The following is a 72,089-nucleotide window of genomic DNA, read 5'->3' as shown; positions in this document are numbered from 1 at the left end:
GGGCGACCTAGGGTTGGTGAGTGTCCAGAGGTCTTGCCTTGTCCTCGTCACATGAGCGACAAGAGAAGTCTAGGTTTGAAAATGTGGCGAAGAAGTTTGAGAGGAATCTACACAAGTTCTCAAGCGTCAATGACAAATAGTGGAGGGCGAGTGGGAGGCTCTTGAGGATAAGAGCACCACTACTAGAGAGGCATTCATAACAGGCAAACTTAAAGATGCCGAGATCTCATACATGGAGACAAAGGAGAGTTGCAGCTCGCGCATCGAGAAGCGTATCAAGAGTGGCTACTAGAAATCTATAAGTGATGTGATTACAATAAATTAAATACATTATTACAAAATGAGAATTAGAATTATACTTTTTGAGTAATGTGTTATAGAAATGGAGAAGAGAGGCTGAGGCCGCAGCGTGTGAGGAGGAGAATGAGTATGTCTCGGGGAGTCCAGTAAGTCTATGAATCTAGGCACGCATTGTCCACATGTCTAGCATTTCGAGAGAATACTAAAGGTCAAGCACGCGAGCATGGCACCAAAGAAAGTTGCTTGAAGAAGAGACTACAATACCTTCTCCCCAGTGAAGGTATTTGAGGAGCGCCTAGGTGAGGAGGATTTGGAGGTTCTTCGATCTCCTACAACCGGCATGGCCAAGAACAAAGTAGTCTTCAGAGTTTCTTATGGCATGATCGAGTGCATGAGCCCTAATTTGGGCGACAAAAAAACCCACTTAGAAAGGTAATATTTGCAATCATGATTGTTTTTTTTGGCATCATTTAATATTGTGCTATGAGATGACATCGTGTAATATTATGTTATAGGTTGAGAGAGGGTGTCACCCTCCATTTCACATGCACACGCTTAGGATTGAGTGCTGAAATGGAGGGTAGACTAATTGACAATGACTTTCAAACGGAAGCCTCCACAAAGACAATGAACATGTTTGCGATGTAAGTACACCTTAAAACAACTTTGTACAATGCAAGTGGATGTGACCTTATGTCTTGCTAGCCTCAATTTCTTTTAGTTTGATGGAGAACAAGCTACCACATGACATTTTCAAGGAAATCTGGTTTGTGGATAGCGTGTGCTATAGGTTGAGAGAGGGTGTCACCCTCCATTTCACATGCACACGCTTAGGATTGAGTGCTGAAATGGAGGGTAGACTAATTGACAATGACTTTCAAATGGACACGCTTAGGATTGAGTGCTGAAATGGAGGGTAGACTAATTGACAATGACTTTCAAATGGAAGCCTCCACAAAGACAATGAACATGTTTGCGATGTAAGTACACCTTAAAACAACTTTGTACAATGCAAATGGATGTGACCTTATGTCTTGCTAGCCTCCAGTTCTTTTAGTTTGATGGAGAACAAGCTACCACATGACATTTTCAAGGCAATCTGGTTTGTGGATAGCTTGTGGTATACATATGTGCCATCCAGGGTTCAGAATCATACGATGATGGATAACTTTTTTGGGCCCTTGGACTTGGCACAGCATGTGCATAGTTTCTTTCCTATCTTGCACAAGTAATACTATGACGAAAGCCCTTTATGTAATACTTTATCTTACAAGTGTTTGTGTAACTTAAACGAGTTTCTTTTCCAAAAATCATTGGGTTCTTGTGGCAATTTTCAATGGCCACAAGGTTCGTATCTTAGGTTTGCCAAGAGGGAAAACTGCAATATTGTTCTTCGACTCTTTGTCCATGTGCACCTTGTCAGATTATCTAGACGGTGTGTACCAGTAAGTTTCTAAACTAGAACTTTTCTTCCCTTGTGTCACAATATTTTATAACAATATAAATATAATGACATGTTTTATGGCAGAGTGTTACGGCATCTTAGTAGGCATTACTCTAGCCCGGCAACAATGAAGCATGAGCTGGAGAACCTGCAATTGCACTATGTCACGCAGGAGGTGGAGGTATATGGACTTAGGGTTTAAGGTTAGCATTTACATGTATTGTTGCATAGATAATCATAATATGTAATTTCTTCTATGTTGTAGGTACCCCGTCAACCTAATGACGTGGATTGTGGATTTTATGTAATGGCCACAATGTGGTCTTTGATAGACGGAGCTATAATTGGTAGGCAGAAGGAACATCGAGTAAGTTACATTTATGTTTTGAATGTACTTTGGCTTGGGATTCATGCTTAACCTAATTGTTATTTTGTTCCTTGTTTTTAATAGTTGAAATCAAATTGGTATACTCATGAAGAGGTTGAGAAGATCAAGAGCCACCTCTTGTCTTGGTGTCATGTCACATTATGCAAAGGGCTATCTTCTTGATGTCATGTGACATGCGGCCTCATTCTGTATCGATGATATGGATCTTGGTCCGATTTTGTATCTCAGTTTACATTTTGTATTGATGACAATATCTTGTTACATTTTATATCTCGATTTACATTTTGTTCCATGATATGTAATCTTCTCTCATTTTGTATCTTGTCAGATTTTGTATGTATCTTGTCACATTTTGAAATTTGTAATCTGGTAATCTGAAATCGAAAAGTCCAAAATTTGAAAATTTGTAATCCAAAATCTGAAATCTGTAATCTAGGCTTGTGATGAAGAAAAGCAAGGTCTTACAAGTGCTGGCTCTTCTAGAAATGGATTGGGTCCTTTCATTGGAAAATGCAGGTGTTGGCTCTTCTAGAAATGGATTAGGTCCTTTCATTGGAAAATGTAGGTGCTGGCTCTTCTAGAAATGGATTGGGTCTTGCAAATGCAGGTGCTGGCTCATTGGCAAATGGATGTGGACCTACATGTTGGTATGTTCTGAAAATCTAAATCTGAATATATGTTATGTTGCCTATGTGGAGCTATACTGGAAGGAGTATTTTCATGGTGTTTGTTTAGTCTTGGAATCTGGTGTTATTGCAGGACTCGGTGGAGAACGAGGAAAATCTGAAAATTTGATTCACCATTTAGAACTTTGGTCTTTATGTAGGGTTTATCTGTGAAAGGTGAAAATCTGAAAAGCTGTAATGGATTGGGTCATTGGAAAATGGATGCAGGTGCTAGCTCTTCTAGAAATGGATTGGGTCTTGCAAATGGATGTGGCCCTACATGTTGGTATGGTCTAAAAATTTGAAATCTGAAATTCTATTATCTTGCCTATGTAGATCTATGCCAATCTGAAAATCTGTCTTTCATTCAAGTTCCTTGCTATGGTCTTTCATTCAAGTTGCTTTCTCTATATTATTTTGTAGTCATTGTATGGATTTTCAAGGCATCGAGTTAAAGAACAAGGGATCAGGATAGGCGAAAATGTGTTAATGTGTCTGTTAGAGACCTTCATGCCCAGGATGAGTGAGATTGTAAGAGTTCAATGTGTGGATCCATCAGGCATGCTATTTAAGAGTTTAATTGGCAGAGCCACCTCTATCTCCTACGAATATACATTTAAGTTTCATGTACCCATGTTTTGGATGAATTGTTCGTGTTTATGGGCTTCACATTCTGGCAGCCTTTTTGCCCTGCAAGCTCAACCGTAGTGACTATACTCTCTATTTTGTTCAATTGTTCGTGTTTATGGGCTTCACATTCTGGCAGCCTTTTTGCCCTGCAAGCTCAACCGTAGTGACTATACTCTCTATTTTGTTCAATTGTTCGTGTTTATGGGCTTCACATTCTGGCAGCCTTTTTGCCCTGCAAGCTCAACCGTAGTGACTATACTCTCTATTTTGTTCAATTGTGGCTGGCTGGTGTCACAATATTTCACTAATGAATTTAATGTTTTACTGTTAAATTTAATGTTTTATTGTTTTACCTAATCTGGACTATGGCCATGCTGAGAGAGAGAGAGAGAGAGAGAGAGAGAGAGAGAGATTGCGTGGCTCCAAGAGCACATGTAGCCAACATCCAGGGCTGAAATTTTTTATTCTCTCCCATTGTGCTTAAAGAAAAGTCTTCTTATTTTGAGTAAATTGCAGTCAACTAAAGTAAACTCAGAGCAGTCCATATATCTAACTCACAAAGTGAACTCGGACTGTGAAGTAAACTCAGACCGGTCTGAGTTTACTTGTACAGCCATTCTGTTAAAATATATCTCCCAAAGTAAACTCAGATTGTAAAGTAAACTCGGACCAGTCTGAGTTTAATTTTCCACTCAGCCCTATTATAGAAATGTCTCTCCCAAAGTAAACTCAGTGTCTGTAAAGTAAACTCGGAGGACGACCAATCCGAGTTTACTTTTGCAGTCCGTAGAAATTTCTCCCCAAAGTAAAGTCGGATTGTAAAGTAAACTCCGATGGGTCCGATTTTACTTTGCAATCCTGTTGTTGCCACATATATCTCATACGAATATACATTTAAGTTTCATTTACCCAAGTTTTGGATGATTTGTTTGGGCTTCATATTCTGGGCAGCAAGCTCAATATTACTGTGTAAGCTCTCTATTTTGTTGCAGCAGCAAGCTCAACACTAGTGAGTATACTCTCTAATTTGTTGAGCTGTGGGGCTGGCTAGTGTCTACTAATTTTACTAATGAATTTAATGTTTTACTGTTTAATTTAATGTTTTATTGTTTTACCTAATCTGGACGCCGAGCTAGAGAGAGAGAGAGAGAGAGAGAGAGAGAGAGAGAGAGAGAGAGAGAGAGAGAGAGATTACGTGGCTCCAAGAGCGCATGAAACCAACATCCAGGGCTGAAATTTTTTCATTCATAGATTTCTTATCTCCCATTATGCTTAAAGAAATGTCTTCTTGTGAGTAGATTGTGATCAACTAACGTAAACTCAGAGCAGTCCATATATCCAACTCACAAAGTGAACTCAGACTGTGAAGTAAACTCGGACCGATCCGAGTTTACTCAGGGAGACATGCATTTCTACAATAGGACTAACTGGAAAAGTAATCTCAAAGGAGTCCATATATCCACCAACTCTCACAAAGTGAACTTGGACTATGAAGTAAACTCGGACCGGTCATCCAAGTTTACTTGTACAGCCATTTTGTTGAAATATATCTCCCAAAGTAAACTCAGACTATGAAGTAAACTCGGACCGATCTGAGTTTACTTTTCCACTCATTCCTATTGTAGAAATGTATGTCTCCCAGAGTAGACTCGCCAGAGTAGACTCGGGGGACTGTAAAATAAACTTGAACTAGTCCAAGTTTACTCTGTAAAATAAACTCGAAGTAAACTCAGACCGATTCGAGTTTACTTTTACAATCTTATTGTAGAAAGGTATCGATCACAACAATGTGACTGTGACTCAATCTTGCACGGGATTGGATGACCTAGATGGATATGGTCTATATTCCATCTTGCAACAATGAGCTTTGCATACTACAATGATGTCAACACGGCTTATGGGATTATAATAAGTACATAAGTGGCATCAATAGCTTTAGAAATGCTATCAATGCATGAATTATGAAATTACAAGTACATGAATGGCATCATTCTCGTTTGAGATGCCAATGGTTTCACAGTATCATCAGTCATTGAAGAGGCCAAAAAAAAGCATCACTCATCATCTTGAGAGTTTCCACACTCAATTGCCATGATCCTGAACATTGAGGTGTGAAATTGCCATGATCCTGAACATTGAGGTGTGAAATTGCCACAAATTTGCACCTCCTTGTTGATTAGAGTCGCCTCAATGCCAAGTGGGGCATGCCTCATGGTCAAAGGCAACAATGCATGAAAAGTGTGACATGATATGGTAACTAGGGGATCTATCATCAATTTTTTTGTAAAACAATGAGGACACCAAATACGAAGTCTCTTTTCAAAGCGAACACGGTGCGCGCCTCATTGATGTTTTCGCCTTAGGACTCCAGTAACATGAGGACGCTTAGGTTGGGGAGAATCTTCATCTAAACTATTAGGTATCTTGTGTGGAATTCCATGACCCAATCTAGTGCGTGTAACATTTGCTTGAATTTGGCGAATGCTCCCACGTGGCATGTCAATATTCTTTGGAGCTACCAAGATCATGAGGTTATCCTTGGATATCTTTAATTGTTGTAGTAGAATAGCTTTCTCCATCTCATCTTTGTTTTCCAAACCACCTTCAATTTGACAAAGGATTTCCCTAAACTTCGCTATACATTTGGGTAACTTCTCACTTGCACCCATCTCATAGAGGTCTTGATCATCATTTTGAAGAACTGGTTCTTCATTGATGCCATGGTTGACCAATGCATGTGCACTATCAACAATTGGCAAGATGGAAAGCAAATGTGGAAAGTGGCTAGTGATAATCAACCTCATACCAGTGAGATGCTTGCAATCACTACTCCAATTAGGGCAATCACAATAATTGGATTGCATGCTAACATGATACCATTGACCTTTTATTCTTTGTATCTTGAATAGTAATGTCATCTCATTCACAATTTCCAAATATAATGGATTGCCTTGATAATGCTGAAGAATTTGCTCCCCTTCGAGCAATCGTGCTGTATGTTTCTTTGATTATCCATGGATGTTATAACGTCTACAATCAACCCACAACATAAGATGTAAGAAAATGACATGGAAAATTGTAAAATATTCATGTGAGTTGCAAATTACAAAGATATTAGTAGCGGTCAACCTGTCTCGTGTTTTTGTTTGAAGAACTCAAGCAAAGTTCCACCCATGTGAGTGTCGGTTTGTGAATCTCCAATAAGTGCATGTATAAGATCTACCATGGATCTATTAATCCTTGCATCCAATAGAGTGTACTTGATGTATTGCCACCACCATGTTGGTGGTGTCGACATTTCCATAATGAAACAATTATCCAAATTTAGGCCACCTCCTCCTCCATATACAATTGGTCACCACCCATTTGTTACATATTGCACCATATTGTTGTGTGCTGAATACCAGCCTAGAAGCTGACTGCACCATATCTCGAAGTCTTCTTCTGTGATGGTGTGCAAGACATTACACATAGATGTGTATACTTCGTCCACGAATTTCTTTTGGAATCTAAATTCAAGGTACACAATCCAATTTAGGCTCTCTACAAAAACATGAATGCATTGTCAAAGCAAACTCGATCTAATAAATCAAACTCAGACTAGTCCGAGATTACTTTTGCTGGACAGAAACCACAATGCTTAGTAAAGTGAACTCGGACTGGTCCGAGTTTACTTTCATAGTCCAAGTTTACTTTTGTTGTGTAGAAATTATAATGCTCTGCCTGGAAAGTAAACTCGGACTGTGAAAGTAAACTAGGACCGGTCCAATATTACTTTCACAGTCCGAGTTTACTTTTGCTATGCAGGAACTATAATGCTCTGCGCCTGGAAAGTAAACTTAGACCAATCTAAGTTTACTTTCACAGTCCGAGTTTACTTTTGATGTGCAGGAACTACAATGCTCTGCGTAGAAAGTAAACTCGGACTATAAAAGTAAACTCAGATCGGTCCAAGTTTACTTTTGCTGTGCAGAAGCTACAGACTGCGAAAGTAAACAGTAACCTTTACATCATGGAAGAATGGAAAATAACACATGACAACCTAGAGTAATATTGCTTCATGCCTTAGAAATCATACCTGTGGAAGAAGATTCTCCACCCATGCCTTCTTCATATGAAACCAACATAGTAAAACATGGCATGCTATTTGTTAACGCAGCCTCTATCATTAACAATCCAACAATTTGTATCTTCATGCACGACCTTAAGCATTGCATCAAGCTCTTGTTGTGACTTGTCAATCACAATAGCAATGGGCCGAACATTATCCATTCTTTGAAAAATAATGTGAAGTGTCTTTGATAAGGCAGTTACTTCTTGATTACTACATGGGTCATTAGAGCACAGCATGAACCATATTGGAATGCCCATTCCAATTTGGTTTGGTAAAATTGCAGCACACAATGGTAGCCCAAAGACATTTGTTTTTAAAGGTGCTAACTATGGCCCAAGAATTATTACACGAGAAGCGTGTGGCCATTTGGAACATCCATTCATCTTGTATAAGAATAAATGACTTATCCTTATCTTCTAGTGCATTAGGACAAAATGGTTGACAATATATCACCTACATGAGAGTGTCGTTGATTAAACAAGTCAAAGTACAAAACCATGTGACATGATGAACGCTATAAACAAATAACATATTATAGTACCTGCTTTAAACACTCGATGTCCATCATGGTCCAATCATCTTTTGAGATTTTTTCTACAAAGAGATAGATCTTGTTATATTAAAAGAATTAGTATTTAAGTTTACAAAAGTCACTAAGCAAATATCATTGATATATTATCAAAGCCACTTCCTTCGGGATCATAAATAACCAATAGATAGTGCGATCAAGTAAAGAGGTTTGTTTCAAATGAATTCTCTCCTTTGACATTGACATCTTTGCCACATGTCGAGATGTGCCAACGTCAAATAGATCTTCCATGCAACATTCAATGACCTTTGGATGAATGGCTAAGTGATATAAATCACTACGACTTCCCGGCATGAGTAGAGTGTATATGAATCAAAGCATCTGAATTGCCACTTGGATACTCCACTTGAACCTTAAACGGACAACCACATTTCTTGGTTGACCTTAATCTCCTAATGGTTCCCTTCGGCTAGTTGTACCACCTCTATGGTACATGTAATCAACCACAACCTTGGATACATCGTTTTTTTTTTTTTTGTTGATTGAACGATTACTAGTCTAACCTTGTGCTCGATCATTATCTCTTTCAAGTGGTTTTCCACATCTGCTTTATCTACAGTTAGTACTGTTGCTTGTTCTCTTTTTTTGGCTTGGCATTCTAATTCTCCTCCATGGTTTGATCTCTTACAACCACATGCATTGAAGAAGTCCCTAATAAAAGAGGTGGGTATCCCGTGCTTTCTAATATCATTACACCATCTACATTTGATTGTTTGGTGATAATCATCCTCCACAATATAATGAGACAATGCCACAATGCTTCCCTACTCTTCTAAGCATGCAATCCTTAGCTTTGGTGTGCTATTTAAGAAAATACAAGGCGCACCATCTTCTTTCACATCCCCATCCATCATTCTTCTCCATTTCTTTAAATCTTGATTACCTCTAGAACATGAGCTTTCAAGGTTTCCAGTGTGACTATCACATCTCCTGAATGGCTCTCATCATAAAGTTATAGCTTACCTTGTCAAATGAAAAGTATTTAGGAGACAAATATAACATGGGATTGGGTGAAACAATGTTACTTTGATAGATTGATTTTCCACATCTAAATCATCACTCGATGAGGAGTGACTACTATCACCATCATTGGAGCACTCTTCAATATTGAAGTCGCTCTGGTCTTGGTTCAACAAATCCATCCTTCAAAGAACATATCTAATTAAGATTGTATAAAGCTTTATTTCAAGAACACAATGCATATCCCACATTATAACTTCCTATCTATTGTAAATGATAACATACATAATTGAAGAATATACCTACAAATTTCAGAGAAAGATAGAAGAAATCTCAATATGGATGGAGAAGTGATGGAAAAAATGTAAATAAAAATGCATTCTATGGATTGTGTTAAAACTTGATAGAAGGTAATGGACCGAGTTTACTTCGACAGCTCGAGTTTACTTCTCGTCCGAGTTCACTGTCAGTATATCCCCCATTAAAGACCATAGATTTTACTCGCGCATGCGTCGTAATGATAATTATGTTGGTCCGAGTTTACTACTAGTCTGAGTTTACTTTAGTTCTCGGTGACTGTGTTCTCACTGTTCACTCCCTAGTGACCGGTGTTCCTGGTCTGAGTTTACTTGTGGTCCGAGTTTACTTTGGTGGCCGCGGGGGACATCCAATGGTGCACGATGCCAGATGTGATCACCAACGTTTTTAGCCCCATTGATCCCAACACTCCAACCCCATGTGACTTAGTCATGAGGGCGGTTGGGGTAGATGACTACACACCATCGTCTCGTGCTTGCCATATGGGCAAGCCATGCTATTGGCGGTCGTCTGCGCGTGCCAATGTGTGATTACCAGTTGGGTCATCATTGACGGATGGCTTGCACTCTCTGCATTGAACACGAAAACTGTGCATTTCTTCCCTAGGCCTCATGCTTGCACAATATCTCTCGGACTTTGTCCCCCTTGGTCGGTAGTTGGCTAACCTTTTTCTTCAACTCTTTGTGCACAGCCGGGCATGGTTACATGAACTCGACCAGGGCCCGTATACAACCGGCGGGCATGGTTAACAAAACGGGGCTTATGGCTCGCCTTGCCAATTCTATGCAAATAGTGTGGTGGTAAGGTCTACAATACACAAATCTCAATTCGCTTGGTGTGGAGTGTCTTGATACACAGCTTCTCCTTCTTCTCAAGTTAAACTCAAAGAAACTTTCTTTCTATCACATGTACGTTCTCACACAGAGATAAGACAAGGAAAATGCAATTTTCTCTTTTACAACTTCTTTCCCACACACACACTTTGCAAAAGGAAAACCAAAAGAAGAAGATTAAATTTAATCATTGAGAAGAAAATAGTGATTATCTTATCTTTTTTCGGAGCTTGTTCGCATGCACAGAAGCAAGAGAGAGAGAGAGAGAGGACTACGCTAGCTCTGATACCAATGTGACGTCATCGTAGCCTCCACCATGTGAAAGGAGGGCTCCAAGCTCTGGTCACCACCCAACCATAGAGGAATGTGGATAAGTGTCCACACTACTAGGCGTATATAGTGGCTTGCCTACCCAACTAGCCCGTCTCTGCTAGCCCGTCTCTAACCCGGGTGCCTCCTCACGGCTTGCCTACCCACGCTAGCCCGTCTCCGAGACCCGGGTGCCTCACCCCTAAACCCCGAACACACTCGCCACACGCGCTCCATCGTGTGGACTCCACATCCGATCGAGCTCTGCCGCCACTGTGGGAGACTCATGCATGATGTCGTTACAAGCTATGTGATAGTACATAATTGGAAGAACCAAAAAAGTTTAAGAATGTTATACAAAACCATGAGTGGAAAGTGGCTATGGATGAAGAGATTGATGCTCTTCAAGAGAATCAAACTTGGGATCTTACACCATACAAAGATGACATGAATGTCATTGGATGCAAATGGGTTTGTAGGATCAAATACAACTCATATGGAAGTGTAAACAGAAATTCAAGGCAAGACTTATTGCCAAAGGATATGCACAAACTTATGGAGTAGACTATGAAGAAACTTTCTCATTCGTTTCAAATATGGCAACAATGAGAACCATCATTGCTTTATAGGAGCAAATCAAGGTTGGATATTTCATCAAATACATGTGAAGAATGCCTTTCTCAATGGTTACTTAAAGGAAAAGGTTTACATGAAACAACCTCAAAGGTATGAAAACCTACATCATCCGACACATGTGTGCAAGTTAAAGAAAGCTTTATATGAATTATAGCAAGCACCTCAAGTGTGGTTTGACAGACTCTCAAATTATTTGAGAAATATTGGCTTCAACAATAGCTATACAAAATTTGTAAAGATAGAAGAAAACAACATTATAATTTTGATACTTTATGTGGATAATCTTATCTTAGAATAGGAAAAGATGAAGAAGATAATGCAAAAGCAAAAGTACATCTTTGTGAAGAATTCAACATGAAGGACTTACGAGAGCTAAGATATTTTGTTGGAGTGGCAAAAGAGAAAAAGCATATGTGCTTTCACAAAGGAAGTATGTCATGGAGATGTTGGAGCAATATGGTTTGATAAATTACAAACCTATAGCCACACCTTTGGAGGTGAATGTGAAGCTTGAAGTGGACAAAGGATTAATATTTGAGGATGACACCTTGGATAAACAACTCATTTACCTCACTATTAGAAGGCCAAATATTGCTCATGCAGTTGGAGTGGCAAGCCAATTTATGCAAAGCCTAGAAAAACCCCACATGGATGCAATAAAGAAGATTCTTGAAATATGTCAAATCATGGACTTCATTATTGGTGTAAAGATGAGTTTAAACTTCATACATTTTGTGATGCAGATTGGGCAAGTTATCCATCAACAAGAAGAAGCAGGGCAAGCGTGTGCTACTCAATTGGGAATGGTTTTATTTCTTGGACATTAAAGAAAAAACCTACATTAGCCTTGAATACTATAGAAGAAGAATATAGAGCTTCAACACAAGCAACATGTTAAGCTGCATGGATGCAACAACTCTTAGCAAACTCAGGGGTAACCTTGAAAGAGCCAATACCTATATATAGTGTAACTTTGATTTGTGTCGAATTCAAGCTTCAAGACACTCTTAGATTTGTGTCAACACTAGTTACAACCTAGTCTTCTATTATTGGAGACATTGTTCAAGGGTTGTGTCTCACCGCAAGGATTATTATAAAGAGGCATGTCCTATCCAAAGGATATGACTCTTCACCGCCGTAAAGACACAACTCTTCATCTAAAGTCACAACTCTTTGATTAAGAGCCACATCCCTGCATTTGGGATGTGACTCTTCATTTGCACCTCTTCGGGCCAACAACTTTTTGCTCTACTTGTTTTTACTTTCAATATTATGTTTCTAATCATGTCTTATAAATTTCTAATAGACTATGAAGTCCTCACAAACGCTAATCCTGCTTAATTTGGAAACCCATAGATGAAAAGAGATGTCACCCTTATCTACTATATATTGTTTAACGCTCATATATACAATGGCTTGTAGATCTTGGATCCGATTCATGCATACCTATCTACGATGCATGTAAGAGGTTCTTGTCTTGGAGACCCCTTTACTTGCAAATTAAGGTGAGTTTTCCTCTTGGCTATTGGTCGTGGTTTGTGACCTCCTCATTGTGTGTTTCTTACCTGTAGACCATCTTCGCATATAACAAGTTCTTGTCTTGGAGACCTCTTTACTTGCTCCTGGCTATTGGCCACCCAAGTTCATGACCTCTTGCTTATAGACCACCTTCACATTTACTCCGTTACATGTACTTAAGGTTGTGATTCTTGCACATGCACTTGAACTGCATAAATGAGGGTTGAAACCCCCCTTAACATAGGCTTCATAGTTGTCTAAATACTAGCCAGTACCTTACACGTCCAAAAAAAATCATTAAAAACTTCATGATTGTGCCCCAAAGTTGTCCCATCCGCAAACGCATGTCTTGGACACATCCAAGCAACATTTGAGTCTCCAAAGCTAATCCAATCTTCCCATATCAAGCCTCTTATATTGCCAAGATATCAATTGCAACCATAGCCACAAGAGATGTTTCATCATCCTTTCGAAAGGTATCTTTTCGTCTCTTGGGATGAAACAGAGAGGTTTCAAAGTGACACTTATAAACATACTAGTAATTGATACAAAGCCACATTCAAGTTCACATAGAAAGATACATTCCACACAAAATTTGCAAACAATACATTTTGTGCTAGAAGTGCCATACTTGCTAATGAGAACTGAATCTCCCTGAATGTCATGTTGATTAGGGAACTTGCAAGGATGGAGGAGGGGTTGTGCACGTGAAAATTGGAAAAAAAAATAAGAAATTGGACTCCTAGTAAAGAATTTCAACAATTTGGCTACGTGATATTGAAAAGCTAAATGAGAAATAGGAGATACTTGGAAGTGAAATCTGGCATAATTTGATTCAAGTCCAAAACATATTTATGTATGTCTACATCTACGTATATACTATATATCTGTGTATGTATGCAAGCTTCAAGCCTAAGTTTTGGGAAAACAAACCTTCAAAAAGAAAAAAAAACCTAAAATATGGCTTTTGGGCAAAACACCATCTTGGCCAGGAGGTTTCATGCTATTTCGAAATGTTTCGTCATAGAAACGTTTCATCCCCTTTTTAAGGGACAAAATGCGTTTTCATGTGACTATGATTACAATGGGGAAGCATGTCTGCAAGGTGTCATGCAAGGTGTCATGCCTAGGCATGCACGTGACAATTCTATTATCTTGTTCTCCAAAATTATATAGAAAATGAAGGGGTGCAATTTCCAAAATGTTATGAGACCTGTTGTCACTGAAGCAAATTGCCTATAGCCCAAGAATCATACACCAAATGGGCATAAAAAGACTACAGAAGGCACAACAAGCACATACGAAAGACTACATAAAGCACAACAAGCACATATGAAAGACTACAAGGGCAAGGGAGGGCCAAAGTACTACATGCATATCAATAGACAGTTGGGGATTATCAACTAATTAGGTAACAAGTACAAGAAATTTTGAATAGCCTCAAGTATTAAAGCACGTGCTGAAGCAGGGGTGTAAGTGCCAGGCACTGCTCTCTTTCCACAGCTCCAAATGCTATCATTGCATGTTACAATGAAAAGCATGGGCACATCAAGTTGACCCCAACCAACATTGGACTACTCCTACCAAAGGAACGCCAGCTGAGCACCTTCCTCCACCGATGAGAGCATGGCACAGAGCATCCACAGGACGATCCCACTGGTTTGGTTCGCTACTACACGGAATTCAGGCAACTTGGCCAAACAGGTTAATCAAGAGATGTAGCCAGTAGGAACAAGACAACGTATATGAAGCAATCCTAAACCCAAGTTTTAACTGTCGTCTCCGCATATCAGCCCGGTACTTCATCAAAGAGAAATTGCAGTACAAGAAGGGCACATGATAAATGCATTGGTGAAGCGCCAGTCGGTAAACCTCCCAAAAAACAAAAAGTAATTCATCTGCAAACCTACACTGACTTTAACTTATAAAATCCACTTTAATAACTTAACTTCGTTTTTCAAAAGATCCCCCTGCTTGCGTTCTGATACTAAGCCATAAATCGGATATTGCACCAGCAGAGAAGAGCCACATGATTGATACACAAACCTTTAAGCTTTGAAGTATATTCTTGAACAAACAGGTTCTGAGCTCTAACTATGAAACTCAAGACTCAGCTAATTAACTTCAATGAGCACTTGCCCTGTAAGTTGTACCTTAAACGTTAACTACAGACGCAGAGCTTAAAACCCGTAGAAACTTGAAAGGGTACAGCTTTCAGCTTATTACAGGGGTTCTACTAACTTTTCCAGTGCCTATGAAAGCCATCAAAGACCAAAATCCAAGATCTCGTCTTACCTCAAAGCTAGCATTGATGTCTTCAAAATTATCACCATTAGGTATATCACTTCACACTTCAACCAACCTTCTTCAGACCATTCTTTTTCCCCATAAATTCGACCTGATTATTTGGCTTTCTTTTCTAATAATACCTCTTTCGGAGGTACAGTTGCAGGTTTAGCACTGCTTGCTGGGGTGGAAGCAACTTTCGCTTCATGATATCTTTGAAATGCTCTTGGTATAAACCTTGGAATGATGAAACAGAACATGTTGACATTGAAGTAGACAAAATTGGCTACAGCAAGTCCCCTTCCAAACCAGATCCAGGCCAAATCCTGCTTTGCAATTCAATTCGTCTTATAAAGTCTCTCTCTCTCTCTCTCTCTCTCTCTCTCTCTCTCTCTCTCACACACACACACACACACACACACACATCCATGTGCCCGTGTGCTCGTGTTTAAAATGCCATTTGTAATTATTTTAAAATCTCTATCTATGTGCCTTCATCTACCAATTTGTCCATCCAGCTGTCATCTTGTCTATATAGAATATCCAACTACTTTGTATTTTTTTCTTCCGTGTCTGTGTGTGTCATGTGCCTCCTGCACTTGGATGCTACGTGGATATATCTGATACCAAGATGCAAGACCTTGAGTGGAAATTGGTCCCATGTGAGCCCCAGTCCGGGACGAGTCAGCCAGGGTTCCACTCTAAGAGTCCAAGATCAGGTGTACAAGTCCCGTACATAGTCTTGGTCAAGTGTGCGTTGTCCTAGAAGGTGATAAAGTTACACAATGCGGAAGCAAAAAATAGGAGAGAGGGAGAGCAAAGGAGAGAGAGACATCAGACAATGAACATCATGTTATGCAGCAAGAGGCTTTTACAATGGCAATACCAGCCAACAGATGGTGACATGTGCCTGTGAATAGGTTAAATGATACAAGTGAAAATGGGAGGCCCCTTTTATAGTGATGCAAAGGAAGCTGGCCGACAGCCTCTCACGACCTACTATCAAGAGAAAAAGGACATAAAAAACCAATAAATAGTCATGACATAGTATGCAAAAAAGTCTGAAGAAGATAAGTTGATGAAGATGCAACCATGGACACTCCAGTATTGCGCACTACCGGATACACCTCAGAAAGAGAACCTGCCAACATAGTGACATGGGACGGGGGGAACGGACCCTAGGGACGGGGAACGCCTGGGACGGGGGCGGGACGTCCGCGGGACGGAGGGACGGGGACGGCAGCCAGACAGCAGAACGGGGACGCCGGGAACGCGTCCCGGGAACGTTCCGGGAACGGCGTTCCCTGTCCGTACGGGGACGGTCAAACTGACCGTTGGCGCAGTTTTTGACCGTTGGGCGGGGCTTCAACGGCTGTCTCTCCTAGCCGTTTGGTGATGCGCAACTCCTCCTCAAGGCTGAAGCTCTCCCACATGGCTCCCCATCTTCTATATAAGAGACCTCCATGCTCTCCTCAAGCCATCTCCTCTCCAAGCTCTCCCTCTCCAAGACCCAAGGCTCAAGGCTCAAGCTCTCCTTCTCCAAGCTCTCCTTCTCCAACATCCAAGCTCTCTCTCTCCAAGCTCACCCTCTTCAAGCTCTCCTTCTCCAACATCCAAGCTCTCCCTCTCCAAGCTCACCCTCTCCATTGTCCAAGCTCTCCTTCTCCAACATCTCCATCCCAATTCTCCATCTTGACTCTTTCTCAAGCTCTACCATCCATCTCAAGCTCTACTCTAGTCTCTATCACTATGGCATCCTCTTCTCAAACCCCTTCCTCTCCTCAACCCGGGTCCGCCGCCGCCTCCACCACTTCAACACCCACTCCATCACGAAGAAGGAGGCCCGCCGTACATCGATGGAGTTGGTGGGATGAGGTAGAGTGCTCACAATACGGTCAAGGGGGTGGTTCAAGACCATGGGTATGTAAGCTTTGCGGCTACAAGCGAACCGGCGGTGCCCACAAAGTGCGTGCTCACTTCTTGCATGAGCCCGGCAACGAAGTGCAATTTTGCAAGGAGGTTTCGGCCGAGAAGAAGAAGGAGCTCCTTGAAAAGCTTGTGGTTTATGAGGCGGCCGAGTTGGCAAAACGCAATCCTCAAGTGGCCGTCGACCCCACATCCTTTGTGAGGACATCAACGCCGCATGTACCTCGTTCATCAAGAGAGGCATCCGCTTCCCGGGGACGCCAAAGTACTCTTGATGAGAATTGGAACCCTCAATTGAAAGAGGAGGTGGACATGGCGGTGGCACGATTCTTCTTTCATGACCACATAGCATTTCGGGCGGCACGGTAAGTCCTTGGCACTATGCTCATGTACTATTCAAAATTCAAATATCATGCTCTAAACTTTAAACTTTAAAGACTAAAACTTAAAAGACTAAATGATGGTAAAAATCTGAATTTTGTTTGTGTTTTGCATATGGTGTTTTGGATAGATCTCCATACTTTCGGGCCATGTGCAAATTGATAGCGGAGTATGGACCCTCTTATGTTCCCCCCTCTTCGGAGACCATCCGCACCTCTCTCCTTGACAAGGAGAAGGCAAGCGTGGAGGTGGCGGCCAACCACATGAAAGAGCAATGGGCTGAAAATGGTGTTACCCTCGTCGTTGATGGGTGGAGTGACACTAGAAAGCGCTCCATCCATGGAGTTGTTGCCTACTCACGAGGGGAGACATACTTTGTCGACTCCCATGATGCTTCCGGGACGGGGAAGAGTGCCGAGATACTTGCTGCGGAGTGGGCAACAACACTAGAGACGGTGGGGGCGGAGAATGTCATTGCCATATGTGCGGATGGAGAACCGGCAAATAGGGCGGCGGGGACAATTCTCCAAGCAACTTATCCTCGCATCACCGTGTGCTTTTGCATGGCCCATTGCCTCAACAACCTTATCAAAGACATAGGGGCCTTGGATTGGGTTGCACCTGTCATTGAGGGTGCCAACAAAATAGTGACCTTTGTCCTCAACCATCACAGGGTGCAGCACGAGTTTTCCAAGAAGTCAAGCCTCTCTCTTCTTAAGTATTCCGAGACGAGGTTTGCATTCAACTTTCTCATGCTAGGCCGCTTGTGTACATGTAGCGGGGCATTGAGGGGACTCTTCCTCAGTGATGAGTTTGCACGCACTTCAGAGGCTTCCACGACGGTCGGCAAATTTTGCAGGGAAAGGACGGATGATGCGGCATGGTGGGAGGAGGCCAAGGCGCTTGTGGAGATGGTGCAACCGATTATTGATCTCCTTAGGGTGGTGGATTCCACTCAACCATGCATTGGCAAAGTGTACGAGGCAATGGATCGCATGACAGAGAAGCTAAAAGCAATGTTCAAAGTCAAGCCTCACTATAAACAGGTCAAATCCCTATGTTTGAAAAGGTGGCAAGCCTACCACTCTCCCCTCCATGCTGCTGCCTACATTGTTGATCCTGAGTTTCAAGGCAAAGGGCAACACAAGGACAAAGAGGTGAGCAAAGGCCTTCGACAAACCTTGGATCGCCTTTACACTAGTGAGGAGGATCGCCGCACAATCAAGGACCAATTGCAGATTTATAGAGAGAAGCGGGGGGCTTTTGGTTTGGCAGATGCACAGGCGGACCGCTTCAAGGTAGGGTCTGCACTTTGGTGGGAGGATTATGGTGCGGAAACTCCAAAGTTGCAGGAATTTGCTGTGCGCGTACTCTCACAGGCTTGCAGTAGCAGTTGCCTAGAGCAACTCTGGTCAGTTTATAGCCACATTGCCTCTAAGAAGAGGAACCGCCTTGGTGTACAGCGTGCAAATGATTTGGTGTTTGTCAGTGCCAACTTGCGAATGCTTTGCAAGGGCTTGACAAAGAAGGCAGATCCTTTCACCGAATGGGAGCAGGCACAGCAGGACCCACATCTCTCTGATCAGCAGAGGGCCGAGATTTTAGAGGAGCTTGAGGTTGTGCCCGAGGCATTGTCCCCCCCACCTCCCCCTCCCCTCCCACTTGAGGACCAGCCTATGGAGGACTTCACCGAGGAGGTCACGATTGATCTTCACCCTTTTCAGCCTCTTGCCTAGTCTCTTGAGTCTTGTATCTTGGCACTTAGTCATTTTGCCTTGAGTGTACACCCTCCTTGGGCCTTTCATTATGCCATTTGGCATTTTTGTTTAGATTGATCATTGTACACTCACTTTTGTTTATCACGCCATCGGCGCCCCATTATAGTTTTTTGCTAATACGACTATGCATTTCTCCTCTTTTTGGTGCAATTTTGTGCTTAATGTCTTGGTTTCTAAGTGTAAATCAAGTGTGTTAAAAAAAATTGCAAAAAAACAATCGTTTTCAGATTGCCGTTTTTTCCACCGTCCCCGGGACGGCCTTTTGCCCCGTTCCCGTCCCGTTCCCCGTCCCCGTCCCCGTTCCCGTTCCCCGTCCCATGTTTCTATGCCTGCCAACCTATTTCCTTGAAACACAATGCCATCACGAACAACAAAGAAATCTGCTTGGCTCCGAATTTCCACACCAATGTGCAGTGAACTCCAAGTATAGAATGATGAGCTGCCGGACAGACCACGCCCATTATCCCCCAACAATGGACTATGAACACATCACGTCCCAAAAAACCTCAAACAATGAACTTGGAACTCATCCAATCCATAATCTCTGCTACACCAAGCAATAGACGTGGAACACATCCAGTCCATAGCTTCAAAATGAACTTGTCTCGCCAGATATTTTAATGCTTGGAACTCCGACTCACGGTTCCCATGCACCAAAAATGGAGCTACTAACAGCCCCCTCTCCCACCCACAAGCCTTCTCTGGCTGGAAGCACATGGACGAGAACTATCTTATAACTATAGAAGTTGACCATCCAAGTCCTCCTTGGCTTTTGCAACCTTGGGGACACTAGAAGTATCAAAGTCGTCATCCTGTATATGATCATTGCCCGTCTTTGAAAACTTGGTCCTGGCCTAGGCTATACCTTTGGTCTTGCAATCCTTGGCCAAATCAACCTACTTTCTAGAAGAGTAGCAATGACACCGTCCTGTTTGTTGACTGTAGCAAGTGCCTGATCCTATCCACTAGGAGGGAATCTTACCTGCTCTTCAGAAAAAGAATAGATACCTCCTCCAAGAGGGAACCCATATCCATGGCAATAGCACACCTCTGCAAGCAAGCCATTGTGCCACTGATGATCTGAACACTTCACAACCGATCTCCAACACTTCTCCAATGGAACGAGGTACGAGGAACAAGCAGCCCCCTCTCAAAATTGAGAGAGAAAGGGGCTGGACAGTAACAAACAGTCCATCATTGCCAAAAAACACCCACAAAGGAGGTAGATCCATCGAAGAAGAGGCACATGTTCTACACCATCTATCGGCTGGTATTGCCATTGTAAAAGCCTCTTGCTACATTGTTTGATGTCTCTCTCTCTTGCTCTCCCTCTCCTATGCGTTGCGCAACTTTATCATGGTATCAATCACTTAGGTGACCGGCACTTCAAGGCGGTGGTGGGTTTCCTTCCTCCAAGAAGTTCAACGTTTTTTTGGGAGCAGAAGAAGGCTTGCGTTTTTTTACCTTCATATGCAGCAGAAGGCCGTGTGTTGTGCAATCTTCCAAGTGGCTGCATTTTATTCATCACTTCGTGGCTACGTTTTCCTCTGGCTGCTGCGTTTTCATCCTGAAGGCTGTTTTTTTCACATTGGTAGCTGCGTTTTCTTCTCTTGGTGGCTGCGTTTTTGTGGTGGCAGCAGCACTTTCTCTCCTATGCTATCTTCTCCATCATCTGGTGGTGTTGTGGTGGTGCGTGGGCTACGTTTTCAGCCCTGGGCAGTAGTGGAGGTGTTTCTTCGCTTGTGCTTCAGCCTTGCCTTCGCTTGAGAGGAGGCTGTCGGTCCTGTGCTTTCGCGGTGTTGGCATTTGGAGCAGAGCTCTAAACATCAGTTGGTGGTCCTCTTCTTCACATGTGGAGCGCCACAAACTTGTGGCATCTTCAGCGCAAATGGGCATCCCTTACATGTCCCGTAAGTTACTTCCGGCATAGAAGAATTACTCGGACTACATTCCCATTTTTAAAAAAAAAATTACTCGGTCTAGGACCGAGAACTCCTAAGCAATAATTCAGGCCCTAAAACATTGGAAGAATTTCTTGTATGGGCGAGAATTTGAGGTTCACACCAAGCATCAGGCATTGCGCTAGATTCGGACAATGCCAAGTGTGCAGTGGAGTGACCGTCAGCACCGTAGGAGACAAATCTTCCAACAATTTGGTGGTATGATTGAGTACCTTCCAAGAAAGGCCAGCCCAGTGGCCAATGCTTTGAGTAGCAAGGAAACAGTGACTTTGATTCAAAACACTAGACTCGACCTTGTTGGTACGGGACTAGATGACATGAAGCACACGTACGTGGATTCCAAAGAATTTGGCACACAATGGAAACAAGCATTGGATGCCACAGGACCATGCCACTTTTTGATACAAGATGGTTGGGTTTTCTACAAAGGCTGCCTTTGTGTCATGAAGTCGTTCCAGGCAACTCTCCTCCCAAATCTGCCTCATCAATGAGAACAATGAGCATTAAAAAGGAATAAAGTGCATTAAAGGGAGCACAAAGCGCATTGAAATGGAGTAGAAAGAGAGTACAGTTGTACTCTCAAGGGAATATTAGAGAGTAGTTGCCAGGAGACACATTCAGGAGACCTGCCAATCCTTGAAAGCATATGTCCGTACCTTTACAAACGTACGGCCATACCTTAGAAAGTGAATGTCCGTTCCCTTACAAGCGTACGTCCATTCCCTCACTAAGCCATGCTTGTACCAACTCAAGCGTAAGCCCGTTCCTCCGATAAGTGAATAGTCGTACCTTTACCAACGTACACCCATTCCCTGACAAATCCACACCCGTACCTTCCACTAAGCCACGCTTGTACCTTTATATACATACGGCTGTACCTTTCTTTTTTTTATAAAGAAAGAGAGGATCCCCTGTTCAGAGGGTGATTCGGCACTATCATTCGCCACATTCATGTACCTATGTTCAGGAAAATGGTGCGAAACAACCCTCTGTTTGACGACGCTGAACCTTCCTACGCGCAATCGCTTGTGAGATCAGACCCTTCGATCAACACAGCATGGAGTCGAACGGTGTTAGTCCTTGATAGCACCAAGAAGAGCAATGAACACCCTAGCACGAGACGCACTATCCTTGACCTAGAGGCAAAAGGATTGGCTGCCCAGTGCGTGGACAAACCACTGATCCTCGAGCAAGACCCTCAATCCCTTGCACATTCACAAAGAAGTCTTCCCGCGAGACTTCGGAACTTTATCCTGGGAAATGCGCAATCGGACGATCCTCATCCGAAGGATAGAGGCATGGATCGCCAACCAAGGAGAGCAGCCAGCTAGACCCTAGACCAGAGATGGGTCCGAGCCCAAGTCACCCAATTTAGACTAATCCAGCGGTCTCGGGAACCATGCCAACTACTGTAACGGGGCAAAATCATATCAAGACCGAAGGCTTGCACTAAACCTAGATTAGGAGACAGCTCACCTAGGCCCAGAAACCTCTCGTCAAAGGGAAAGAGCCTACCCAGAACATTTCAGCTAGCGCACGGTACCTATGTACAACAACTATCCACCTCGCGGAATGTATCCCAGATACCATGTGGATCCCTACGAAGCACATATTAGCCCACCACTGAGGCAAGGACCACAGATGGGATACTATTTTGCTGGCCTAGCTCCCCCCACCATACCCAACTTGCAGCAACACCAGCCATGGCAAGACTGACACCAGAGATGTTGAGGATAGCCATGGAAATAGGAAGGGGGTTAGCTATAGGAATGACACCACTCGCACCGGTTCAACCGGTGCAAGGGCCAAGACGACTGAAATAAACCTGCCCACATTTCTAAACTAATTACTTAGTTTGATGGGGCTGGAGATCCCATACCCCATCTCGAAATGTTCAACCACATTTATGAGGCATTCGGCCATGTAGATGATCAAGTTAAGGTGAGTGCCTTTGGCCACACCCTAGATGGAAAAGCAAGATAGTGGTTCCGACCACTGAAGGTAAAAGTCAAGGCCACTTTTGATGCCTTGAAAGAGGCTTTCAAAGTGGGATATTCACGACAAGGAACTCGATGGAGTCCAATCGAGTAGTTACACATTGTGAGACAAAAGGATGGAGAATCCATTCGGGATTATATCAACCAGGTGAGATATCTCCATTCCCGCTGTAATGATAGAGACAAGTTCTCTAACAAAAGGCTGATTGGGCGATTCCTAGAGGGCCTTGAAAATGTAGCCTTGCACAACTCCCTGTATGCTCTCTTTTTTCTTTTTTTTTCTCAGGAAAAGAATCCTTCAATTAGTTAAAGAAAAAACAACCACAAGAAACATTGCGCACTACTGTGCGTGAAGCTCTGCGTTCTCCTCGTCCATGCACCCCTGTGCCCTCTGCCCCTCCTCTTCGCATCGCAGCCCCCCCCCCTCCCCGTTTTCGCCGCCCTCCTCCCCCCCCTTCCCTGCGCAGCTGCGCTTCTCCCCCCTGTGCCCCTGCCCGCGCCCCTTCTGCGCCCTCTGTCCACTCCCCTCCTTTGCCATCTGTCCATCCCCTCTTCTATGCCCCTCCCCACAGCCCTTGCTCCCGCTTGACAGCCCCCACCCCCCCTTTCTGTTCTTTCGCATGTTGCCCTCCCCATTCGGGATTATATCAACCGGGTGAGATATCTCCATTCCCATTGTAATGATAGAGAACTTCTCTCACAAAAGGCTGATTGGGCGATTCCTAGAGGGCCTCGAAAATGTAGCCTTGCACAACTCCTTATATGCTCTTTTTTTTTTTTCTGGGAAAAAGATCCTTCAATTAGTTAAAGGAAAAACAGCCATAAGAAACATTGCGCACTACTGTGCACGAAGCTCTGCGCTCCCCCCGTCCCTACACGCCTGCGCCCTCCACCCCTCCTCTCCGCGTCACAGCGCCTTCCCCCCGTCTTCTTTTTCCCTCGGGTTTCTCCCCCCCCCCCCCCCCCCCCCAAACAAGTTTTCACTGCCCTCCTCCCCGCCCCCCCCCCCCCCCCCCCCAAAACAAGTTTTGGCAAGGGGTTTCTGCCCCCTTGAGCCTGCCCCTCCCCTTCCCCTCTTCTTTTTTCCATACCCTCTTTCTCTCCCGTTTCCTACAAGTTTGTTTTAGGTCTTCAGAGTGTTTTATTCGGCAAGTCTCGGCTTTTTCTGGTTTTTCCCTCGGGAGGACTCCATGGCAGAGCTGCTCCGTCATCCCCGACCGAGGCCGGCGTTGCTTATGTTTTTCCGATGCGGACCTTTAGATCCTCGCCACGATTTTTGCAGCACTAGAGGCCTCCACCCTGGTTTGCAAGATTGTCGGTAACCGCCCCGCGCGTGGCCAACTCAGGGATCTTCTTCAAGCTAGCCTCCTAGGTGCGCCTGCAAAGATCGCAAACATTCATCTTTTGGGGCATGGCTACTACCAGGTTGAGTTTGCCTCGCCAGTGGCATCTGATCTTGTCGTGCAGCTGAGCCCCATTGCATTGCATGTGGCCCAGGCCTTCTTTGCACGGTGGCAACACGGCTTCAACCCGACATCCGACCCTCTCGCTGGAGTTTCAGGCTTTCCCGTGATTGTCTGCTTTCCAAGCCTCAGGAAGGAATACCTTCCTCTTCTCCGGGTGATAGGTGGTGCCATCGGGAGAGTGATGGAATCCCCCCCACCGCTGCCTCGGCCCTCGCACAAGCAGCCGGGATTCCATCTCTCCGAATCTGTGTTGCCTCGCCGGATTATGTGCCTCACACGATATCGATTCCCAGCCTTCGTGCGACCCCATTTTACAGAGAGTGGAGTATTCCGGCCTTCCAAGCCAATGTTTCATTTGAAGGCAAATGGGTCATCTACCCAGAGCTTGCCCTCGGTGTCAGACAAGAAGACCACCCCCGGTGGTTCCCCCTCCTACTTCCCACTCACAGAGGCTGAGGGTGGAGCAGGTTCCCAGGCCGCAGAGCAACAGGTTCTAACAATGGATGACCCATCAGCCGGAGAGTGGCGGATGGTTGGCCCCCGCCCGGGTCCTCGGCGGCCGAGCACCAGAGCTGAGCGTCACCGCCGTGTGCACCAGGCAGGCAGCATGCAAGAGGATTCGGTTTTGTCAAGGAACCGTTTCGAGCACTGATCACAGCACCCGCCCGTAGACGACGGGCCCCCACCAGTCACAAAGAGCCCCACCCCCCACCCCCCCGGATGTGGTGGCCAATTCCTCGTCACGACTTCTCTGGCCCTGAGTGCCCAGTGGGGCAGGTTGACCCCACCAGTCACAAAGAGCCCCACCCCCAACCCCCCGACCCCCCCCCCCCCCGGATGTGGTGGCCGATTCCTCGTCACTTCTCCTCCTCTGGCCCTGAGTGCTCAGTGGGGCAGGTTGACCCCACCATCTCTTCATCGAGCCTTCCCTAGCAGCCTTCCTCTCCGATGGATACCTCTCAGCAGCATCCCTCTCCAGCCTCTCCACCTTACCGCTCCCCCTCGCCTCCTCCCCCCCCTCTCCGACCCTCGCCTCCGACTCTACCCACAGTCGCTCCATTTGCCCCTTCCTCTTCCTCCGTGCCTACCATCACCTCCCCATCCGCCTCTCCAGAGCATTCTTGTCGGCCCCCCGCACCCGCGATCCGGAGAGGAGACAACCGGCGAGTTCCGTTCATCGCCTGGTTCATCGTTTCTTAGAGCCGGTGGAGATGACCATTGCGGCCTCACCGGTAAGGGCTCTCGCACCTGAGTCTCCGGGCGGACGCCCCAAGAACTTGGGGCAACCTCTGGATTATAGTTTCTTCTGGTATCTTCCGACGGAAGGGATGGATAGGTTTGAGGAGATTGTAGCCCCTATGCGGGTACGTGTGGTCTTCCACCACTCCAAACCCTCTACGCCAGAGAATGGCGCGATGATCTTCTCTTTCCCCTTGAGAGCAGCCCCCGGGACAAAGTGGGATATAGAGTCGGTGGCTGCTACCATTCAAGATCAGGCAGTTGAGGTATGGCATCATCTACAGGATCTCCGCATCACCGACATTCTTACTCATCTATGGCCTCTAGCCAGGATGGAGCTTGGTGGATCAGCCCGCAGAGACCAAGGAGGGGAGATGGTGCCCTCAAGCCTGGAGGTGCTACTTTTTTGTGTTCATGCATACCTCTATCGCAATACCTCTCCCCCTTTCTTACAAATATCTCCATTGTGATCGATGGAGCACAGAGTATGCAGTGATCGATGGAGCACAGAGCATGCATACTCTTGCACTCGGGCGGAGTGGCAGTACATGGAGGGTAGGATCCACACCTACTTGGCACGACTTCACACCAGGACAGATTGTGACTATTCCCTGTCTAAGCCCGTGCCCAAGACTCTTAGAGATAAATATAAGGATTGTCTCATGGAACATTCACGGCTTAGGGGGGCCTCAGTGCTTTCAGGGGCGAGGCGTCCTTAGAGGAGAGCTGCAACGAGCTATGGTGGGGGGACCTATCGACATTCTTTTCCTCCACGAGCACCATCTTATTGAGAGGCGTACCCATCGCTGCGGGAAGATTCTACCAGGCAAGAGTCATACTTTTTGGTCTCCATCCTTCGGCCCTTCAGAGAAAAGAAGGAAAGTGTCTCTCTGTCAGTGAGCAGCTTCTGCCGTCTATGACAGGATCAGGAGTCATAGTTCTAGGACGTGCTTAGTGGGTTACCATTCTGATTGGGGAGGACACTGTTGGCTTCCTCAACATTTATGCCCCGAATGTTGCTGTAGGTAGAGCTATCATTTGGAGCACTGTCCGACAGGCCCTGCCTCGGGCTGATTTTTGGTGCATGGGCAGTGACTTCAATATGATAGAGACAGCAGAGGACAGACTTGGAGGTGGAATGGTCACAATCTCAGGAGCAGAGTACTTTGCATGGGAGGAGATGATACTGATTCTTAGGAGACAGGACCCTTGGCATCTTCCAGTGTTTGGGCGTAGCCCTAGGAGTCTTAGCTTCTCTCGATCAAATAGGCGGAGCACTGGCCCCAACCTCTCTCGGCTGGATAGATTTTATGTTGACGAGTGGGCTTGCAGCCGTGGAGGCATAGTTGGTATTCTGGCAAGCACTACATTTTCAGATCATGCCCCAGTTATTTTGTCCCTAGAGGACCCATGGAGGCATGACAGGCATGCGAGCGCCAGGATTCCAGACAGCCTCATTCAGGACCCCCAGATCCACAGCCGGATTGAGCAGATATGGACTGGACTGGACTTTTCCTCAGGCTCTGTAGCGTGCACTTTGGATGATGGCCTTGGGGAGATCAGTATTTTCTTACAGGAGGCAGCCCAGAGTAGATTGGGAGGAGGAGAGGAGTCTAAGGAGGGGCCTAGCCTCTTTACAACGTCTTCAGGAGAGTTCCCCAAACAGCCCGTAGATTGAGAGTCAGATTGCTGCCGCCCGCATGGAGATTGGGTCCCTTGAGGAGAGGAGGGTGGAGTATAGATACCATACCAGGGCTTCATTCTGGACTTAGGCCGGAGACAAAGTTACTAGAGACTTCTTTGAGATAGCTGCCCCCCACAGGAGGAGCGACGCTATTCGTAGGCTGCGTGGCCAAGACGGAGCTATTGTTTTTGATCCCCTGCATCTGAGAGCCATCACCACGGATTTCTTCCGATCTCTTCTCGCTGGTGCCCCATTATCCCCCAAGGTGATGGATGCACACGAGAGAGTCTGGAGACACACGAGAGAGGTGGTTCCCCTCTCCCTTCAGTCTCTTATTGACCCCTTTCACTTTGGAGGAGCTGGCGGAGACGGTGACGACATTACCCAAGGGCAATTGCCCGGGGGCGGATGGGCTTCTTGTCTCTTTCTTTCTTCGCCATTGGGACCTCATGGAAGGTGGCCTTCGCGCTGCCTTCAATGAGATTATGCTCATAGGTGCCATGCCAGAGAGGCTCACAGAGGGCTTAATACATTTGATTCCCAAGGAGGATCGTGATAGATTGGAGATCCGGCAGTGGAGACCCATCACCCTTCTAGGGACGGCCTATAAGATTTTGGCCAAGGCCATCAGCAGGCGATTTCAGCCTTCTCTCCCAGACTTGATCCACGACACTCAGACTGGTTTTGTTCAGGATTGGAGCATTATGGACAACATCTTTACCTTTTGGGAAGCAACAGCTTCAGCAAGGATGCGGCAACAGGACCTCATTGTGCTACTCCTAGACTTTGAGAAAGCTTATGACAGGGTGGACTGGAGCTTTTTGGAGGGCACAATGAGCCGGATGGGATTCCCCATGGAGTGGATTCATGGAGTCTCGGGACTTTATTTAGCATCACACAACCATGTTCTCATTCAGGGAGCCCGAGGCGACAGATTCCCCCTTTCGCGCTCGGTTCGATAGGGCTGTCCTCCGGCGCCGTACCTCTTCCTATTTGCCGCCGAGGCCATGAGTAGTTTTCTCTCCGCCCAAGAGATCGGACTTCAGGGATTGCGCCTTCCCCTCTGCACACAAGAGGAGCTGCTGGACTTAGAGTTTGCAGACGACACAACAACCTACCTTGCTGGAGATGTTGGGAATCTCCAGAGATTTGCGGAGGCGATTAAGATTTTCTGTCGTGCATCAGGAGCGTAAATCAACTGGCACAAGTCGTGTGGTTTTTGGGTAGGCTCCACAACCACCCCAACTTGGCGACCAGTTGAGGCTTTCTAGTGGATCCCAAGGGATACTCCAGTCCGATACCTCGGTTGCCAGGTTGGCATTCATCTCTCCCCCAAGCAGCAGCTCGCTTTGGTTCTTCTGAGTATTTGGAAGAAGCTTTTATACTGGAGCTTAGCGAGGCTATCCCTAGCAGGCAGAGTGGTGGTGGCAAACCAAGTACTGCTTGCCACCATGTGGTACATCACCTCGTGCTGGGCCTTTTCTCAGGCATGTATTGGCCAAGTACAACGTTTGATCCGGAACTTCTTGTGGACCGGAAGTGATGGGAAGCCAACCAAGGCCAAGGTGGCATGGAGAGTGATCATTCGGCCGCGTAGCAGCAAAGGAAGGCTTGGCCTCATTGATCCAGCTATACAGAGTCGTGCCCTGCTGGGCAAGTTGATTATCAAAGGACTCCTACCCGATGGTGAGCCTTGGAAGGATTTCCTCTTGGCCTGGATTTCAGCCCGCACTCCGAGCCTCAGAGGCCCACGGCCGCAGAGTACTAGATGGATCTTCACAAAGATGCAAGCCCGTGGTTTTAGTCCTGCCTTTGAGGACAAATTCGCAACCAGTCTACTTTGTGCTTGGGATCATCTCAGGCCAGTCCTCAGACAGATTGTTCCAGTGGCCTCAGAGGAGCTACTTCGGCAACCTTTGGTCTGGAAGCACCTGATCCGTTTACTGGCCACATGCTAGGGGCCCGACCGCATATATCCTGGGGTGCCTTGAGCATGGGACCAGCCAGGTCTCTCGGAGATTGGATTGCACATAGGCAGTTACCTTAGGCGGAGTAGGAGAGAGACCTGACAGCAATCTGGGCATAGTCACAAGGGACAGGGGACGAAAACAGGAACGGGATGGGCAACGGCCATAAGTGGGGAACACGGACGGGGGAGAGAACGGCACTTAAAAAATACTTTTTTTAAAAGTTTTTCTACTCTACACTTATTCTACTTTGGAAGTACATCAAAATGAGCACAAAATTACACTAAAATGGTAAGCTTTTGAGTCATATTAACAAAATATGCCGATCAAAGAGTGACGGTGTTGACGATTGATTGTATTAATAATTAAGTCAAAATGAGTCGTGACTCAAGAGTCAGGACTAAGCCTTAAGGAGGCACAATACATGGAAGGACAAAAAACTTAAAAAGGCTAAAGCATGGAAAGACTCAAAAGTGCTAAAGCCTAGAGCTAAGTAGTAAGGCCCATGGGCCATGAATCATGATCCACGAATGATCATCCACGTGAAGTGCTCGCCTCATGGTCATGGGTAGCTTGTGCCAAAGAAACATCTAACTCATCCTCATTGGCATGCTGTTGCTGCACCTCATCCTCTTGTTGCTCTTCTTGTTGACTCATCTTCCACTTGATGAAGGGATCTGCCTTCTTGGTCACGCTCTTGCAAAGCATTCGCAAGTTCACGCTGATGAAGACAAGGTCATTGGCACGCTCTACCCCGAGTCGGTTTCTCTTCCTAGAGGCAGTCTGGCTGTAGGTGCTCCAAAGTTGCTCCAAGCAAGAGGAGTTGACAGCCTGGCTAAGTATGCAAATGGCCAGCTGTTGTAGCTCCGGTCCATCCAAACCAAAGTCCTCCCACCATAGAGTGGCACCAACTTTGGAGCGGTCGATCTGTGCATCATGACAACCATAGGAGCCATGAAATGACTTGTACATGGAAAGCTGGTCCCTAATCTTGCACCTAGACGATACATCGGGCATAAGACGGTCAAGATGATCCTCCACCCAATGCTCACCTCCCAGTCGCTCTCCTGCTTGTTGCCTTGGAATTCTGAGTCCATCACATAAGCTGCTGCATGCAATGGAGAGTAGTAGGAATTCCACCTTCCTAGACACAAAGCATGGATCTCCTCGTATTTGTTTACGTTAGCACGGATAGGAATTCCACCTTCCTAGACGGCATGGATCTCCTAGTATTTGTCTTCGTTAGGCACGAAGTCTTTCAATTTCTCTATCACGCGATCCATGGCCTCTTGGACCTTGCCTATGCATGGTTGCATAGCGTCTACAATCCTCAATAGGTGGACTATGGGCCTCACCATAGTATCCGTGGTCTTCACACTCTCCCACCAAGAGGCGTCACCTACCTGTAACCTACACTCTCGGCCAGTGTTTGTACGGCACTCTTGCATTGTCGACTAACTCATCACTAAGGAAAAGCCCCCTCAAAGCACCGCTACAATCCTTCAACCAGCCCAACATGAGGAAGTTGTAGGCAAACCGCATGTCGGAATATTTGAGGAGAGAGAGAGAGGACCTCTTGTTGAACTCATGCTAAAGTAGTTGGTGGTTGAGGACAAAGGAGACCATGGTGTTGGCCTCCTCAATGAGCGGGCTGATCCATGGCAATGCCCCTATGTCCTTGAGGAGGTTGTTTAGGCAATGAGCCATACAAAAGGACACCGTGACATGTCTATACATACCTTGGAGGATAGCTCCCGTCGCCCTATTCGTAACAAAGCCCACTACATGCTCGGGGCCAATGATCTCCATGGTGGCAGTCCACTAAGCCGTAAGCACATCCGTGCTCTTCCCGGTGCCAGATGCATCATGAGATGAGATGAACTACATCTCTCCACGGAAATATGCAACCACGCCATGAATACTCATCTTGCGGGTGTTGCTCCATCCATCCACAATGAGGGAGACTCCGTTTCTCTCCCATTGCCACTTTGTGCCGCTTTGTGTTGTCGGCCGCTTGCTCTACAATGCACTTCTCCTTCTCGAGCAATGTAGTGTGCAAGCTCTCGGATGAGGGGGGCATATAGGTTGAGCCATACTCCCCAATCTTCTTAACCATGGCCTTGAAGTATTCCGACCTATTCGTGAAAGCAATTTACTAATGAGAAGGGGACTAGTATGATGAAAACATGAACGATGAATTGGCGATGATCGATCACACTTACCTGAAGAAAGGCAATGTGGTCATGGAAGAGGGCCACCGCCATATCCACCTCCTCCATCAACTTGGGGTTCCAATTCTCCCCAAGTGTAAATTGTCGCTGTGGGCCCCAAGGGTTGAGAAGCCGTGGAGATGAAGGGTGCCGGCGTGCTGGATGGAGCAACATTCCGACTCGATGGTGAAGGTGATGGCGTGCATGATCCCGATCCACCACATGACTCCATCGTAGAGGCTTGAGTTCCTCTCCCCATCGTTGCGGGATCCATGGCCACTCGTGGCGTGCTTCTTGCCGCTATGACCGCCCTGTAGACGGCAAGCTTGTCGAGAAGTTCCCGTCTCTTTTCAGCCGTGACATTCATGCAAAACCACACCTCATGTCCACTCTCATGCAAGAGGTGGGCTCGCACTTTGTCGGCGCCACCCATTCGTCGGTACGAGCAAAGCTTGCATGCCCATGGCCGAGAACCGCCTCCATGAGTGGATGGGGTGTAGTTAACCTCCTCCCACTATGTCCATCCCGTCGTCCTTCTACAGGAAGCCCCAGCACGTGAGGAGGATGCCATGGTTGAAGATGGCTTGAGAGAGGGAGAGAGGCTTGAGGAAGAGAGACTAGAGACTAGAGTGCTTGTGTGAGAGGCTTGGAAGTTGGAAGAGAGACTAGAGTGCTTGTGTGAGAGGGTTGGAAGTTGAAAGAGGCTTGAGGGAGAGAGACTAGACTCTAGAGTGCTTGTGTGTGAGTGGCTTGCCGCTTGAAGCTTGAGGCTTGAGCAATGAGCAAAGACTCAAGAGACTTGAATTTCCTTGAAGGCTTGAAGGTGTGTGTGTGTGTGTGCTTGTTCTTATATAGATAGGCAAGAGGGAGAGGCAAGACTCAAGAGAAGACACAAGGGCCAAGGGCCAAGGCAAGAGGCCACTATGGGCCAAAATGACCCAAACACGCCCCCAAGACGGCGTCCCCCCAACGGCCAAAAAATGGTCAAAAAACGGTCACAAAATTGACCGTTGAAATGCGCAACGGCTAGCTACCGTCCCCCACACCGTCCCGGCTCAAAGCTGTCCCCGTCCCCCCGTCCCTTGTGAGGGACGCCTCCAGGGGGACATCTTTCCGTCCCCGTTTCTGCCGCGTCCCAGAACAGCGTCCCCGCGTCCCAGCCTCTCGTCCCCTGCATCCCCTATGACTATGGATCATCCGGGGTAGAGACAAGTTCAGCATCGACACCGACTCAACTATTCCTCAAGAGTGGCTGACTCCTACTCCAGACCCGACCCCCCCGGTGTGGCTAGGCGTGTTCACCATACACACCATCCTCATGGCGGTCCATGGAGCAGATGAGGAAAGAGTTCTGCTCACTTTTCCTATCCGATCCCATGGTAGACTAGAGAGATCAAAGCACCCCTTGGAGGATTTCAGAGGCTGCATCTTGCAGAGGGTGAGGGTGATTGGTTTTCGGGCACGGGCATGGCACATAGATCTAGCACCAGCCAAGGTGGCCAGGGAGAGACTTTGGCGGCTATGGATTCGGGAGTGCCGACCTCTCACATGGTTGCAGTGGGACCCTGGAGAGTGGACTTTGCTTGAGAGATAGATGGCACACCGGCAGCAACAGCACACTAGTAGTCCCAGGGCCTATCACAGTGTTTTCTTTCAGATTTCTGGAAGAGGCTTTGCGACAGCTTTCGGCCGAGACAGATCACTCTCTTTCTTTGGCTGATGGCACACAGTAATCTGGCGGTCGGTACTTGGCTGGCAGTCGCAAATCGGTCAGCAACTTGCCTGAGGTGCGGCCATCCTCGGGAGTCTCAGTGACATTGCCTTTGGGATTGCCCAAAGGCTCAACAAATTTGGTAGTGGATTCTCCGCATCTTCACTATGAACAGGGCATCAACCCGGATCACTACTTGGGGTACTGTCGCCTGGGCCACCGAGGCTAGAGTGGTCAGGACTTACGAGGAGAATGGGGGAGGACTAGCCCTGCAAGTCTCCCACCATTGTATTGCAACAGTACCAGCCACAACCCCCCCCCCCCCCCCCCCCCGGCAGGTGTCTGGCAACCACGCTCATGCCAGCGATGGGAGATTTGTAGTAGCATTGCAGCCTGGCACATCTAGCGTGCTAGATGCAGCAAGGCCATCGAGGGTACCCACACTTCGCCGGCTGAGACCATCACGAGCATATGGCTTGATAACATTCACACCCTCCGCGGTCAATGGGGGAAGTTGCAAGGAGGTTCTAACCGCATGCAGAAGCGGCGGGAAGCCTTCTTGAGACTTTGGAGACCTCACCCTTTCCTCATAGATAGAGGCAGCGACCCCCCACCTATATGATAGTTCCCCCCCCTCCCCCTCTATGAGATAGCCTTCTCCTCACAAACGGCCAACCGGAGGAGAAGCAGCCTTCTCCTCACAGACGGCCAGCCGGAGGAGAAGCATCTCGTCCCCTTTCATCATTTGTCTCCCGCCCTTATATGAGGTGAGACTGTATCTAGCCCGTCGTGGTGAGTCAGCCACTCCTGAGGAATAGCTAAGTCAATGTTACTGTTCAGCCTAACTCTACCGCGGATCCCTATCATGCCTCTCTTGCTCCTCCTAAGGTAACTGCCTGTGTGCAATTCCATCTCCGAGGGACCTCGCTGGTGTGACTTGGTTGAACACAGTGCTAATCAATACACTTAAATACACTTTGACTTGAAGGACACTTGCTCAAATACAAGAAGTAAATTGCTGAATTGACAAGAGACACACAATGAGCCAGAACGGCCGACCCCTCCCTTGAGTAAATTGTATTACTATTGGAGAAATTCAATACATAGCTTCACGGGCATCCATTGCCAAATCCTCCATGCCAATGCATATGAAATTCAGCATTTAGAAAACAATGGTATGTCGATGTAGATCACCAAGGAGCTGCCTTGATACCCGGCCCGACTTCAGTGCCCATATTCTCTACCATGGCTCTATGTTCTACCAAACAAGGTAGCAACATCTTCAAGAGCACATAGGACAAGAGAAATACTACACAGGGCGGCTAAACAAGGAGTCCTGCCCTTCTACTGAATAAGTAATGACAACACATTGTCCAATTAGCTTACCAGTCTTCATAGAAGTTGTTGCAAGTGGAAGCCTTCGCGTTGGAAGCTTTAGAATTGTTGATATCTTCGATTTGCCGCAATCCTTCGCGACAAAAGTTTTCAAGAGGATGAAGGGAACCCTGGGAAAGCTTCACCTATGGTTCAACTTGAGAAAGGAAGGCTGAAATCAGGGTTTTCAGCAAAAAGACCAAAAATTACAGTAAAAATGAGAGCTGTTTTGCTGAATTTCAGTCATTCGGAGTGAGTAGGAGAGTGATTAGCACTTGGAAACACTCTTGGAAGCTTGGAAAACACCCTAGCAAGTTGGATATGGCTATGGAGAGCTTGGAAATGGAGAGAAATGGTAGAAAAACAGAGTTTTCAGCCTCCAAAAATCCTCATGAAGAGAAGACACGAATTTTCTCTTAATAAGTAAGTGAATTGGGGTCCAATCAGGTGAGGGGACATGGGGAGATGCCCATTTATGAGTAAAAAGGGAGGATCGGGCCCTGGACATTGAGTCTTGTCCGCCTCGGGACTTCAGTTAGTGTGAACTTGGAAGCGGTCATAATTTATAAGTGACTTTTGGGAGCCCAAACTTTAATGAAGTGGGAACGCACTCACTTATAAATATTGGCTAAGTCCTAAGGGCTATTTGAGCCTAGATTGGGTAATACTTACCACCTGTTCACATGCCACACAACCATGTCAGCAGACAGTTTCACACGCACGGTTCACGAACGAGCGTCCCCTAGCCCGGAACTACACATAGGTCATGCAGGCATGAAAACAGCATGCAATTTCATTTGCAGGCAAGCACATAAAGATGCTATGCAATGCAGCATTGGCATGAGCAATTTCCGTTCATGAAACCATATAAGACCAGGTGTTTCCAGGCAAGTATATGCGATACCAAACCCAGTGGAAAGCCAATCCTCCAGGCGTTTCCGGGCAGGTACACAAAGGCAAAAGTCCCAGCGGAAAGCCAAGTCCTCAGATATTCCGGGGATGATAACGTCAAGTCCCAGCGGAATATCATATCCAACTATACAGCATGACACGTGTCAGTTACATGCATAGACACATTCCATAAGCCATGGACACCAATCCAATATGTACATAGTGTGAAAGCAAGAGTGAACCATTCGGGTGGCCAAATGGTGACATTCCCCCCCGCTTCTAAACAGTTGTCCGCAACTGAAATGCATCCAAATATGTCTGAAGTACATGCGGACAATCTTTGAAGAACTCTTCATCTACCCATTTAGCATCAATGGGAAGATAGTTCTTAAACTTCACAAGGTAACGCCTCACAACTTTGCCTGTGCAGAGCAGGCTTGCGTTCCTTGTGATACACAATCTGCTCTGGCTGCAAGATCTCCTCAAGTTCATCCACTTCTAGTGGATCCTCAATGACCATTTCACTGGGCTCCGGCCCTACATACTTGCGAAGGAGACTCACATTTTCTTGATCACTCGAAAAGGCCCATAGTACCTGGTTGCAAGCTTAGGATATGCACCCTCTTTGCCAGGCCTCTTTGCAAGTCTTGCTTTCTCAAATTTCAGCAATACCCAATCATTCTCTTTAACATCTAATTGCCTTCTATGCTTGTCGGCAGCCTTTTTATGCTTGTCTTGTGACCTTGCAATGGCTGTCCGCACCTGAGCAAAAGCAATATTCAAGTCTCTTACATACTCATCAGCTGCAAATATCTCATCCTTTGTGTGAAGGATGGGTGGCAAAACCACCTTACCATAAACAATCTCAAACGGGGCCTTTCTCGTAGATGCATGTACTGTGTTGTTGTATGCAAATTGCACAAGTGGTAAGTACTTCTCCCAAGAAGACTTCTGATCCGCCACATAACATTTCAAGAGATCCGACACAGCTGAATTTGCAGCCTCACTTTGCCCATCCGTTTGAGGGTGATAAGCTGATGAGAAGTCCAATTTAGTGCCCATATTATCAAATAAGGCCCGCCAAAAGAGACTTGTAGTCCTGGGATCTCTATCCCCCACAATGGACTTCGGCATTCCATGATGTTTGAACACTTGTGCAAGATATATTTTAACCATATGCTCAGCTTTGATGGTCTTTTTGACCGGCAAGAAATGAGCTTGCTTGCTAAACCTGTCTACAATTGTCCAAATTGCATCATTACCCTATTGGGTACGTGGCAAGTCCATAATGAAATCCATTGTAATACTTTCCCATGGCTGCGTGGGAATAGGCAATGGCTGAAGCAAACCTGGTGCCTTTTGCCTATCAAATTTGACCTTTTGACAGGTGATACATGCACGTACATGTGCCTCTATGTCCTTCCGCATACCTGGCCAAAAGAAATACCGCTCAATCATGTGCGTAGTAGGCATTATGCCTCTATGACCAGCATATGGAGGAGCATGGCACTCATCCAAAACCTTTTGCCTCATGTCAGACACCACACATAAGCAATTATCTTTCATGAGATAACCTTCTTTGATCACATATGAGGCATGTGCATGACCAGCCATCAAATCAGCCCAAATAGTGGCAAAATCAACATCCGTAGGATACAAATCACGCATGGTAGACAAGTCCCCATGAGAGGCAACCGAGATAGCTGCTACATACGGCTTTCGTGACAATGCATCGGCCACTACATTCTTCTTTCGCGGGGTGTGCAAGATCTGAAAATGAAACATAGAGAGGAAATTGGCCATTCTCATATGCTTCTCTGATAACTTAGTTTGAGTAAGAAAATACCTCAAACTCTGGTGATCTGTCTTCACAGTGAAATCAGCCCCAAGAAGGTAATGTTTCCATATAGTAAGTGCATGAATTACAGCCAAGAGCTCTTTCTCATAAATGCCAAGAGATAGCTCTGCATCATGCAATCTACGACTCTCATAAGCCACGGCATGTCCCTCTTGATTAAAGACAGCCCCTATGCAATTTCCGGATGCATGACATTCCACACAAAAAGGCTTTTGCAAATCCGGAACGATCAACACTGGACCATGAGTAGTTGCATGTTTCAGTTTGAGAAATGCATCTCTCTCTACATTAGTCCATTTGAAGACGGCCTTCTTCTTTGTCAAATCATGCAAAGAAGAAGCAATCCATGCAAAATGCCGAATGAACCTGCGGTAGTAAGAGCATAATCCAAGAAAACTACGGATCTCATGCACCGAACTCAATTCGGGCCAATTCCGAATTGCATCAATCTTTGCAGGATCCATCCGCACTCCATCTTTGGACACAATATGCCCAAGATAATGTATCTCTAACAAAAAGAACTCACTCTTCTTTGCATTTATGAAGAGTTTATGCTTATGGAGCTCTTCAAAAACAATAGCCAAATGAGCTTTATGCTCTTCTTCGGTCTTCGAGAAGACTAGGATGTCATCAAAGAAGACACCTGTAAATTTCCTGTACCCACGGAATATGCGATCCATCATTCTATTGCATGTAGCCGGGGCATTTGTAAGACCAAAAGGCATAACAAGATACTCATAAAGCCCAAATGCTGTCTTGAAAGCAGTTTTGTGTACATCCTCAGGCACTACACGCACTTGATGATATCCACTCTTGAGATCAATTCGGCTAAAGCATGCCGATCCATCCAACTTGTCAAGAATGTCGTCTATGCGTGGAATCGAAAACCGATTCTTGATGGTAAGCTTATTCAAAGCTCTATAATCCACACACATACGAAAGGATCCATCCTTCTTTTGAACTAAGAGGACGGGTGAACAATATGGGGAAGAGCTTGGCTGAACCAAACCCTTCTCAAGAAGCTCATTTACTTGCTTCATGATCTCCTCTTTTTGGGATGCACTTACACGATAGGCTGGCCTATTAGGTGGTGAGCTACCCGGCACAAGATCAATGCGATGATCTTCCGGTAACTCATCACCAAAACAATCATTGTGCTCTTGCAAAAATTTCAACCTATCATTACAAAGAGTGTTTACATGTACATCATTTTTCTCAACAGGATCTCGTACAAAAATCAAGTACGCAAAAATACTCGTTTTCATTACTTTCTTAATTTGTACATTAGATACAAGGGGAATGGTATCACCCTCTTCACCAGCATCAATTACATGTTCTCGGCCTTTATGCATGAAGGTGATCCTGTTAGTCTTGTAAGCCTTGCACGGATCAATACGTGTATGCCAAGGCTTTCCAAGCAATACATCACAGCCATTCAAAGGCGCCACAAGAAAATCCTCGTGATCCACATAGCCTTGAATGTGTATGTGCAACTTGCCAAAAATAGGCATGACCTGCACTTCTCTACCAACAAAGGCAGCCCCTGCTTCAATTTGAGGACCCATGTCCTCCACTTCAATACCCAAAGCAGCTGCTATCTAAGTGGATATGAAATTCTCCGTTGCACAATCATCAAACATAAACAAAGCGGGTTGATTCTTGAGTTGTCCACAAGCTTTACATACAACCCTATCTTTGCTATCATGTGAAGTGTTGCCCTGTACATCCGGAACCATATGCACATTAGGCTTCGGTACATCAGCATTTTCAGCTTTGTTCTTCTTATTTGGGCATGCTCTTGCCATGTGCTCAGTGCTGCCACAAGTAAAGCATTTGCCTTCACACATATATTGCTCCTTCTTCTCAACACTAATACCAAAGTTTGCCGGCTTATAAGGGCGCTTTTTAGCAAACTTATTTTCAGCTTTTGGACCTGATTTGGCTTGATTTTGGTCTCTTTTAGGTGGCTGTCCATCATTTTGCAGGTTTTGGACAGCCCTCTGTTTGCCTTGAAATGAGGGTTTAGCCTTATTGGATCGACTCAATTTGAGTTCCAATTGCTCGGTGGCGGTGGCGGCTGCGATTAATTGGTGTAAGGTATGACCAGGATACATTTGTAATCCTGCTTTGTACACGGGTTGCAATCCCGATTGAAACCTTCTCTTCCTTTCCGCCTCAGTGACATGCATAAATGGAGACACCTCCAAAGAGCACTTTCCAAAACTTTTGTACATATGCATTTACAGATTCCCCCTCATTTTGCTTTACCCAATCCCACTTCATTATTATCTCATTCAATGCATTGGGAGGCAAGAATTGAGCATAGAACCTCTCCTTGAACTCTTCCCATGATCTAACAGGATTCGGTGAGAGCTTCTCCGTGAGCCACCAATGGGCAGCAGTGCCTTTCATGAACATGCTTACATGCCGGATCATGGATTTATGAGTGAAACCCTCATCATTGAAAGCAATATCAAACTGGGCAATAAAAGCAAGTGCCTTTGATGCATCATATTCCCCATGATATGTGTCAAACTTCACGGATTTGTCTCCGGCTTTGAAGTCACGAGACTTTGATGCATGTGTGTGCATCTCAACATGTTTTCCCCCATGTTTATCCATTGGGACAGCCCCTGTGTGACTGGCATCATTTTAGGACCAAAAGGTGATGCATAAGGGATAGATACATGTGCCCTGTAAGCATGAGGCATGGTTGGCCCCTCAACATGCATTGATACATTTTCAGCCATAGCTTCTCCCTTACGAGCACACTCGAAGGCATGAGTGACATGAGAGATACGCGGAATACCTGCACCGACAAAAAATTGCAGCCCATGTTGCATGTGTTGTGCATGTACATTTTCAGCCGGCAATGGCATTTGACATACATTTTGACCACTGCCATAAACATTGTATCCTTCACACGGGCTACATGAGGTATTCCTGCATGGCGTGAAGTCACTGATTGTTCCTCTCCCATCGCATGGAGATTCATCCTCTTAGACATAAGTTCTTGTTCGGGCACTTGTGGGGACTCCAAGACATGTGGGATGGTTGCCTTTTCTGCATAGGCATCCTCGGTACGAGCCAACCATGCACGTGCTGCATCCCTCGGTTGCATGTGCAACTCTTGAGCAATCATTGCCATTGCATGAATTCAGCTTTCTTGGCCTTCAAACGATCATGTACCAATGGATCCTCGCGACGATAGAGATTCAATTCTTCTTGTTGTGCATGGAGAAGAGCCTGCATACGAGTAAGTTCAGCCCTCAAGACTACGGACTCTTCTTCTTGCATCTTCTGCCACGGGACGGCTGTCCCACATATTCATGTTCCCTATTGTGCACCACATGAGTTTGCTCATCCTGTAAAGCATTGGAGGCATGCATTTCATTGTCCCTGCGTCTTGTATTAGCATCTCCAATATTCATTGTATGGCTGTCCATAATGTTCTAAGCGTAGAGATAGCTAGTGTTCACGGTGATCGTCTCTCACGATAGAAGTGAAAGAGAACCTTATGCTCTGATACCAATGTGACTTGGTTGAACACAATGCTAATCAATACACTTAAATACACTAAGATTTGAAGGACACTTGCTCAAATACAAGAAGTAAATTGCTGAATTGACAAGAGACACACAATGAGCCGGAACGGCCGACCCCTCCCTTGAGTAAATTGTATTACTATTGGAGAAATTCAATACATAGCTTCACGGGCATCCGTTGCCAAATCCTCCATGCCAATGCATATGAAATTCAGCATTTAGAAAACAATGGTATGTCGATGTAGATCACCAAGGAGCTACCTTGATGCCCGGCCCGACTTCAGTGCCCATATTCTCTACCATTGGCTCTATGTTCTACCAAGCAAGGTAGCAACATCTTCAAGAGCACATAGGACAAGAGAAATACTACACAGGGCGGCTAAACAAGGAGTCCTGCCCTTCTACTGAAAAAGTAATGACAACACATTGTCCAATTAGCTTACCAATCTTCATAGAAGTTGTTGCAAGCGGAAGCCTTCGCGTTGGAAGCTTTAGAAGTGTTGATATCTTCGATTTGCCGCAATCCTTCGCGACAAAAGTCTTCAAGAGGATGAAGGGAACCCTGGGAAAGCTTCCCCTATGGTTCAACTTGAGAAAGGAAGGCTGAAATTAGGGTTTTCAGCAAAAAGACCAGAAATTACAGCAAAAATGAGAGCTTTTTTGCTGAATTTCAGTCATTGGGAGTGAGTAGGAGAGTGATTAGCACTTGGAAACACTCTTGGAAGCTTGGAAAACACCCTAGCAAGTTGGGTATGGCTATGGAGAGCTTGGAAATGGAGAGAAATGGTGGAAAAACAGAGTTTTCAGTCTCCAAAAATCCTCATGAAGAGAAAACACGAATTTTCTCTTAATAAGTAAGTGAATTGGGGTCCAATCAAGTAAGGGGACATAAGGAGATGCCCATTTATGAGTAAAAAGGGAGGATCAGGTCCTGGACATTGAGTCTTGTCCGCCTCGGGACTTCAGTGAGTGTGAACTTGGAAGCGGTCATAATTTATAAGTGACTATTGGGCGCCCAAACTTGTCTGCCTCGGGACTTCAGTGAGTGTGAACTTGGAAGCGGTCATAATTTATAAGTGACTATTGGACGCCCAAACTTTAATGAAGTGGGAACGCACTCACTTATAAATATTGGCTAAGTCCTAAGGGCTATTTGAGCCTAGATTGGGTAATACTTACCACCTGTTCACATGCCACACAACCATGTCAGCGGACAGTTTCACACGCACGGTTCACGGGCGGGCGTCCCCTAGCCCGGAACTACACATAGGTCATGCAAGCATGAAAACAGCATGCAATTTCATTTGCAGGCAAGCACATAAAGATGCTATGCAATGCAGCATTAACATGAGCAATTTCCGTTCATGAAACCATATAAGACCAGGCGTTTCCAGGCAAGTATATGCGATACCAGACCCAGTGGAAAGCCAATCCTCCAGGCGTTTCCGGGCAGGTACACAAAGGCACAAGTCCCAGCGGAAAGCCAAGTCCTCCAAATATTCGGGGCATGATAACGTCAAGTCCCAGCGGAATATCATATCCAACTATACAGCATGACACGTGTCAATCACATGCATAGGCACATTCCATAAGCCATGGACACCAATCCAATATGTACATAGTGTGAAAGCAAGAGTGAACCATTCGGGTGGCCAAATGGTGACAGCTGGTCCCATGCTCAAGGTGCCCCAGGATATATGCGGTCGGGCCCCTAGCATGTGGCCACTGGGTAAACCGATCAAGGGGTTCCAGACCAAAGGCTGCCGAAGCTGCTCCTCTATGGCAACTGGAACAATTTGTCTGAGGATTGGCCTAAGATGATCCCAAGCACGAAGTAGACTGGCTGTGAATCTGTCCTCAAAGGCAGGACTAAAACCACGAGCTCGCATCTCTATGAAGATCCATCTAGTACTCTGCGGCCACGGGCTCCCAAGGCTTGGAGTGCGAGCTGAAATCCGGGCCAAGAGGAAATCCTTCCAAGGCTCACCACCGGGTATGAGTCCTCTGACAATAAACTTGCCCAGCAAGGCACAGTTCTGTATAGCGGGATCGATGAGGCCAAGCCCGCCTCTGCTATGTGGCTGAATGATCACTCTCCATGCCACTTTGGCCCTGGCTCGCCTCCCATCACTTCCGGCCCACAAGAAGTTCCGGATCAAACATAGTACCTAGCCAATACATGCCCGAGAAAAGGCCCAGCATGAAGTGATGTACCGCATGGTGGCAGGCAGTACATGGTTTGCCACCACCACTTTGCCGGCTAAGGATAGCCTTACCGAGCTCCAATATAAAAGCTTCTTCCAAATACTTAGAAGAAGCGGAGCGAGCTGCTGCACGGGGGAGATATCAATGCCAACCTGGCAACCGAGGTAGCGGACTGGAGTGCCCCTCGTGATCCACTGGAAAGCCTCAACTAGTCACCAAGTGAGGGCAGGTGCTGACCCCACCCAAAAACCACGACTTGTGCCACTTGATCTGCGCTCCTGATGCACGGCAAAAAATCTCTATTGCCTCCGTGAATCTCTCGAGATTCCCAACATCTCCTACAAGGTAGGCTATTGTGTCGTTTGCAAACTCTGAGTCCAGCAGCTATTCCTACGTGTGGAGGGGAAGGCACAAACCTTGAAGTCCGGTCTTCTAGGCGTAGTGAAATCTACTCATGGCCTTGGCGACAAATAGAAAGAGGTATGGTGCCTGAGGACATCCCTGTCGAACCGAGCGAGAAAGGGGAAATCTGTCGCCTCGGGCTCCCTGAATGAGAACATAGTTGTGTGATGCTAAATAAAGTCCTGAGACTCCACGAATCCACTCCATGTGGAATCCCATCTAGCTCACTCTGCCCTCCAGAAAGCTCCAATCCACCCTAAGATAAGCTTTCTCAAAGTCTAGGAGTAGCACAATGAGGTCCTGTTGCCGCATCCTGACCGAAGTTGTCGCCTCCCAAAAGGTAAATATAGATGTTGTCCAAAATGCTCTGATGCTAAACAAAACCAGTCTGAGTGTCGTGGATCAAGTCTAGGAGAGAAGGTTGAAGTCGCCTGCTGATGGCCTTGGCCAAAATCTTATAGGCCATCCCTAGAAGGGTGATGGGTCTCCATGGCCGGATCTTCAATCTATCACAACCCTCCTTGGGAATCAAATGTATCAAGCCCCGCGTGAGCCTCTCTGGCATGGCACCTATGAGCATAATCTCATTGAAGGCAACACGAAGGCCACCTTCCATGAGGTCCCAATGGCGAAGAAAGAAAGAGACAGGAAGCCCATCCGCCCCCAAGCAATTTCCCTTGGGTAATGCCGTCACCGCCTCCGCCAGCTCCTCTGAAGTGAAAGGGGTCAATAAGAAAGACCGAAGGGAGGGGGGAACATCCTCTCTCGTGTGCCTCCACACTCTCGCGCACGTCCATCTACCTGGGGAGATAATGGGGCACCAATGAAAAGAGATGGGAAGAAATCCATAGCGATGGCTCTCACACGTGGGGGATAAAATTCAATAGCTCCATCATGCCCACGCAGCTTGCAAATATCGTCTCTCCTCCTCTGGGGGCCTGTGATCCGCCTATCTGATCGAGAGAAGCTAAGACTCCCATGGCTGCACCTAAACTCTAGGAGATGCCAAGGGTGCTGTCCCCTAAGAATCAGTATCATCTCCTCCCAGGCAGAGTACTCCACGCTTGAGATTGTGGCCGTGCCACCTCCAAATCTGTCCTCTACTTCCTCTATCATATTGAAGTCACCGCCCATACACCAAAAATCAGCCTGAGGCAAGGCCTGCGGGACAGTGCTCCAAAAGATAGCTCTACCTGCAGCAGCATTCGGGGCATAAATGTTGAGGAAGCCAACGCTATCCTCACCAATCAGAATGGTAACCCACTAAGCACGTCCTGGAACTATGACTCCTGATCCTATCACAAACGGCAGAAGCTGCTCACTGACAAAGAGAGACACTCCTCCCTGCATCCCTGAAGGGCCAAAGGATGGGGACCAAAAAGAATGACTCCTGCCTGGAAAAATGTTCCCGCAGCGGCGTGTGCGCCCCTCAGTAAGGTGATGCTCCTCGAGGAAAAGAATGTTGATAGGTCCTCCCACCATAGCTCGTTGAAGCTCTCCTCTAAGACGCCTCGTCTCTGAAAGCACTAAGCCCCCCCTAAACCCGGAATGTTCCATGAGACAATCCTCATATCAATCTCTTTGTGAGGTGGAACTATCAGAGCTGCCCTCCACTCGAACAGTCTTGGGCGCGGGTTTAGACGGGGAATAGTCACAATATGTCCTAGTGCGAAGTTGCGCCAAGTGGGCGTGGATCATGCCCTCCATGTACTGCCACTCTGTCCAAGCGTGAGAGTATGCATACTCCGTGCTCCATCGATCACAATGAAGATACCTATAAGAAGGGGAGAGAGGTACTGCGATAGAGGTATGCATGAACACAAAAAGTAGCACCTCGAGGCTGGAAGTCACCATCTCTACTTCCTAGTCTGTGGCCTGATCCACCAAGCTCCATCCTGGCCAGAGGCCATAGATGAGTAAGAACGTCGATGATGCGGAGATCTTGAAGACGGTGCGATAGCTCAACTGCCTGGCCCTTAATGGTAGCGGCCACCAACTCTGGATCCCACTCTATCCCGGGGACTAACTCAAGGGGAAAGAGAAGATCATCGCGCCATTCTCTGGCGTAGAGTGTCTAGAGTGGTGGAAGACCACACATCCGAATAGAGGCTACAGTCTTCTCAAACCTATCTGTCCCTTCGTCGGAAGACACCAGAAGAAACTATAATCCACAAGCTGCCCCAAGATCTTGGGGGGACCGCCTGGAGACTCAGGTGCGAGAGCCCTCACCGGTGAGGCCGCAATGATCATCTCCACCGGCTCTAAGAAACGATGAACTAGGTGACGAATGGAACTCGCCGGTTGTCTCCTCTCCAGATCAAGGGCTGCAGGGGACCGATGGGGATGCTCTGGAGAGGCGGAAGGGGGGGGGATGGTGGGCAGGCATGGAAGAAGAGGAAGGGGCAGATGGAAGGGGGGGGGGGGGGGGGGACCATCGGGAGCGGTCTCCTAGACTAGCGCCAAGGGCAAGCTCTGGCCAAATGACCCATTTGCCTGCAAATGAAGCATTGGCCTAGAAGGAAGGAATACTCCACTCTCTCATAATGGGGTCGCCCCAAAGGCTGGGAATAGATATCATGTGAGGCACAGAATCCGACGAGGCAACACATATGCTGAGAGATGGAATCTCGGCTGCTTGTGCGAGGGCCGAGGGCAGCAGTGGGGGGGGGGATTCCATCACTCTCCCGATGGCACCACCAATCACCGAGAGGAGAGGAAGGTATTCCTTCCTGAGGCCTCAAAAGCAGACTGTCACAGGAAAGCCTGAAACTCCAGCTAGAGGGTCGGATGTCGGGTAGAAGCCATGCTACCACCATGCAAAGAAGGCCTCGGCCGTACGCAACGAAACAAGGCTCAACTGCATGACACGATCAGACACCGCTGGTGAATCGAACTCAACCTAATAGTAGCCACGTCCCAATGGATGAATATCTGTGATATTTGCAGGCGCACCTAGGAGGCTAGCCTAAAGAAGATCTCTGAGTTGGCCACGTGCGGGGCGGCTACCGACAATCTTGCTGCATACCAAGGTGGAGGCCTGTAGGGATGCTACAATCGTAGCGAGAAGCTGCAGGTCCGCTTCAGAAAACGAAAGGCAGGTAACGGCGGCCTCAATCAGGGGAGACAGAGCTGCTGCCATGGAGTCCTCCTGGGGACGAAGACCAGAAGAGGCCGAAACTTGCCGAAAATAAAGAAAAAGCCCACATGCTGAGGGTGCTGCCGCCGACGATGAAGGAAGAAGGGGGAGCGACAAGACAAGAGGCGCGAGAGGGGGGGGGGGTGTGCTGACGGGAGAGGAGGGGATGAAGGGAAGAAAAAGGGAGGGGCGCAAGGAGGAGGGAGGAGGCGCAGGCGGGAACAGAGGGAGAGAAAAGAGGAAAGGGGGGGGGGGGGGGGAAGGGGGGGGTGTTGAGATATCGAGCTCATCTAGTGAGGCGGTGGACACTGATGACCCGCCTGGGGGATAGGCCCCACACTTACACCACTGGCATGGTTGGTGAGATCATGGGTGATATGCGGCCAGTGGGATGACAGGCTGTGTGACAGCCATTCTAGAGACTGGCATAGTTATAGCGCCAGCTCATTTAGTTGGGTTCACAATATAGAGAACCCGTGTATGTATTGTACGACACCTCCCTGCTTGAAAAGGTCTTCTCCATCTCAACCATGGATCCCACGACCCTTTCCCAAACAGCAGTAGGGCTGTACCAAACCATATGTCCTTCTTGCAGTCACAGCTTGCATGTAACCTCGAGAAAACTAGAACCTGTTCACATGAATCCAAAGACATGCTTTCCACACGAAACCAAAGACCTGTATCTCATAAACCATAGACCTGTATCCATAAACCATAGGCCTGTATCCTCAATACCAAAGTCCTGTTTCTTCACGAAAGGCCAATGTCCTGTTTCCATAACACATAAATCCTCATATGCACCATCGGTCACGATGCCAAAAATCCACAGAGAGAAAGATAGAGGACGTGTCAAGCAATCCCTGAATACACATGAGTCCAAGATAAAGAGCAACACACATCTCTTTCAAGAACATCATCCTATGCATATATAGCCTGATCCTCTGTATCCTAATCTCGTAAACAAAACTTGCTTGCAAAGAGAGAGAGAGAGAGAGAGAGAGAGAGACCCCTTGGCTATTAGCCTCTCGATGCCTCCTTCAGCTCACCTTCTTTCAAGAGAGTTAGAGAGAGAGAGACCCACGCTGACTGCTTCCACACATGCAGCCTCCTGGCGTAGAGAGCCTCCCATCTGACCCTCGTCTGACTGCCATATTGTCTACAGAGAAACTCTTGCCTCACGCTTGCCTGGCTACCCATCACTGGTTGCCCCTCTAGTTGCCTACTTGGCTGCCCTATACTGCCCATCTGTAGTCCACAACCGGCAGTAGCATCACACTTGGCGGCAGCAGCGGCTCATCTGGCGATAACAGCTGGCGGCAGCAACACATGCAATAGCATCAACGCGGCAGTAACAGTCTCGACGACAGCAACTGCGGTACCCGGCGGCATGACTGTACCCGACGGCGGTGTGGCTCGGTTGTACCCAGGGGCGGCGCACGGCAGTAGGCGGCGGCGGCAGCACGGCTGTACTTGACTGCAGCGCCAGCACGGTGGCAGTACCCAACTGCAGCAGCAGCATCGGAGCGGTACCTGGCGGTACCCGACTGCAGCGGCAGCGACAGTACCGAACAGCGGCTACGACGGCTCCTAGCCCGACGGTGGTACCTGACGGCAGCGGCGCGTCTATATCCGACGGCAACGGCACTGTACCCGACAGCACGGCTGTACCTGGCAGCCACCTTCCCCCACAGCGATCACCCACGGCTTCACCACCACCCCTCCTCCTTCGAATCTCTGCCACCTTCCCTTATATAAAGAAAGGATAAAAACGCCAAAAAACAAAGGTTTTAAAAACGCATGCTTTTCAAATATTATTTTTATCCTTCAAAGGTTTAAAAACCTTGACTTTAAAAATCGTTTTTGTCCCCTTCCACACTTGGGCTGGCCACACTTATAGGTTTCCTTTTCACATTCAAACTTGATGCTTGTCCACACTGTGTCCTGTGCCTGTGCCTGTGCCCGTGCCCGTGCCCGTGCCCACCTGCTCGTTGTCCAGAGGGAAAAACACAGGGTAGTAACATGGTTTTTGACCAAGAATGGTGCTTTGTTCGATGCCAATTTTAGGAACCCTGTTCGCATGTATCCATCAACCTGTCCATGAGTCCGGGCCTAAGTTCCATCATGTGAAAAGAGCTACGAGGGCCAAATAGTTACAGCTACCTTCAACTGCAACTCATAGCTGCCACATGCATCATGCAGTTCGATGATTCACACATTGCATTCCCATATGACCTCACCATCAAGGATGCATGAGAGGCCCGCCACTTCTCCTCCTCCAAACGACCACCCAACACCCCAGAAACGACGACGACGACGATGGCAGGGATGACAATACTACCCCCTATCCCGGAGCACCCGATCCCTCTGCCTGCCACTCACATCCTCCTCTGCCTCCACCCCCACTGTAACTTGGTTGAACACAATGCTAATCAATACACTTAAATACACTAAGATTTGAAGGACACTTGCTCAAATACAAGAAGTAAATTGCTGAATTGACAAGAGACACACAATGAGCCGGAACGGCCGACCCCTCCCTTGAGTAAATTGTATTACTATTGGAGAAATTCAATACATAGCTTCACGGGCATCCATTGCCAAATCCTCCATGCCAATGCATATGAAATTCAGCATTTAGAAAACAATGGTATGTCGATGTAGATCACCAAGGAGCTGCCATGATGCCCGGCCCGACTTCAGTGCCCATATTCTCTACCATTGGCTCTATGTTCTACCAAGCAAGGTAGCAACATCTTCAAGAGCACATAGGACCAGAGAAATACTACACATGGCGGCTAAACAAGGAGTCCTGCCCTTCTACTGAATAAGTAATGACAACACATTGTCCAATTAGCTTACCAATCTTCATAGAAGTTGTTGCAAGCGGAAGCCTTCGCGTTGGAAGCTTTAGAAGTGTTGATATCTTCGATTTGCCGCAATCCTTCGCGACAAAAGTCTTCAAGAGGATGAAGGGAACCCTGGGAAAGCTTCAACTTGAGAAAGGAAGGCTGAAATTAGGGTTTTCAGCAAAAAGACCAGAAATTACAGCAAAAATGAGAGCTGTTTTGCTGAATTTCAGTCATTGGGAGTGAGTAGGAGAGTGATTAGCACTTGGAAACACTCTTGGAAGCTTGGAAAACACCCTAGCAAGTTGGGTATGGCTATGGAGAGCTTGGAAATGGAGAGAAATGGTGGAAAAACAGAGTTTTCAGCCTCCAAAAATCCTCATGAAGAGAAAACACGAATTTTCTCTTAATAAGTAAGTGAATTGGGGTCCAATCAGATGAGGAGACATAAGGAGATGCCCATTTATGAGTAAAAAGGGAGGATCAGGTCCTGGACATTGAGTCTTGTCCGCCTCGGGACTTCAGTGAGTGTGAACTTGGAAGCGGTCATAATTTATAAGTGACTATTGGGCGCCCAAACTTTAATGAAGCGGGAACGCACTCACTTATAAATATTGGCTAAGTCCTAAGGACTATTTGAGCCTAGATTGGGTAATACTTAGCACCTGTTCACATGCCACACAACCATGTCAGCGGACAGTTTCACACGCACGGTTCACGGACGGGCGTCCCCTAGTCCGGAACTACACATAGGTCATGCAAGCATGAAAACAGCATGCAATTTCATTTGCAGGCAAGCACATAAAGATGCTATGCAATACAGCATTGGCATGAGCAATTTCCGTTCATGAAACCATATAAGACCAGGCGTTTCTAGGCAAGTATATGCGATACCAGACCCATTGGAAAGCCAATCCTCCAGGCGTTTCCGGGCATGTACACAAAGGCACAAGTCCCAGCGGAAAGCCAAGTCCTCCAGATATTCCGGGCATGATAACGTCAAGTCCTAGTGGAATATCATATCCAACTATACAGCATGACACGTGTCAATCACATGCATAGGCACATTCCATAAGCCATGGACACCAATCCAATATATACATAGTGTGAAAGCAAGAGTGAACCATTCGGGTGGCCAAATGGTGACATTCCCCCCCGCTTCTAAACAGTTGTCCGCAACTGAAATGCATCCAAATATGTCTGAAGCACATGCGGGCAATCTTTAAAGAACTCTTCATCTACCCATTTAGCATCAATGGAAAGATAGTTCTTAAACTTCACAAGGTACTATGGGCCTTTTCGAGTGATCTTCTCAATCACTCGAAAAGGCCCATATTACCTGGTTGCAAGCTTAGGATATGCACCCTCTTTGCCAGGCCTCTTTGCAAGTCTTGCTTTCTCAAATTTCAGCAATACCCAATCATTCTCTTTAACATCCAATTGCCTTCTATGCTTGTCGGCAGCCGTTTTATGCTTGTCTTGTCACCTTGCAATGGCTGTCCGCACCTGCGCAAAAGCAATATCCAAGTCTCTTACATACTCATCAGAGCTGCAAATATCTCATCCGTTGTGCGAAGGATGGGTGGCAAAACCACCTTACCATAAACAATCTCAAACGGGGCCTTTCCCGTAGATACATGTACTGTGTTGTTGTATGCAAATTCCACAAGCGGTAAGTACTTCTCCCAAGAAGACTTCTAATCCGCCACATAACATTTCAAGAGATCCAATACAACTGAATTTGCAACCACCGTTTGAGGGTGATAAGCTGATGAGAAGTCCAATTTGGTGCCCATATTATCAAATAAGGCCTGCCAAAAGAGACTTGTAGACCTGGGATCTCTATCTCCCACAATGGACTTCGACATTCCATGATGTTTGAACACTTGTGCAAGATATATTTTAACCATATGCTCAGCTTTGATGGTCTTTTTGACCGGCAAGAAATGAGCTTGCTTGCTAAACCTGTCCACAATTGTCCAAATTGCATCATTACCCTGTTGGGTATGTGGCAAGTCCATAATGAAATCCATTGTAATACTTTTCCATGGCTGCGTGGGAATAGACAATGGCTGAAGCAAACCTGGTGCCTTTTGCCTATCAAATTTGACCTTTTGACAGGTAATACATGCACGTACATGTGCCTCTATGTCCTTCCGCATACCTGGCCAAAAGAAATATTGCTCAATCATGTGCGTAGTAGGCATTATGCCTCTATGACCAGCATATGGAGGAGCCTGGCACTCATCCGAATATTTTTGCCTCATGTCAGACACCACACATACGCAATTATCTTTCATGAGATAACCCTCTTTGATCACATATGAGGCATGTGCATGACCAGACATCAAATCAGCCCAAATTGTGGCAAAATCAACATCCGTATGATACAAATCACGCATGGTAGACAACTCCCCATGAGAGGCAACCGAGATAGCTGCTACATACGGCTTTCGTGACAATGCATCGGCCACTACATTCTTCTTTCCCAGGGTGTGCAAGATCTGAAAATGAAACATAGAGAGGAAATTGGCCATCCTCATATGCTTCTCTGACAACTTGGTTTGAGTAAGAAAATACCTCAAACTCTGGTGATCTGTCTTCACAGTGAAATCAGCCCCAAGAAGGTAATGTTTCCATATAGTAAGTGCATGAATTACAGCCAAGAGCTCTTTCTCATAAATGCCAAGAGATAGCTCCGCATCATGCAACCTACGACTCTCATAAGCCACGGCATGTCCCTCTTGATTAAGGACAGCTCCTATGCAATTTCCAGATGCATCACATTGCACACAAAAAGGCTTTTGCAAATCCGGAACGATCAACACTGGACCATGAGTAGTTGCATCTTTCAATTTGAGTAATGCATCTCTCTCTACATTAGTCCATTTGAACACGGCCTTTTTCTTTGTCAAATCATGCAAAGGAGAAGCAATCCATGTAAAGTGCCGAATGAACCTGCGGTAGTAAGAGCATAACCCAAGAAAACTACGGATCTCATGCACCAAACTCAATTCGGGCCAGTTCCGAATTGCATTAATCTTTACAGGATCCATCCGCACTCCATTTTTGGACACAATATACCCAAGATAATGTATCTCTGACAAGAAGAACTCACTCTTCTTTGCATTTATGAAGAGTTTATGCTTATGGAGCTCTTCAAAAACAATAGCCAAATGAGCTTTATGCTCTTCTTCGGTCTTCGAGAAGACTAGGATGTCATCAAAGAAGACACCTGTAAATTTCTTGTACCCACGGAATATGCGATCCATCATTCTATTGAATGTAGCCGGGGCATTTGTAAGACCAAAAGGCATAACAAGATACTCATAAAGCCCAAATGCTGTCCTGAAAGCAGTTTTGTGTACATCCTCAGGCACTACACGCACTTGATGATATCCACTCTTGAGATCAATTCGGCTAAAGCATGCTGATCCATCCAACTTGTCAAGAATGTCGTCTATACGTGGAATCGAAAATCGATTCTTGATGGTAAGCTTATTCAAAGCTCTATAATCCACACACATACGAAAGGATCCATCCTTCTTTTGAACTAAGAGGACGGGTGAACAATATGGGAAAGAGCTTGGCTGAACCAAACCCTTCTCAAGAAGCTCATTTACTTGCTTCATGATCTCCTCTTTTTGGGATGCACTTACATGATAGGCTGGCCTATTAGGTGGTGAGCTACCCGGCACAAGATCAATGCGATGATCTTCCGGTAACTCATCACCAAAACAATCATTGTGCTCTTGCAAAAATTTCAACCTATCATTACAAAGAGTGTTTACATGTACATCATTTTCCTCAACAGGATCTCGTACAAAAATCAAGTACGCAAAAATACTCTTTTTCATTACTTTCGTAATTTGTACATGAGATACAAGGGAAATGGTATCACCCTCTTCACCAGCATCAATTACATGTTCTCGGCCTTTATGCATGAAGGTGATCCTGTTAGTCTTGTAAGCCTTGCACGGATCAATACGTGTATGCCAAGGCTTTCCAAGCAATACATCACAGCCATTCAAAGGCGCCACAAGAAAATCCTCATGATCCACATAGCCTTGAATGTGTATGCGCAACTTGCCAAAAATAGGCATGACCTGCACTTCTCTACCAACAAAGGCAGCCCCTGCTTCAATTTAAGGACCCATGTCCTCCACTTCAATACCCAAAGCAGCTGCCATCTGAGTGGATATGAAATTCTCCGTTGCACAATCATCAAACATAAACAAAGCGGACTGATTCTTGAGTTGTCCACAAGCTTTACATACAACCCTATCTTTGCTATCATGTGAAGTGTTGCCCTGCACATTCGGAACCATATGCACATTAGGCTTCGGTACATCAGCATTTTCAGCTTTGTTCTTCTTATTTGGGCATGCTCTTGCCATGTGCTCAGTGCTACCACAAGTAAAGCATTTGTCTTTACGCATATATTGGCCTTATTGGATCCACTCAATTTGAGTTCCAATTGCTCGGTGGCGGTGGCGGCTACGATTAATTGGTGTAAGGTATGACCACGATACATTTGTAGTCCCGCTTTGTACACGGGTTGCAATCCCGATTGAAACCTTCTCTTCCTTTCCGCCTCGGTGACAAGCATAAATGGAGACACCTCCAAGAGCACTTTCCAAAACTTTTGTACATATGCATTTACCGATTCCCCCTCATTTTGCTTTACCCAATACCACTTCATTATTATTTCATTCAATGCATTGGGAGGCAAGAATTGAGCATAGAACCTCTCCTATTTTTAGCCATAGCTTCTCCCTCATGAGCACACTCGAAGGCATGAGTGGCATGAGAGATACGCGGAATACCTGCACCAACAAAAAATTGCAGCCCATGTTGCATGTGTTGTGCATGTACATTTTCAGCCGGCAATGGCATTTGACATACATTTTGACCACTGCCATAAACATTGTATCCTTCACGGGCTACATAAGGTATTCCTACATGGCGTGAAGTCACTGATTGTTCCTCTCCCATAGCATGGGGATTTATCCTCTTAGACATAAGTTCTTGTTCGAGCACCAATGGGGATTCCAAGACATGTGGGATGGTTGCCTTTTCTGCATAGGTGTGGAATGGTTGCCTTTTCTGCATAGGCATCCTCGGTACGAGCCAAGTATGCACGTGCTGTATCCCTCGGTTGCATGTGCAACTCTTGAGCAATCATTGCCATTGCATGATCCATATAAGATTCAGCTTTCTTGGCCTTCAAACGATCATGTACAAATGGATCCTCGCGGCGATAGAGATTCAATTCTTCTTGTTGTGCATGAAGAAGAGCCTGCATACGAGTAAGTTCAGCCCTCAAGACTATGGACTCTTCTTCTTGCATCGTCTCTTTGCCACGGGACGGTTGTCCCACATATTCAAGTTCCCTATTGTGCACCACATGCGTTTGCTCATCCTGTAAAGCATTGGAGGGATGCATTTCATTGTCCCTACCTCTTGTATTAGCATCTCCAACATTCATTGTATCATGTATGGCTGTCCATAATGTTCTAAGCGTAGAGATAGCTAGTGTTCAAGGTGATCGTCTCTCACGATAGAAGTGAAAGAGAACCGTATGCTCTGATACCAATGTAACTTGGTTGAACACAATGCTAATCAATACACTTAAATACACTAAGATTTGAAGGACACTTGCTCAAATACAAGAAGTAAATTGCTGAATTGACAAGAGACACACAATGAGCCGGAACGGCCGACCCCTCCCTTGAGTAAATTGTATTACTATTGGAGAAATTCAATACATAGCTTCACAGGCATCCATTGCCAAATCCTCCATGCCAATGCATATGAAATTCAGCATTTAGTAAACAATGGTATGTCGATGTAGATCACCAAGGAGCTGCCTTGATGCCCGGCCCGACTTCAATGCCCATATTCTCTACCATTGGCTCTATGTTCTACCAAGCAAGGTAGCAAGATCTTTAAGACCACATAGGACAAGAGAAATACTACACGTGGCGGCTACACAAGGAGTCCTGCCCTTCTACTGAATAAGTAATGACAACACATTGTCCAATTAGCTTACCAGTCTTCATAGAAGTTGTTGTTGCAAGCGGAAGCCTTCGCATTGGAAGCTTTAGAAGTGTTGATATCTTCCATTTGCCGCAATCCTTCGTGACAAAAGTCTTCAAGAGGATGAAGGGAACCCTGGGAAAGCTTCCCCTATGGTTCAATTTGAGAAAGAAAGGCTGAAATTAGGGTTTTCAGCAAAAAGACCAAAAATTACAGTAAAAATGAGAGCTGTTTTGCTGAATTTCAATCATTGGGAGTGAGCAGGAGAGTGATTAGCACTTGGAAACACTCTTGGAAGCTTGGAAAACACCCTAGCAAGTTGGGTATGGCCATGGAGAGCTTGGAAATGGAGAGAAATGGTAGAAAAACAGAGTTTTCAGCCTCCAAAAATCCTCATGAAGAGAAAACACGAATTTTCTCTTAATAAGTGAATTGGGGTCCAATCATGTGAGGGGACATGGGGAGATGCCCATTTATGAGTAAAAAGGGAGGATCAGGTCCTAGACATTGAGTCTTGTCCGCCTCGGGACTTCAGTGAGTGTGAACTTGGAAGCAGTCATAATTTATAAGTGACTTTTGGACGCCCAAACTTTAATGAAGTGAAAACGCACTCACTTATAAATATTAGCTAAGTCCTAAGGGCTATTTGAGCCTAGATTGGGTAATACTTACCACCTATTCACATGCCACACAACCATGTCAGCAGACAGTTTCACACACACGGTTCACGAGCGGGCGTCCCCTAGCCCGGAACTACACATAGGTCATGCAGGCATGAAAACAGCATGCAATTTCATTTGCAGGCAAGCACATAAAGATGCTATACAATGCAACATTGGCATGGGCAATTTCCGTTCATGAAACCATATAAGACAAGGCGTTTCCAGGCAAGTATATGCGATACCAGACCCAGTGGAAAGCCAATCCTCAAGGCATTTCCGGGCATGTACACAAAGGCACAAGTCCTCCAGATATTCCGGACATGATAACGTCAAGTCCCAGTGGAATATCATATCCAACTATACAGCATGACACGTGTCAATCACATGCATAGGCACATTCCATAAGCCATGGACACCAATCCAATATGTACATGGTGTGAAAGCAAGAGTGAACCATTCGGGTGGCCAAATGGTGACACCCACCACATTTCCCTTCGCAACCTAGTCCCTCCTCTCAACCCCCACCCGCCACTAGTGCCCACCACCACCCCTTGTAACCTCCCACCCTCCACACCAAAATCCTCTCAGGCACCAGTTTTCCTCCTACCTCTCCCCCAACCACCACCTCACCCCTTTTTCCCTCGCCATCTACAACCCCACCCCACGTACCCTCCCCACCCCCCATCACCTCCTTCATCCCTCCATTTGGGATTGGGACTGTCTGTACCTCCCAAGGATATACCCTCTTCTTCGACACGTCCCCCTTCTTCCTTCACTGCCTCTCTCAGCACACTAGCCTCAACCTTGACTGCTCCACCCTCCAACTGGCCTTTCCTCACCCACCCCATTGAAGGAAGGTGAAATCCCACCGCAACCCTCGCAAGAGTACAAAGAAGTGGATTTGCCCCTCAACCCACTCAATTGGAGTGACCCTTTGGATCAAACGGAGTTCGAGCACACCATCATCATCCTGCTCGGCCAACAACTCCAGTAGGCACCCATCACCAAGCTCACCGACCGACTGGACATCCATGTCCTCCAACCCCACCATGTACAAACGACTATCATCAGATGCTCTGCCCATCACATTCGCGTTCATGGACGAGCAGCCAGTCTGGAGACACCCCTTTCTCCTCATCTAAAAGGAGTATTGCAAGGTCCCTCGCGCGCTCCGAATCAACCCCACGTACCTTCCCATTCACAGACGCTGGGCCTCGGACCTGTTCCAAACCGAGCAAAAGAAGAAGCCCAAGTTGCAATTAAACTTCCCATGGTTCGCACCACCTACGTCCCAGAACCCCTGCATGGAGACCAGCATGATCATAAAGATGCATGCCTTCATCACCTGCTATGATTAGGTTCCCAATCCTGCAATCGTGGCCACCATCAGATTTCTTAACATCACACTCCTGGAAGCATTTCCACAGTGGGAACACTACCAAGAGGAACCTCAAGGCCTCGCCTTCGACCTCAACAAAGGGTCCACCTTGAAGCAGCTCTTCAAGTACTACGAGCGCATCCAATGGATGCCCGCCTGGCGTCTCCAGACCTTCGAAGATATGATGGAGACGGCCTTCTAGACGAGCTACAAGGCCTTCCACACATTCCCCCATATCTGAAATCGCATGTTAACCACCCTGGTTAACATTATTTTTAAGCGTGGTTACACTTCATGTAACTCATTTTGATGTAACTGCGCTAAGCGCTTCATGTAAAAGATATATGGGATGACCAAGCTTACGACTTGTGTAATGCCGGCCATGAGAATAAGCCTAGGTGTACATAGAGCTAGAAGGATCAATTTTGGGTCCCCAATTGTAGAATGGACAGCCAACCATTGAAAAAAAAGAGCTCATGTATATAAGTAACTTATGAAATATGAAAAGGGACAACTCCATTATCACAATCGAGTCTTCCTCTCTCTCTCTCTCTCTCTCTCTCTCTCTCTCTCTCTCTCTCTTGTGGCTATGGTGTGTATGTCTATGCTTGCTTGCTAGATTGTGGTGTGTGCATGAAGGTGAGATTCTCATTGCTTGCCTCTTCTCCTTCTTCTCCTCTCTCTCTCTCTCTCTCTCTCTCTCTCTCTCTCTCTCTCTCACACACACACACACGAAGGCATTGAGTAGGAGGTGAGGTCACCATAGCTCCTTCTCTCTTTGTTCCTCGCCTAGCTTATAGAAGATCCACTTCAGTGACGTAAGTGGTGGTGGAGTGAGCCCCTAACAGCCTCACATCGGGAAGTTAACCCTCATTAGGGTTGGCTAATTGCTAGTTCCCGAACCGACCCTTACATAGTCTTCTTTCACTTCTCTTTCTCTTGTGCAAGGAAGCATGTTCATTTTGGTTAACAACAGGCTAGCTAAAGCGTAGGAGGTCTACACTCGACGCGCCAAAAAAGACCAAGGGATGTGAAGTTCTCGGATGAAGATTGGGTTTAGCTTTGGATTATGAAGCAACGGTTGAAACAGGCGGGCAAGCGATGTCCAAAGTTATCGTTCAAGAGCTTCGGTACATTTTCTATCCAAAGAAAGATCAATGAGATGTCAATGAAGTTGAAGCTACCTCTAAGATGGACTATGCATGATGTGTTCCATGTCAGTTGGCTAAAACCATATGCAGGTCAAATCCCTTTAGAAATTAAAGACAAAGCGGAACCAAACATAGTTGATGAAGCTGAAGTGATGGTTCTCAAGTAGATCTTTTTGCACCGCTTCAAGCACGGCTCCACCAAAGACACAAACAGTTCCTCAAAAAGTTTCAAGATCGAGGGACTCACGAAGCAGTTTGGCTTGACAAAGACTTCTTCGAAGACTATCCGGCTTTATTGATGAACTATCTGGAGGCTATGCAGTTTCCGTCAAGTCAAACAGAAGGGGATGCCACGTGCATCCCGCACTTGGATACCAAGGTGTAGGACCTGGAGTGGAAACTGATCCATGTGAGCCTCAGTCTAGGACGAATCAACTAGGGTTCCACTCTAAGAATCCATGGTTAGGTGTACAAGTTCTGTACATGGTCTGGTCAGGTGTGCATTGTTCTGCACATGAAGCAGTGCAAATCCGTACTCTGAGTCCCTCTGGATTGATGTCAGGTGTTCTGAGTGTTTGGCTTACAGCCGGACACCATGCATCTGTATAGGAAGCATGTAGGCTGCATATAGAAGGGGGACAACCCTTAGGGCTATCCCAAAAAGGAGCATTGTATCCCTTGAATGGGCAAGGGAAAATACCCCACAACTTGCTGAAGTCCCTTTTTGGGCAGCACTTTCACACTTGTTTGCTGGCCGCCCTGCGCGTGATGGCTAGGCTGCTGGGCAGCCCCTATGCCTTGGCCGACTAGCTGGGCTGGCCTCTAAGGCAAGTCGGCTAGCTGGCCAAGCCCCTATGGGCTGGCCAACAGCTTGCCAAAAACCATTCTTGGGCTGGCTGACTGGGCCACAACCTCCTAAGGCTAGCCAAACAGCATTAGAAAGGCTTATAAAAAGCCAAGTCAGAAATTCAGTCATTCATCTCATTATTCACAAGGGGTTGCTATGTTCCAACTTCCCAGGGCCACGACAGCCAAGAAGAGTGCTACAGCCAAGGTGACGTGCAGGTCAAGAACGGATCTACAGATTACGTTATTGTACATCATTCTAATAAAGCAAATACACCATTCGTGCTGGGGCCTACAGAGGGTATCCAATACTGTGTCTGACTCTCTCTCTCTCTCTCTCTATTTTCTGCACATCTCTCTCTATGTTGTGCGTTATCTTTGTCGCAAAAGATTCTTGAACTCTGAACATTGAAGTTACCGATTCTACCCACCAAGCTTCCACATGTTATAGCATGCGTGCATGTGTGTGTGTGTGTGTGCGTGCGCGCGCGCGCGCGTTTGCAAGCGCGCAATCACGAGAGTAATCAGCTTGCTTCTTCACCGCAAAAACTTTCACAAATTGCACTAACTATCATCTCTTTCTTAATATCACACAAGTATTTTTTTTTCAGGTAGACAACATAGTTACAAGAAAGAAGCACTCACTTTAAATGCTGGTTTTGTAGGCAAAGTTGTGCTATAGCATACCACCATGACCCACTCTGCCAATGAGAAAATCCGGCGAGCCGTATATATAGCAGCTAAGAATGCCCGAACAGGAGGGGACCAAATACCCAGGTTGCTGACAAGATTCTCACTCAGTATCTGGGCAGAGAGAAGAAATAGGTGTGGTGTACATGCCTTCACAGCATGCTGGTCCCCTCTAGCAAATCCTCCAAGGACATATGCAAGCGGAAGAAAGAGCCCAATTGCTGTACCAACCATCACATAAAGTTGGAAGTTCCAGCTACCACGAAAGACTTCCATTCGAACCCCTTCCTTCTGATAGCTGGGAAAGATGAACCTCGAGAGAATGTAAAGGTATGAGGTCACAAAGACAGGGAACATAAGATCCACCACAGGCACCAAACCACTGGCTGAGAAGACAACAATGAAGGCCACCAGTTGCAATTCAATGGTCCTTACTGAGCCCATCAAGCCACTGGGTGCTCCCTGCTCTGCTCTTCCCTGTAGGCTGCCGTCACGGGGGCCGACCGCCAATGAAAGGCCCGACATGATCCTGGTTCCCTTAGTGACAATCTTTTCAAGATTTTCTCTAAAGATTATGGATGACAATTTTGTCACTGGCGATTCCACACTTAAACTGTCAGAAAACCCCTGGCTTTGAAAAATTGGGAAGAAAACTGAGGCCGCTGTAAATCTGCAATGTTAATATACATGCCATATCACATTTCTTAAATGGAAAGCTGTAAGATGGTGAATAATGTTGGTAAGAGGCTTCATGTATGTAGCAATCCATATCGTTTATCATGGAAGCCAAGATACATCCAAGATGAATAGATGATGCTTATCAAATTAATGTGTCGTCGGCATTAGAGATGCCTTCATCAGACTTGAAACATAATCAAGAATCTGAGAGCATAAAATGCTTTCATCGAGCTCAAGACATGTTCTACTCTTCCTTTGTAGGCATATATCTCAAAGATGAAACTGTATAATTCGTTGAAATTCTACGCAGGACGTGAAGTTAAAGGGAGGATTTAAGAAATACAAAGGAAAATGCATCAGAATACGCAGAGCAATACCGTATCAACTAGCAGGGATATCCAGATTCATGGACACCCAGGTGGTTGTTTTGGGCTACCTTCGCGTAGCAGGCTTCCTTCATCTGGAATGTGAAAACTGAGTTTATGGCCTTGCTTTGAACGAGAGATATATATTTAAGACCACTTCTCTAGCACCATAAATGTGCAAAAGTGAATAATATGTGCCTCCTATGTTTTTTTCTTCGTTCATTAATTAATTAGCGACGTCTGAAATGGCATGTAATATAATATCAAAGGTTGCACTAAATTCAAAGTTTAGGTGAAAATCAACATTTTTTGGCTTATTCTTTGGACACCTGTGGCTCTGCATGTGCTTTGAGTGGTGCCGTGTGTCTTTCTTGAAGGATATCAATGACGAAGACTACGTAGGTCCCACTTTCTCGTCCTCTCCCTCTCCCTCTCTTTCTCACTCCTCTATCTCTCTCCCCCTCCACAAAACTATTGCAACCCCCATGCAGCTCCTCTCTCTCTCTCTCTTTGCAAACTATTGCGACTCCTCTCTCTGGCTGATGCAACATAAATGGAGAGGAGTCCCTCCTTCTGCGAGGAGAAGGAGGGTGGGATCCAGGGGCTAGTAGGAGGGTGACACGTCCGGACGACGACGAGGAGGTGGGCATGGAGGTTGTGATGGCTAGGACGAGGGAGGGGGTGGTGGGCTAGTTGGAGGAGGGTAAGGATGACAAGGAGGTGGGGATGGAGGGAGCAATGGGCGAGGAGGACGAGGGAAGGGCTGGGCCTGGAACGATGGCGAGGACGTGGGATTGGGCATGGAGTGGATGGCGAGGGACGTGGGCGTGGGCGTGGGCGTGGGCGTGGGCATGCAGTGGATGGCGAGGGACGCCTGTGACACAGGCGAAGGTGAGGATGGATGGAGCGATGGCGAGGACGTGGGCCTGCACCGGATGGCGAAGTTGGCTTTGTAAATATATTAATTTATGCCACGTCAGTGGCCTAAATTAATATATACATCAAACAAATTCTCAATGTGCACTTTATGGAAATATATATGACATATTAATTAATTAATCAAGTCAAGCCCTATCGGGTTTGATTAACTAATTAACACCTTAGTCTACTCCAAGGTATCGTCTCAGAGCGCGTTTTCGTTGGACGTGTTTTTCTTTTTTCTCATCACAACGCTCTCTCGCATAGTAAAACGTGTCCCTCTCCCCTTCTCAGGGCGTCCATGTCCATCTCTTAGCTCTTGTACACAGGTATCGTCATCTCTCTCTCTCTCTCTCTCTCTCTCTCTCTCTCTCTCTCTCTCTCTCTCTCTCTCTCTCTCTCTCTCTCTCTCTCTCTCTCTCTCTCTCTCTCTCTCTCTCTCTCCAACACGCTTTTACAGCTTTTTTTTTTAATGATCACACACATGTATCGTCACCTCTCTCTCTCGACAACGTGCTTACAGGTTTTTTTTAATACATGCATATGTGTATGTCTCAAGGGCTTAGCCCCAACCTCAAAATGCCACCTAGCGGGCTTATAAAGCCTTCATCAAAGCGTTGAGAGAAACCGGCATCGCGAATCTTCCTGAAATTTAAAATTTAAAATTTTTAAAAAAATAACTCGCATACCTGCCACACCTTCGCACTTTAAGGTTTCCACAATGCCTTTCATTTTCAAAACCTAAGGTTCAAACTGCAAACTAATTAATTAATGTGTTAACAGAATTTTGGTCCCATATTCACTTTTTCACCATGTTGCCCTATTTCACTTTTTCACCATTAGTTAATTAATGGCAAGCTAAGATTGTACCTTACCTTAGCTTACCAACCTTTGATTACAAAGCTTAGAAAAAAACCTAACAAAAAGAAGAGCTTAACATTACAAAAATAAAAGAAATTTCCATCCCATCTTGACAACAAATAAAAAAACACAATACATAATACATGGCAATTTTTTGATTGCATTCAAAAAATCCACAAAGTCCATTGAAAAAATTCCAAGTTGACAAAAAAAGATATACTTGTATTACTGCAAAAAGTATTTCTTCTCCTTCACATTTCTTCACAAAAGACCATTTATACATACGACAAATACATATTTACAAAATGTTTACATTAAGAAAATTATCACATCTTTGGTTTGAGTTGCATTGAGAGAGGTACAAAATCATGGCCTTCGTTGATATCCTTCTTCACCAATTCATTCCACACTGATCTATACTTGTTAGAAAGATTCATATTGACATCACTAAGCTCGTCATTGCAGTTGTTGATCAAATTGATTTAACTCCCAAGCTCACCATCATGATTTTCTCTTCTTGAAACTCATGGGGACAAAATCTCTGATGAAGGTAATTTTTCATATCTCCTCCCATCTTAGCCTCTCCTTTTTAGGACAACCGGAGATTAAGATGGTTAGGTTCAACTTCATGCCACACTAGTAATCTTTTATTGGTAAGACCCATCTTACTCATATCATTGTACCCTATAATATTACAGTACTCCTCCGTAGAGTTTGTCTAATTTAGCACTACCTCTCTAAGGTTTTTGCCTTTGCCTTTAAAGGGTCCTAGTTGAGATCTATGGAGCACTTCTTTAACCTCATTATCCAATGGCATGAAAGATTATTAAGTCTTAATGTTAAAATCCCATAGATCTCTCTAGCTAATCAGTATGCATAAACACGCATAATCCATGCATATACTCATCCACCCAACCACCCCCGAGCCCAAGGGTGCACACATTAACATAATGAAGGACGTGTCCCATACCACCAAGAGGTATGCCTTCAATCCAGCAGCACACAGCTCTAGCATGAAATGGCAAGAGAGTAGATACTATGCTCTACACAAGAGAATATCCCTTGAGAGTGCCCCATGTCCCTATTATATAGGAGAGCACTCAAGTGACTCCTAACCTTCCATTTCCAAAGTGACTCTTGGCCTAGCATTTCCACGTGTGACCCTTGGTTGCCTGACCCTAACCTCAACCCAAGGTTAGGTCTAACCCTTGCCCCACTAGAGCATGTTCCCATGCTCCCGTGCTCACATGCCTAGGGTGGGTTAGTCTCCTAGTATATGCACATATAATGTGCACTTTACATACTTCCCCTCTCTCAAAACATTGCACTCTTGCAATGAAAAGAAGGAAACCTGCGCTAAATGTTCTCAACTGACTCCCAAGTCGAATCCTCGATTTCCCTATGTTTTCACCCAATTTTAACCTTAGGGTTTAAGCGATTACGAAGTTTTCTTTCCCTAAATTCAAATACCTTTTCATGTTCATGTGGAACATAGGATAAATCCTCAACCTCAATAAGTTTTCTTTCCCTAAATTCAAGTACCTTTTCCTATGTTCATGTGGAACATAGGATAAATCCTCAACCTCAATAAGTTCTTGAGAAGTAACTGTGTTATCCTCACCTCTCCCAGCTTCTCTTTCAGTTTGCTGACATGAAAGACTGAATAAACTCTAACATGTGGAGGTAGTTTTAACTCATACGCAACCGTGCCAATCCGACTTATAACTTGGAATGGACCACAATATCTAGGAGATAATTTTGAGCAGTTTCCTCTGTTGACAAAGTCTGAGAATCTTTAAAAACTTTTAAATAAAACAACGCTCCTGGCTCAAAAGACCGAGGTGAGCATCCCCTATCAGCATAAAACCTTGCTCTATACTGAGCACTCTTGATAGAATCCTGAGCTTGGGTCAGCATTTCCTACATATCACACAAGAAATCCCTCGATGCATCACGCTCAATGTCCTTAAAACCAACATCAACAGGTGTCCTGGGCTGATACCCATACATAAGTATGAATGGACTATAACTAGTAGCCGTATGCTTAGAACTGTTATAGGCAAATTCCATCATTGGAAGATACTTTTCATAACTCGATGGTTTTCTAGAGACATACGCATGAAACATATGCTCTAAAATCAGATTCACACGCTTTGTTTGCCTATCAGGCTGTGGGTGATCAAGGGAACTCATACTCAAAGTAGTTTTCAATTTCTTGAAAACTTGTTATAAACCATTCAGAATAAAGTAGGAAGACATGGCATTATAACAGCAGGAGCCAGGGATCCATCAGCGGCCTGACATACCCACGTCTACACAGGGAATTATCGACGTCTCGGGTTACCCATATCAACATAGGGAGTCATCAACGTCTCGATGAGTCACATGTGCATCCGTAAACCATCAGGTGGACTCTATAAATCACCTAAAGGACGGAACTAAAGAAAGAAGAATCCAAAATTCCTTAATCCGAACACAACAAGATAAACTCGTCAAACTCTAAAGAAAGAGATTTTATCAAGTGAAAATGCAGACAAGATTACACCCATCAAAACATGCAGGCTATAGATAAAGGAAGTTTATCTAGAGAACACGTACACTACAACTTCAGGTGAAATCTAAAAATGAGATAGAGGACTGTCTTTGAATGTTGGGATCAACATGCTAAGTGATGTAGGCAGGGCAACAATCTTGAGCCCAAATTATTTGATAAGATAATATATGCAAGGGATCGCTAGCATCCCATACCACCATGATACCACCCATACATATCTTACCAATTTGGAACTCCCTACTAGTATGCTGTGTAGGAAATATGAACAAAATCCTGCATAAAAGGAATGTGATGACCTTATCCTAGATTTTCACATACTAAAACCTGTCTCCTCTATATACCTGAGGGCCACATCAAGGAATAACTCTTTTCAAGTACATCATTAAAAAATAATTTGAATTATTGACGCCTTTCTAATGATAACTACCCAATAAACACAATAAAGCTAGGGTAGAAAAATAACAATTCACCTAGATATATAAGCAACTAGGTATCTAAGTTGGAATATGTACAATAGTACAAGGAACATACTCCAAAATTACGTGCAAAAAGGAAGGCGAACGCTACCTTCAAAGCACATGATATTATCCAAAAGATCAAAAGATCCTCATAAAACCATGGATAGAAGCATAGGAGCGTCTCGAATCCATGAAAACTATAGTTGATCATAAAAATCACTGCATGCCATCTAATGGTCATGTGATCATGCCAAAAGAAGCATTAAAACTGGTGGCCAACTCATCAATCCAGAGTATATGAACGTGGTGTCATTCAAGTAGAACTCCCAAGTAAGCGAGTGAAATACATGTGTGTAGTACTCATTAAAAACCCCTAGCATTTGGTGGCTAAATAAGTGTAAAAAATCATGAAAACACTTTCTAGAATTAATCTAAATGGAAATAACTACTAATACGAGGCATACTCATATTAATAAGATGCGAATAACCCAGCACGTGAAAACGTACTTCAACACAAAATAGAGAAAAAAGAATTATCATGATTTTTTCCTAATTTTCTAGGGCCTCAAAATTTCCTAATTTTGAACTCCACCAAATCCTATCTTATGGCACTCCAAATCTAAAATTTTCAAAAAAATTTAGCGATAAAATTCACCAAAATACAATTAGTATACAAAGAAATTTTTCTAAGTCTGGTAATTATAAAAAAATTTCCTTGAGAATCCCATCGATCACGAAATTTTTTAATTCCAACCGACAATCCTCAAATCCAATTAAAATCTATAATTTTAATGGAATTTCTAAATTTTTGGGCAAAAAAAGATTGTTACAAAAATCAAATGGTCATGGGCGCTCGAACGGACACGCCACATGCCAAATGACAAATTCGAATATTACAAAAATTGGAAAAAATCTTTGTCTAATTTTTCATGAATTTTTGAGAATTTTTTAGAAAATTAATTTTACCCCGAACACACGAGAATACGAACGGACACACATTTCGAAACCTGAACAATCACCCTGGAATTTGGACAGCCAAGCGTCGTGGAAATCGAAAAGACAAGTAACTCCCATAATTCGAAAGGTTAAAAAAAAGGACCCCAAAGGCCAAAGGGTTCAAGAAAAAATAAATTTAAAAACATGAAAATTGAAGATTTTCTTTTTTTTTTAAAAGCTTTGAAATAAAGCTTACCAAAGTTTTTTTTTTGAAGAAACCAAAGCTTTGAAGAAACATGAGGGGGACGCAGGTTGCTGACTGCTAGAAAAAAATCCCCCCTGCCTCTCCCCCCGGCTGTGCACGATTGCATGAGGGAGGGAGGAGAAGCAAAAGCTTATCTTTTTCCCTCCACTTCCCCATCTCATCACCCACTTCAACTACTTCTCTCATCTCTTCTTCTCTTCCTCTGTTAATCATGGTTAATAACTACTAATGATGCCACGCGAAAGAGAAGAAAGAAGGGAGAAAATCTAGAAAAGAGTGAAGAATCCATCGTCACACACATGGGAGAGAACCCAATGCACAAGCATGAAATCTATTACTGTTTTTCAGTAGAAAATCAGCAAAATTCAGCCCACATACCCACGAGAAACCTGCAAAACGTGACAAAAACCCCTAATTACCACATTCATGCTCAAAAAATGTCCTTAAAAATTAGGATAAATTCCTAAATATTGTAGGAATGTAGGGAATCCTTTCTACCAAAAAATACCCGCAATAGCATGTGCGGTATTTTGGGTTTTTTTTTTGTAAAATTCTTATTTTAACCATAAAAATAGAGAAAAATAGCATTTTCACTCATAGAATTTCCCCGCAAGGTTGATATGTCCAACCAAGTTGAGAAGCACCGCGTTCCGACCACAATATTGACGTTCCCAATGCATAGGCCACCAAAACAAACTGTCACGTAGGCTGTAACGCCTGTGACCGATGGCAGACCGAATGGCCGAGGACGTGGCCATCCGGGGTTCAGTGGGAGAGGACGCCCATGCGGAGTCATGGGCGGCCAGGCTAGTGTGGACGGCGGGCCACACACTATATAGCCCGGGGGATGAGGGGCAATCCTCATTCTTTCTCTGCGGGCGGCTAGGTGGTGTGAGCCAAAGGCCCATCCCCTCCTATAGTAGCACTCATAGCGGCGCTACGGAGATCTAACATTGGTATCAGAGCTTGGCGTCGGAATCGCGAGGGGCGTGCGAAGCGGGCGAGCCGTTTAATGATTAGCTCTCAATCAAAATTGGGGGGATAACCTTATCCCAAGGGTCTTCATCATCTTCTACAGCAAGAAGTTGTACACAGAAGAAGAAGTTGACCATAGCGAAGGAAGGGTTTCCTCTCTCTCTCTCTCTCTCTCTCTCTCTCTCTCTCTCTCTCTCTCTCTCTCTCTCCCCCCCTTGCACACACCCAAGCTCGCCATTGCAGGTAAGCAATTTCTGTGTTTTTTTTGCTTTGGAGCTTGTCTGTGGGAGAAGAGGTCGAGTGTGCATTCACAACGAAAATCAAAAGACGTCGACTGTGTGTGTGGGAATCTGAGAGGAGGACTGTGTGTGTGGAAACCTTGTAAGGGCGGCGTGCCTGGCCGAGCCGGTGGCCTACCTGCTTCTGCTGCCGACTGCTAGCCCACAGGTGGCTAGCCAGGCCAGCCACCACGACCAACATAGCCGACGGCCAGCCCTGACAGGCGGCCGGCCTGGTCGCAACCGGCGGCCTGCCTGGCGCTGCCGACGGCGGCCAGCCGTCAGGCGGATAATTATTACGACCAGTTTGCTGGGGTTTCCGTTCGTTCCTCCATGCACAGTACACAGTGCCAATGGAGGCCTTCAATTTGGAACCTGATGAAGTGACTGATTTCTTGGGGTGCATTCCAATCCTGCAACACCTGCCAGTAACATCGATAAAGAAAATTGCACAAGCCATCAAAGTCAAATCTTTTGACACCTTTCTCTTGGATCGGAGCATCTCGGAGTAGCGACGCTTAAAGAGGCTCGCAGCGCAACACAAATCGATAGTCGACGACAGTCGTCGCGCAGGCGACCGTAAGGGGGGTGACTATTCTCTCTCCACTGCTCATTTTATTAGCGTTTTTTGTAATTTCCGAGTTCTCGTATATTTATTTGTGCAAGAATTAAAATATTTCTACTAGGTGTAGTGTGTTCCCATTGCCTTCTACTTCTCTAGGGTTTTCAGGTCTCTTGTCCTCGGTCGCGCGGCGGGTTTGACCCCGACAGAATTGTCAGGCCGTATACGCCCGATCGTTGTCCGGTCCAGAGTCGCTCGTCGATCACGCGTGATCCGCCAGCACCCTCCTCGTTTGTCGACCCCGCCTTAGGACCCAGCGAGCCCGCAGCGACCGCAGTAAGAGCAGATGACCCCTTTCTGGTCGATGAGCCAGATGACATGAACACCGACGTCGCCGAGGGGACCGAGGAGGACCTCTTGGAATATGACGATGACGATTATGACCTATTGGACCCTACCGACGTCCTAACAGAGACGGAGCTCTCTAGTGGACTTTTTAAATATCTTAATGCAAAATTGAACAATATGGGTAAAGTCCAGGCTGACTTAGTCACGATGCTATAGAGCATCTCCACACGGTTAGACGCACTGACAGCCGCCTCGGCTAGTACTCCGACTCCTCGTGATAGATGAGCTCCTGCGGCATGGGTGAGCGTAGCCTCGCTAGTGGTTGCAGGAGTACAGGCCGATGCACCTGCAGGGCCATCCGTAGAGACAGCTTCGTCGTCGTTATTGAAAGACTTGAAGCGGCCTAGTTTTGGTGGCGAGGAGAATGAGAGAAACAAGGACTCGATTGACATATTTCTAGCAAAGTGGTCAGACTTGCACGTGCTGCGACAGCAGCCTAGCCGGGTGCAGCCTGTAGAGGCTAGCCTCTCATTAACCGCGGCAAAGCGTACAAGTGGTGGATGAGCTTGACAACTCGTCCTGCCACTTGGACGGAGTTTGAAACAATGTTTCGAAAAGAGTTTTTGCCTGTAATGAGGTGGAGAAGCTGGGAGTTTTTGCCTATTAATGAGGTGGAGAGAAGCTGGGAGTTATGAGACAAGTGCTCGATGGAGAACAAATCCCTGACTCAGTACATCTCAGACTATAGGAAGATAGCACTCAAGCTAAAGGGGATCGATGCATTCTAGACATTGCGAGGCTTTAAAAGAGGCCTCAAAGATGATTACCTTGAGTACGTAGAGCCCTTACAGCCTAAAGACTTAGCAAAGGCAATTAAGTATGCGCAAATATTTGATGACATCAAGCGCTGTAGTGCATGTGGTGGTTCGAGCAGGGCCGAGGGTAGTGAGAAGAGGAGGTCAGGCCTTAAAAGAAAAGGGTTCCGCAGTGATAAGCAGGGGGATAGGATGGACCAGGGAGTATAGGGTGGTCATTGATCTAAAAAACCGCGACTATCTAGGAAGAAAAGAGACAACGAAGTCAAAAAAAAAGAGGAGTATATTAAAGCGCGAAAGGAAAATCGCTGCTTTAATTGCAACGATGTAGGGCACACAAAGGCTGAGTGTCCAAACCTTAAAGCCAGCAATGAGCCCAAAAAAGATGGTAAATCCTCTAGGCAGTTGCATACAGTACAGAGACTCCCTCTCAGTTCTGCAAAGTTCAGAGAGGTGACAGTGTGTCATTGTGATGAGCATCACGCCTGTTCAGTGACACCAGCGATGTGGCAGCCTACTGTAGGTCCGCATGACATGGTGTGCATGTATGGCACCATAGGTGGCCGTACAGTCACAGTTTTTATCGATGATGGAGCTAGCCACAACTTCTTGAACTACTCGTTAGTCAAGAAGTTGGGGTTGACTGAGAGCCAGAGTGATGAGTATACTGTTGGCCTAGCCAACGGGTATGACAAAACGGTATGGAATACCGTAGTATTGGGGGTCCCATTATCTATGCAGGACTACGAGGCTCCGCTTGACTTTCAGGTCATGCACTTATCTAGAGCATGCGTATATCTAGGTAGGGAGTGGCTGTATGGCTTGGGCCCTAGTCTGAGTTATACCTACATAATACACTACGTTTTGAGCATGGAGGTAGAGTCATTACCCTGCAGGGTGATGACTCTGTCCCCACCACACCACTTATTTCCTCCATGGTGCTGTAGAGGCTAGATAGCAGAGGTATATGTTTGTTACCCTCTTTTAAAATCTTTTTCCGTAGATGAAACTGTAGATAATGTTTGCGTAGACAAACAAGGAAAACAAAATAGCCTTGGACGAGACCCACTGTTTGAAAACCCTGTTTGGCGGCATGCATGTGATTCAAACAAGAAAAAATCCAAGGCGAAAGAGACATTAAAGAAAAAGTATATAGATACTTTAATGAATTTATTAGAGGGATTTCAAGATGTTTTTCCTGATGATTTGCCAGATGGCTTACCACCATCTAGAGAAGTAGACCATGACATCAAAGTTATGCGAGGATCAAAACCTATAAGCAAACCTGCTTATAGATTAAGCCACTCCGAGGTACATGAGGTGGAAAAACAATTGACGGAATATTTGAACAAAGGCTTCATTCGGCCTAGTTCAAGTCCGTGGGCATTGCCTATTCTTCTGGTAAAGAAGAAAGACGGATCTATACGGATGTGCATAGACTATAGGGCTCTTAATCAGATAACGATTAAGAACAAGTATCCAATGCCACGCATGGATGAGTTGTTTGATCAACTCTATGGATCGAGATACTTTACAAAAGTAGACTTGAGATCAAGGTATCATCAGGTTAGAATTAAAGCAAAAGATGTTGCGAAGACAGCATTTAGGACCCGTTTCGGGCATTTTGAATTTTTGGTTATGCCATTTGGGCTAACCAATGCTCCAGTGATGTTTATGACGCTGATGGATAGCATTTTACGTCCATATCTGGAAAAATTCGTAGTAGTTTCCCTAGATGATATT

At 45.8% G+C, this 72,089-nt stretch overlaps 1 protein-coding gene across 1 annotated transcript; it reads right to left on the bottom strand.

Moving 5' to 3' along the window:
• Positions 1-14,733: 14,733 nt before the first annotated feature.
• LOC147636647 (uncharacterized) lies at positions 14,734-61,561 on the bottom strand. The gene is made up of 3 exons (XM_086800102.1): positions 61,389-61,561; positions 60,289-61,003; positions 14,734-15,316 (listed from the first exon to the last, which is right to left on the bottom strand). Exons 2-3 carry the CDS (start codon positions 60,856-60,858, stop codon positions 15,107-15,109), a joined length of 780 nt encoding a protein of 259 aa, XP_086656228.1. The 5' UTR covers positions 60,859-61,003; positions 61,389-61,561; the 3' UTR covers positions 14,734-15,106.
• Between the last annotated feature and the right edge of the window lie 10,528 nt (positions 61,562-72,089).

The sequence above is a fragment of the Cibotium barometz genome, chromosome 7, assembly GCF_041138505.1.
Source record: "Cibotium barometz isolate CiBa-2024 chromosome 7, ASM4113850v1, whole genome shotgun sequence".
Classification (NCBI taxonomy): Eukaryota; Viridiplantae; Streptophyta; class Polypodiopsida; order Cyatheales; family Cibotiaceae; genus Cibotium; species Cibotium barometz.
This window is presented reverse-complemented; position numbering and strand designations above follow the sequence as displayed.

Coding starts and splice junctions, on each gene's coding strand:
- LOC147636647 (XM_086800102.1), bottom strand. CDS start 60,858: ATGTCGGGCCTTTCATTGGCGGTCGGCCCCCGTGACGGCAGCCTACAG. Junction 15,317..60,288: donor CTACAAAACCAGCATTTAAA/GTGAGTGCTTCT, acceptor ATTGCAAAGCAG/GATTTGGCCTGGATCTGGTT.